The sequence below is a fragment of the Condylostylus longicornis genome, unplaced genomic scaffold (assembly GCF_029603195.1).
Source record: "Condylostylus longicornis isolate FDR11 unplaced genomic scaffold, ASM2960319v2 ptg000004l, whole genome shotgun sequence".
Classification (NCBI taxonomy): Eukaryota; Metazoa; Arthropoda; class Insecta; order Diptera; family Dolichopodidae; genus Condylostylus; species Condylostylus longicornis.
Window position 1 is genome coordinate 15,594,092 of NW_026577973.1, and position 54,965 is coordinate 15,649,056.

The following is a 54,965-nucleotide window of genomic DNA, read 5'->3' on the forward strand; positions in this document are numbered from 1 at the left end:
ACATGAAAAAAGAAATGAATGAAGGTATCCTATTTCTGATTTAAACGATTTTAAATGAGGCTTCTTAAAAAAATACAAAAAAGTATGTAATTGGTTAGTTAACAAACTATGAACTTTAAAAGCTTGTTTGATTACAACGGAAATTTAAATAAACTAGGTTGATCATTACGAATTTCATTTTGTTTTATTGAGTAAATTTCGAACCGGCATCTTAGAAAGCAGATTTAAACTTTATAAGTCTGCCTGATTACAATTATCAAGTTCAGAAAACTATATAAATAGGTAAAATTAGGTTACGCAAAATATAATACATACATATGTACATACAAAAAATAGACATCGCAAACAAAATTTTTAAAGCCACTAATAGGACAAAATTTTTTGAAGCACGAGGTCCATTTAGACCCTTTTGACAGGATTTTCGAATCTAATAATCTTGGAGAAGTTGATTTTAACCGAGACGCTAGCCTTTACATAATCCAACATTTTCTTAAAAAATTAATTTAATGTAGCGATTGCAAGTCGATTTTTACATGAGACTATTAAGGACTAAGAAGGTGCTTAAAGGGACGAAGACTTAAAATGTTATTTTTTCGGCAAATTACACTTAGTCAGTTTGCGTAAACGACTGAACAATGTCGTAATTCGTAGTAGCAAAAAATCATTATGGTTCGATCCCTAGCAACCTGAACGAGATGCTAATCAATTTCGAATCATTTCATAGCCCTTTAGAAGTCTTAAATTTCATGGCATTGGAACTAATGCGGTCGAACATACATTTGAACCAATCTTAAAAACCGTATGACCTTGTCTTCTACATCGATCACGAACTCTGTTAATGAAGCTCCTCCCAAAATGTAGAGATGTGCAGATTGACCTCCACACCTATTTGTTAATATTGTTGTAATATCATAAAGAATACGACATTTATAATAATAATCATACCGAAATGACACTCCTAAAATAGGTTTTTATTTTATATTTTTTAAAATACATACGTTTATTCCACATTTTTGTATTCTGTTGATTTGGGATTTCGTTAACAACGTACACATGTATTTAAAATTCAAATACCCATAAACTTAAAATTTTAACCATGACTTTAATAAAAAATATATTTTACGATTTTTCCAGCTTTTTTTCAAACTACTATTTTCTTGCAAAGTTATCAAACAACTTATGGGAGAGAAATAAAATAAAAAATCATTTTTGTTTTAAAAAAGTAATCTTTTTTTTTTTCAAAAATCATTTTTAAACGGTTCTAAACGGTAGGTATGTATCTAAATTAAAAGTAGCATGAAATTCGTCATATGCTTGTTGATCAGCTTTTGCACGGTCTTTTCAGCACATATTTTAAAGTAGTGTTATATTTGATATAGCCAAATTTACAACCTACTTTCTATAAAGGTGGACAAAAAACGTTAGCTTTTAGAAGTCCTATTTTTTCTTAGGGAGCACCTTGTATATCCACCAGGCTACCAAGCGCAAATAGTAAATCAAAATTAATTTGCTGATTTGTATGAAAATCACAAGGAGGGTATATGGTATATTTTTAGTTCTGCTGAATCTATATAATATTATTTGAATATTTAATCGTTTAATTGCATTTGAAAAAAAAGTAAATGTAAATTTGAATGGATCTGCTCTTCCTTGTCGACCCTAACTAATGCCTAATATGTCCATACGTCCACCAAACTAAAATATTTTTTCGAAGTAACAAAATTTACAAAAACAAACAATGCTTAATGTGTTCTATTTTTTTTAGTTTTTTAAATTTACACATTAATGATATAACCTAGATTCCAGATGGATTTTGAAAACGTATTAAATAAAATGAGAATCACTCAAAAATTGATTATAGGTAGGTCTGTTTCAGTCTGCATCAATATTCTCATATCAGTACATTAGAATACTAAACAGCATTATCCTTGTTACTTAGGACAGTAATTTCAGTTTTGTGATGGGAGTTATATTCGGTATTAACCAAAACTTTTATCAACTAAATTCAGAAATACCTGCCGGATATCTGACCACACAATGTTATTACAATTTAAAATTCATGATTTTCAAGATGCAGTAATATTACAGTAGCTGCATTATCAATTGACACAATAAAATAAATCATTTGCATACATAATGCCTAACTAAATATTTATGCTATATTTTTTTTTTATTTTCAGCATTATGTAAATTATTATAAAATTGTTGTGTATATATATATGTATATGTATTACAAAAAATTTTTATTCCGGAAAATTCTTTAAAAACAAAAGCACAATATGCTTAAAATGTAAAACTTGATTTTGCCACTGAAAACTAAATTTCCCACATGTAATTAACCAAAGTATCCTTTTTTATTACATCTTGGTATTCTTTTATTAAATTTTTTTGATCATCTAAAGTTTTTTCATAAATTTCGAAGAAATTGTAGCATTTTATATTAAATTCTTCGAAGCCTTTTAAAAAATTTTCAAAGTTCGGTCTTTGATTAATGTGATCTATATGCTCTTTTGTTAATATTTCTTCTTTCAACTCCAAAGTAGCGTTTTCGTTTCTAAAAGCATCTCATTATAAATCAGACTAATTAAAATAACTTTCTTACGTTTTTATTCTTTCTTTTGTACTTTTTAAAAGATCTCTCCACTGATCAATTTCTTTTCTGAGAATGGTATCATACCTGAAAATAATTAATTTCAATATATCTCAGAATTTTATAAGAACATTTTAAACTACTCGGACATTATCTGAGAATCTTTTTCAGCTTCAGATTTAATCCCTAAAAATAAAAATTGTATTAATTTTTATATAATTTAATTAAAGGTATACATACCACAAACACCCAGATCATATAAATTAAGACTATGACGACTTCTTGATAAACTTGATAGTTTTTCGAGTTCAATTTCTTTCATATTATCATCTCCGAGAATTTCAGAGTTTGTTGAGCTTATTTCAATAATTTCCATTTCCATGCCGCTCATTTTGTGAATTACTAACTTTGAGATTCTAATTTGTGATATTTAATACCTATATTTTACTTCTATTTAGATAATAAACGTCTATTGCTCAACAAGAATTTAAAATAAAGCATTTGAATTTTCAAATACTGAATTTTTTTTTTTGAATTTTTTACTTTTTGAAAACATTGACAGTAATGACAGCTAACCATATGACGTTAAAAATAAACACAATTGCTCGCTTTGGAAATACATTTTTCCGAATAAATTTTGAATATGTATTTTCGTGTGAATTATATATCACGATGATTTATGCGTGATTGTCAGTTCTAAGTTCATCAGTGATATTTTTATATCATTTTATATCATATCATACTCTTATTTATAAAATCATTCATAAAATCATAAAAGCAATTCCAAATACCGCAATAAAAAACAATATTTTTGACCACTTGATGACATGTCTAATCTTCTTTTAATTTATGATTTGGTTATTTTGAAATTAAATTGTTTAAAGCCGTAAATTAACAAAGGTTTCTTCACGAAAACAAAATTACAGTACAACTTAGTTAAATTTTAATAACTAATAAGCCTCGAGATAGTTTTAACATATATGGAATAAAGAAAACACAGAGTTATTTTTGACAACGTCAAAATGTATATTAAAATTAATTCAACTTGCCAAATAAGTAAATAATTATTTTTTGTAAAAAAACACAAACGTCAGCAAATCTTATTTTTTTTACTAAGTTATAAGTTAAATTTAATTTGGTTTCGTTACAGGGACTAAAAATTTTTGATTCGCAAACCGAGTGAAAAAAACCGTTTTTGTATTTTATATAGACCATCCAAAACTTGCCACACAGCAACCGAGAAGGATCCGAATATTTAATTTCAAAAATGCCCTTTTAGAAATAAAACGAGATATTCATTGTTTTTGAGGTGTCAGGAATTATAACAAAAATGGTATCAGTTTCGGCATGCCGCAGTGTCAATATGAGAGTTTTGGAAACTCTATGTACGGTACGGCATGGCAAATTAATATAAAGCACATAACCGACCGCAATGTGTATTTAGTGTTAAGTGAAACTGTTGCAGAATATTATAAAAATATCTGTTAAATACTTCTTTCCAATTTTTAGGGCGTTAGTAAGCTTTTAGTTAACACACTTAGCAAAATGTAAATTTGGCTCTTCGCTTTGTAAAGCGAATTCCCTGAAATGCTCGCCAGTTAGTTTCGGTTACAACCAAAACTCAAATATCAAATTTAAGAAATTCCATCAATTCGTTCCATAGATGTGGTAAAAAATGTAAAATCGGCCCTCAGATCAGTTTCCGAGCCCTGATTTTTCCAAAAAATGTCGCTAAAAAGTGCAGTTCTTAAGCCCTGATATATCTCAAAAGTTGATCAATCCGTGCCATAGTCGAAATAAACTTATATATAAAATTTCATCAAAATCAGTTCAGCCGAACTTAAGATACAGGCGTGGACACACAGACCGACAGGTTGCTAAAAATAGTTTATTTACACTTCCTATGGAGAAGTCCGCTCCCACTTCTCGAAAACTCGATATGCAAAATTTGTTACCATCACATAACCTACCTATTGTTTACACAATACGGTCGATAAATAGAAAAAATAACAAGAAAAGAATTGGAAATTTATAATGTGGAACATACCTCTTATTGCCATGATCTTGATATTATATTTGACAAATTTCAATTTGCACTTAAACGTGAAATAAATATGTGAGACCTCTATAACTCGAAGTCACACTGGAATACTAAAACAGTTCGAGTTATGGAGATTTCGAGTTGAAGAGAAAAAAAAGGCATATAAATTGAAATGAAATAAGTATGACAAATGTTTTTTAAATTGAGAATAACACTTTAAAAAAAAAACACTTCATAAAATTTTTAAACCAAAATATAATTCATGTGTCTATGCATATAATATAATATATGTACATGTATGTATGTGCATATATACGTGCTATTAACGAAAAAAGCTTTAACTGCATTAGTATTTTCAGTTTGAATTAAAAATATGATATGTTTTGTGCAAAACTTTTGAAATTTTTGAGGTAAAGAAATTATCACCCATATTTTGTTAGTCGCATCACTTGACGTGATGGGTTGTTTTTTAATAATCTTGTAATTTACTGAATAAAATCAATTCTGAAATTTGAAATTTTATATTGAAAAACAAAACTTTTTTCAATCATATCCCACAAGCCCAAGTGATGCGATTCTAACAGAATATGGGTGTTTTACTTTTATGGGAGCTGAATTTTATTTCGAGTCAAGGAGAAATTCAAATTGAGGAAATTCGAGTTATAGAATAATTTTTATAAAGAAAGTTATGCCAATGAAACTCATATAGTTTCCAGGTAAGGAAAAGTTCGAGTTGTGGAAGCTCCACTGTATTTCGATCATTCATCCTGACTTTTTTACAGTTTTTTTATACTGAAAACAAAAATATAAAAATAAGGTTGGAATAAAAATAAGGCAATTTAAAGTTGTATGGCAATACTAAATAAATGTACTGCCAAATTTGATAAGAAAATCAAAAAAACGTCATAATAAGACGAGCACTAAAGGAAAGACGCTAAATATCTTAAGTAAATAATAGTGTAAGCATTTTTATTTAATCAATCAACAATTGCAAGTCTGAAAAAATATTAGTAATGTCAGAAAATGAAAATAAGCATATAGGGCCAGGAATGATAGAAATAAATGAAATTAATGGATATTGGACATACCTAAAGAGTGTAAATAAATATTAGATTTATATCTAGGTTTTTTAATAGTTTCCTTATTTTAGATTGACTGGACAGATCCTTGGTTAATTGGTTTAGTGCTATTTCATCTTTTGACAACAATTACAGCATTAACTACTAGAAATAGAACCAATTTTCAAATATTCTTGTTCTTAGTTTTATGTAAGTGTAGAAAAAAATCTTGTCAAATATATAGCATATTATAGTTTTTTTATAACTTAAGTATCGATGGCTTACTTTTCCGAAAGTATAAATGAACATGCTGCTGCCCACTGGCAAAGCTTTTCGAAACAACAATATTTTGACAGTAATGGTCTTTTCATATCAACCGTATTTTCAATTCCAATTCTTCTAAATTGCATGCTACTTATTGTAAGTAAATTCTTATGTACATAGTTATTTCAAACGAAAATTGATGATCGAAAAAAATATTTTAATTTCAGGGAGCTTGGCTTTACAACTCTACTCAAATGATGACAAAATTAAAAACGGCCCAATTGAAAGAAAATTTGAGACGGCAGAGTAGCAATAAAAACAAAAAAATTGAATAAAAGATATACATATATAATATACATATTATATACATATATTGCCTGTGTTCGTATGTTAATGTTGTTTTAGTAACTATGTTTAAATTTTTTTAATTTCTTATTAGAATCGGATATATTTGTGAATTAGTGAAAACTCAAATACTTTTAATCAAACTGGAAAATTAAAATTATTCACAATTTATATAAAAATTTTATCAATGTAGGTAATTCTATCTATAATATAATATATAAAAAGATATTCTGGATTTAAATTCCAACAAATTTTAATATTTATTAACATAAATTTACGAGTACATAACTAGCTAACTTAAGGCTGTATTTACATAGGTTTTAAATAAATAAAAAAAACAAGTTTTAAATACAAATGTAACACAAAACATATAAGGTAAATTTAATGAATTTGAAATCAATGGCAATTCAAGCACTAGCAATAGTAACAATCAATTGATTTTGTAATTTAGTAATTACAAAATCAATAGAGTAAACAATAACAAAATTCCCGCATATATATCGGTCTTTTAGTTTCCTGCTTAACGATAAAGTCAATTTTATATTCAAATTAAACATTTAACACAAATACTATAGAAGTAATCTTTAGAGCAAATGTGGGTACTTTGTGTGTCACAAAAGAAAAATGAAATCTAAGTGGAATCATTTGAGGGCTAGATGAAAATCTGTTGGAAAAACTAATGACTTTTCTTATCAACATTTTTCTTCCCTTATACAATTTGTAAATAAACTGTCTCTCAATATGGTTCTGGCTCTCAATTAAATTGAAATTGTAATATTCAATGTTTGATAATAATTGTTGGTTTTCAGTTTAATTTATTTTTGGTTTTGCTTTCATTCATTTTTATCAATTTTGGTACATTTTCCGACCGAAAAATGATTGAAAAATATTTTTCTCAAATATAGAGCAATAACTTGTAATATAAAAAAGATTCAACTTAAACTAAATTCAACTTTTGAATTTTGAAATAAAATTTCAAAAAATTATTTTTATTTTGAATAGAATTTGACAAATTAAATTCAATATTACAATGATATTTTTTTTTTAAATATTTATTCTCAAATTAAAATTAATGCTAAAGTGTGTCATTTAAAAGTTATAATTTTGTTTAAAGTATAAAATTGAAAATATTAAAATGTGGAAAATACTATGGACATGCATACATACATATGTGTAAATACTATGATGAAACTTTGGTGCAGGCGGGATGCGAAAGGTCAATTTAAGTGTATATTCATACATTATTTTATTATCACATTTACATACACATATAATTAATGTTTTTTGCTAAAAAAGAAATGGAATAATAATTTTTTTATTTTAATCTTACCACACGAAGTATATATCTACTTATTATGATATTTAATATTTACTTTTTTAAGTTTAAGAATGAAACTACAAATTTAATTTTGTTAATATGTAATTTTTAGTATTGACGTTGTAGGTTTAAGTACTTCTTCGCTAATTTAAACAAGAGTTAAGACGCTATAAAAGTAACTACAAGCGGATAAACTGTCATTAACATTTTTCAATATTCAAAAGCCATAATTTTTGTTATAACTAAAAACGTGATCAAAAAACAAAGCAATGTAATAATTAATACTTACCAATAGAATAAAATTTTTTTAAGATTTCCTTTGTCGTTGGGTTGCAATTAATAAAGATTTTTATTAATTTAACAGATTAAAGAGTTTCTTATTCTTTCAAATCTATGCCGCACATTTAACACAAAATCTTGCACTAACCACACAAAACCGTTTCACAAAGAATTTAAACATTTTTTTTAACAAAACAATCATAAACCATGGCATTTTATCGTTATGGTGAAAAACGTGGTACATTCACTCTGGTTAAAGTTAAAAACAAAAAAGGAACGATTTTCCGCGGTCTAATGTTAAAATTTATATATAAGACTTCAGAAAATGAACTGAAAATAATTCCTATTTTTAGATATGCGGTTTTTTTTTCTAACATTAGGTAGATATATGTTTCCGTTTGTTTGTAACATTATGTTGTCGTTACCAGCTTTGGTTCTCTTTTGACATTAATGAAAAAAGTCATACGATGTTCACTGTTCTCAATTTAATTTTTGAATTGGTTTCTTATATTATTACTTGGTTGTTAAGCTTAATACTTACATAACGGGAGATACACCATTTAAATTATTTGTTGTACATTTTTTTAAGTCATTGAAACAAAAAATTGTTTTAAAAAAACACTTGTACATGGTATTTTATTTTTCTTAATAAAAAATGAGCCACATATTAATTGAAAGTTCAGTTTACAGAGTTGTTAGCCGTGTCGAAATTAGAAAAAGTTCCAATATTACGTTACATAGGAAATTAACGTGTTTTAAAATTTTTTTTTTATTTTTTTAAAATTTAAAAATTCAAATTAAGAAGGTTATAACTACTGTAGATATTCATGAGAAACTCCTTGCCCCTTATAGAATATAAAAATGCCTCATTTGCGAAATCTCTTCAAAACAATTAATTTTGTTATTTTTGTACGATCTTATTCGATACCTATTAAAAATGTTCATCAGCGATAATTGGTGATAGTTTCAAATGAATTGTCAAATTCACATTTTATAGTTTCATATTTCGTTAATATATATTCTTTTACGAAATATGTTTTAGTAGTCACAATTCCCGTTTCAAATTTTTATTTATTTCAAAAAAAAATAAATTTTTACTGATGGGAATGATGTGAGTCATATTTTACGCTCGTATGACCTGTGCTCTATATTTTAAGGGTATCACTTGTGACTTTCAACAGCATCCAATATTCAAGTAAGGTTACAGAATGCTCTTTTTAAAACAAAATTTGAAAATTTTCAATTTGGATGTAAATTGAAAAGTTAAAATTTTGAAATGTTAAGAAAACCATACAGACCCAGCATAAATAGCCTGATCGGGGCTTCCCAGCTTTTACATGCACAAGGTATTTTTGCTACCAGTAATTACAAGGAATTTAACGTATCGAAAAAATTCAGGATTAAGAAGCAAGAAACAATTTTCAGGAGCAAGAAAGAATTTTTGAATTTTATATTGACAAAGTAAAAGAAAGATATTTTTTTCAGATAATAAAACCGACCTTGCTAAAACGTGTTTGCCTTTCGAAAGGTTTTAATTGCTATACAATCAATATTTGCCCATGTAAATTTTTGGGATCAGGATGTGTACACCAGCTTAACTTTATTCGATTTTGTCCTGTTTTTTTTATATATGTAGATATTCTCATTTTTCTTGCAATTAACAATTTTATAAATAACGATAGGAATGTTTATACCTTACTATCAACACACGAGACATCTACATAAAATAAAGTGCGGAAAAAAACATTAATATGGTATCGTTCAGAATTCGAAAGTAGAAAAATAATATTCTTATGACAGTTTATTTGAACTGTCACAACTTCTTTAATTGTCGTATTTTTTTGCATTTGCAACTAGATTTCTACGCATTAAAGCAAATTTAAGTGTGATTACCAAAGTTTTTGTGATCATTTTTCGTCCAAAAATCAAAAAAAAAGAGTTAATTCAATCATCAAGCCAGATTAAACAAACTTGGAAATCCCAAATAAATTTTGTTTTGGAGAACGAAATAAATGTATCTGAGGAGAAATGGAGTGCAATGTAACGCAAGAAGACCTTCAAATCTTATTAGAAAAATTCGAAAAAAAGTCCTATGAGGCTGGTTTATGTGAAAAAGGAAGTTTTGTAAGTGTTTTTCTGAATTTATTTGATATTTAGTTACATTTTCAAAATATTTTAAATATGACCTTGTTCGAATATAACCACGTCCATAGAAATATGTAATGATCATAACACAAGAAATAAATGTATAAGTACATATACGAATAAGTATATATACATGCATATAACATCACAGATTTGATAGAATTATAAGTTATTTATGTAAACAAAGGTAAAATAAAATATAATATTTTTTCTTTCTTTTAAAGGAATACGAAACTACAAAAAAATTAGAAAATTTATTAAAACTTGACTACAAAATTATAGAACTGGATAATATTAATGGAGCATTAAATTCAAGATATCCTTGCAAAATATTTATTCCCGAATATGAAAGACAGCGTAGTATTAATGGCTTTAATGTTCTTCCAAATACTGATTTGAATAATACACCAACAACAAATTCGACTACTCTAAATAATTGTGTATCTGGTCGTGCTCAAAATGTTATATATGAAGATTTAAATGACACTGGGAAGACCAGAGAAATGATTACTATGGCCAAATATGCTCGTTGTCGTCAAAGATTTGTTGTGCCAGTCATTTATTTCAAGGGGAATTATATATGTAGGTCATCGACATTATCAGTAATGCCTGAAACTTACGGCCGCAAAGTTGTCGATTATGCTCATAACTGTATTTACGGTGGTAAAAATAGTCAAATTCAACAAATGGATCAGGATGATAATTCTACTACAGACGACATTCCTTTTGATTCTTTATATAATCCGGAACCATCACCATTTTCTTACGAAGTTGTTATTAAAAGTGATATTCAGTTGTTGAAATCTTTAAATGTTAATACCATTATCGATTTAATGGTGGAACAAAGAAAAATAAAATATTTTGTAGCGTAAGTACAAAGAAATATTTTTTTTAAAAGAGGTACTCACATAATTTATGTGTAATTAATCATATTATCTTCGTCACATAATATAATATTGAAAAAAGTAATAGAAATATGTGCTAATATATTATTTTGTTTTAATAACATTAATAGTGTCTCGTCTTCGGAAAAGGCTGATCCAGAGAATCATTACAAAAATTTCAACATCCTTTCACTTCCTTATCCAGGCTGTGAATTTTTTTCAAAATTTCGCGACAATAATTATATGGCGAAAAATTTGTACTTTAACTGGAAACAAAATTTTATTGATGCTTCACTAAATATACCAAGAACAGGGCCAGCATTTGATATTGATTTGAACTGGCAAGATTATCGTAAATGGGATTTAGTTTTAATAACACAAAATTATTTAAAAGCTTCATTAAAATACATTCAGGAGGAGAATTCTGGCATTCTAGTCCACTGTATCAGTGGGTGGGACAGAACACCACTATTCATATCATTGTTAAGGTGTTTTAATAATGACAAAAAGATTTTCCGAATTTTCAAAATAATTTTATAATAATATTCTTATTTACATATTTTAGGCTTTCATTATGGGCAGATGGATTAATACATGATTCAATGACACCGTTGCAAATGGCATATTTTACATTAGCTTATGACTGGTATCAATTTGGCCATCAGCTTCCCGATCGTTTAACTCGGGGCGAAGAAATAATGTTCTTTTGCTTTCACGTTCTTAAATATATAACAGATGAAGAATTTAGTATTCTCGAGCAAAGGTAAGTTAAAGTGAAAGTAGATAAAATTTCTTTTTTTTTTATCATTAGATTCTGTAAAGTGAGTTTTCAAAATACATATAAAAAATAATTGGCTGTAAAATATCACTTCTTTATTTCTTTCTCGAAGAAAGCGAACTAAAACTACAAGCAGTAGTGGAAGTAGCAGTGTTATTATATTAAAGTCTGATTGCTGTGATGATGATTCTTTAAAAGAGTATGACATTAAAAAAAAAAATAAAAAAATAAAATTAAATCAAAAAAACTTTAATTTTCGCCAGGGATTTCTTTCAAAATCTTGATCAGGACAGCAATGATAGTTTTGCTAACTGTGATATGTCATCAACTACAAATGAAAATTATTTTTCAAGCAATAATATAACTAATCGATCGCCTAATCCAAAGCGGTAATCATTTTTGTAACTTTGTATATTTTTTTTTGAATTAAAAGCCTTTTTTTTTAAATTTTGCTTTTGGTAATACCTAGATTATAAATTACAAGTATGATTTAATAGATAAATATTTTGGAAAATTATTTTACGTGTTAACTAATTGTTTTTAATGAAAAACGGTTGCGTAAAAATTAAAACTGTTCCAACAGTAGCTCTAAAAGTTTAATTAAATAATAGATTAATATTTACCAACAGTACATTTTGTGTTAGTGTCGTTTTCTTTCTTGTTTTTTACTTTGTGAAAATGAGAACTGATATTCTATTAATTTCTAACTGTAACTTTTAATATTTTAATGTATATTCCTTAGTTATATAATCTATATATTAGAGATGCAAAAACGGAAAATTTTATAAGAAATTTTGTAAGATTACAACTGATCTTACGCCGCCTATTAATATGTTTAAGCTAACAGTTTAAAGGAGAAAGAGTCTTATCGATTTCATTGAAATCTTTAAAATTAGCTTCCTTTAAATTTATTAATGTTATAATAACGTCGTACTTTTAACAGAAAGTAGTTTTAAAATTATGAAAAAAATTTATTATATTTTATGAATAAACTATGATAAAATTGATTTTGAATATGAAGAACTGAATAATCCTTTTTCTAGCTTTGAAAATTAATTAAAACACTTAATCATGTAGAGTAAATAAAAAATAAATCATTCTGAAATCCTTAAATAACGATGCTTTTGTAAAATTTAAAATTTAAATCTTTATTTAAATCTAAATTTCAGTTCAAAAACTAGTCCAATATCTGTACCAGAAGTAAGTGCATGTCAGCGACAACGACAAGAATCAACATCATCTAATGGAAGTTGGCAAGTTGTCACAGAAACCGGTAGTATTGATTCAATTAGAAACGGAAGTTATATGATGCGTTTTATTCAACAAGACCAACAATCTAATTGTTCAAATTCAAATCACAAAGAGACTAAAAGCTTTTCGTCGCTGTAAGTAAAACTTACGTTTTGATGAATTTTAAATTTAAAATAAAACGTTTGACCTTAAAGATCATACATATTACATTATAAAATTATTTTTATTTCGTGAGAAAATACAATATTTCGGATTCCAGAATTCATTCTTCCTTCCTGTCTTTAAAAATCAATTCAATCATTTGCACTCAGCTCATCATTCAGTTCTTTGATTTACATTTTTTAAATTCATCATGTGTAAATTAAATTTGAATGCTTTTTCTTACAAAAAAATTTATATTTTGATATGTTAGTCCGTAATTTTTTATATATGTATGTAAATGCTTTTGTGCAATAATTTGTCATAACTTAAATTAAAATGTTTCTTAAATTTCAAAATTGATGTAATTAGATTAGTTAGCCTTAACTCAAATACTATTTTAAATTGCTTTTCATTTTTTGACGCAAAATTAAAAGAAAGATTTTGTTTTATGCATCAATTTCTTTATAGATCTGCCGATAATGAAGCAGAAAATAGTTATGAACATGATAATTTGGCCGATCAAATCAACAATCTGTCAGATCATTCTTCCGATTTGGAAAATTTTTTGAGTGAAGATTTCAATGTTCATAATAAAGACTATTACACGAACTGTAATAGCCGAAATGGAAAGTACGTAGCTTTAATTAGATTATTTCTTTTTATATATTTCTATAAAAATATTTTTGTTATTTTAAAAATTTCTCGGTTTCATACAAATTAATGTGCACAGGAATGTGCTTGAAAACCTGGAAACAATAAAGCACATTCCATATAATTACACAAATAACATTGCTAAGTGTAGTTAAAAATTCAAAGAACGTTGTATACTATAAAAACTTTTTGATTTAATTGACTCAAAGAATTTCAACATTTTTAATAAACGTAAACTTTCAATTTTTATAGTTATTATACCATAGCATTGGTAAAACTTACAACAATGTAATATGTGTATCTAAAAAACACTAAAACTTGAAATTCAGGACTATGTTTGAATATTTGTGGTTTTTTCAATAATTCAAAATTATTTTAAATAAAATAAATAATTTATTATTTTAAGTAAAAAAATTTTTAATGTGTATTTCAGTCGAAAGCAACGCCTAAGTGCTGTTAGAGCTTGTTTTATACAAGCTTATGGTAAAACGATTGGTTTAAAATTCAAAGAAGGAACTAGTATGAATTTGGCAACATTTATTGGTACAATCGCAGATCAACTTTTCTAATTACAGCTTAAAAATTCAAGTAGTAAAGAATTTAAAGTAAAATAAAAAAAATTGTAGCAATGAAAATCAACTGAGCAACTTTAACACAACAAAAATGAAACAAAACCAATAACATAAACGTAGTAACAATATTGTAATTATTTTTTTATACGGAAATAATTTTCAAGAGAAAGAAATTTTTGTTAATTTCTTACTTAATTATATAATAAAAAATTTTAATATGAATATAGTAGATAATATAAAACAAAAAAACTGCAGAAAATTTGAATCATCTATTCAAATCCAAAATTATATAAAATTTTATAAACAACTCGGATTCAAAATATCAATCGTTATTAGAGTTGAGCTGACCCTCAATTACAAGGGATGGAATTATTAGCTATTTGTTTCTCAAGTCAATTGCAATTAAAATTAAATTAGTAATCGAAACTATTAATTAACAATAAATTTTTTTTAAATTGAAATAGTTTGATTTTTTGAAAAAAAAAAATTCTAATTAACAATAATTATTAAAGTATTAAATACACAAAATTTTGAAGCCCCAAACAGCATCTTTACGAAACAAGTATTGCGTAAGCGAAAACTATATATGAAATAAATTTCTTGAAATAAATGAAATATTTTAAGTTTTTTTATTTTTTATATTATAATTAATAATCACGTCCTCTGTAATTGAGCTTTGTTGCTAATTTTCTAATTTTTTATGAAATTTTACAACATTAGTCTTTAATAAAATCATTTTTTTAATTTTGTATAGTTCAATCATATGTATTTGTTTTTTTCATATTCCTTAAAAAATTATTCGATTAATTAAAAAAACAAAATATTTTCTATAAAATTTGTTTACCGTTAAATGCTGCCTGTTTATTTTTAACATAAATATTGAAGTAATTAGAATGAAACCCATAAAATTATTCATTAAATAATACTATAAGAGTAATAACGATAATAATGTTGTTGTATTTGTATAATGTAATTTTATTTGTAAATAACAAATACATGAATATATTATGTAAAAATTTATATATTTAATAGAAAATTTGGCGAAAAAAATGTTTTATATTTTAGTTTTCTCTTCAGTTCAATAAATTAAACCTAAACAAAAAAAGAAAAAAAAAAACAAAAATACAACTTGATTTTATTTAATTCTACTTGCCCAGGAAATAAAGTGATTAACTAATAAACTGATTAATAATCTCTGTAATTTGTTAGAAATATTAGCTGCTAATGAATTACTATTAAGGAATTAGAGGCATCTCCGGTAAGTAGTGGCCGATTTTTGATAATTCATGTATAATTTAAACCATAACACAAGCTACATTCAATAAATCGAAACTGCAAAATCTGTAGAAAGGCGAACGTTCGTAATCTACAACTGCTTTTGTAGACTAAATATTGCCCAAATACTTTGGTTTAAATAAATCGTAATGTAAAAAACTGTTGAATATAGAAAATATTACAAATCTGCCAAATTAAACTATGTACTTAATTTTGTTAAATCGATAATTGAGCCAAAAAAGATTTTGAAGACTTAAGTTAGGAATTGTCTGCATGTGAAAATGCTCTTCAAAAAATAATTTTGTTATGAAAATAAAATTAACATAAATGTTGAATTTTTGTTAAACAATAAACTCTGTAAGTGCATGCTTTGGCACTAAACTTATCAAGAAATTCTAAAGAAGATAAAAATTTACCATAATTCCTTGATTTTGACCTGGAGCTTCTTAAAAAATTTCTACAGAATATTCATGTTATTTAAAACAAAATTGAATTGCTTAGTTTGTTGTATATATGTTATTATATAAATGAAAGTAACTATAAATTTATTTATTATTTTAATTAATTTTAATAAAATTTTAGAAATGAACCATAGTTACTATTGTTTTAGCATTTGAATATAACCTAAAGGAAATAATAATAAAATTCCATTTTTTATGAAGTTATATAACGAAAATTTATTGCTGGTGTAGTTATAATTTTATTATTTTTAGTTATAACGTTACATAAAATATAATTGCAATAAAATATTGTAAAATTAAATATACATATTTTGAAAATAAATTATTATATTAATAATAAAAGATCCTACATATATCAATAAATTTCAATATTTTGAATACTATTGTGCTTTTTTCGTTCTAATGTAATTAGCTAATATTTGCATAATTAAAAAGGCACTAAATTTAAAAATTATAATTCAAACAAACAAAGGAATAAAAAATAATATTGTATCTAACGCAAATTATTTAAGTTTGTAAAAGGCAAAAATTTAATTTCGAATATATTTTTTGTTTTATATATTTATTTGGAATGGTCAACAAAAATATTAAAACAAGAAAAATGTTTTCACTGAATATTTTCATAATATCTATAGATATAGTATTTGAGCAAAAATTTAGTTTAAAATTTTTTATTTATTTGTTTTATGATTTTTGTTTAAGATAAAATATTATACAAATAAAAAATGAATAAATCAGTGTGTAAAAATACATGATTAGAAAAATAAGTATGTACTACTATTCATGTAGATAAAAAGTTATAAAAAAGTTTTTGATAGTATTTTACAGTCGAGTGCTTAGATTTAAGATTGAAAACTTGCTTTTATTTTGATTGTTTTCATGTGGCGTTAAGAGAATTTAATTTGAAACTAATATCAATTACATTGTTGTTTTGTTTTTTTTTTTTACTAAAATAGTTTTAAATATAATATCGAACAAATTTATATTTATGCTTATTATTATTTTTGATTCTATTATTTTATTTTGTTCTTTTGTTTTTTACATTATCAATGTTTTGTAACATTATCAATTTTATAAAAATCCTAAATTTATAGAAAATCACAGAAATTCTAAACTAAAAACTTAGGAAGAAATTCAGATAAGGTTTATACATTAAAAAAATCAATACTTTTGAAATATATACATTATTAATAAAAAATATTTAAAAAGTTTTACTCTAACAAATTCCAAAAACAAATGAAAATCTTTAAAAAAATATTTAGTTGAAAGTATTTATCCTAAATATTTTATATGAAAATCAACAGTTCTTATAAAAAGAAAATATTTTCCACTTAAAAACTAATTTTAAAATTTATATTAATTACATAATCAATAAAACTTACTGTATTTTTTTATTTCTATAATTTGAGGACAAAGCTAAAAAACAAAAGTATTTAAAAAAAAAAATTAAAAAATTTTGATTATAAAATCACCTTAATTTGAATGAAAAATGAACTACTCTATGCATGTCTCAATGTTTCAACAAAGGAATTTTCATTTAATTTATATATTTCTTTAAATTAGAAAAACTACACTCTAAGTATTATTTTATTCTACATTTACTGAAAAATATTGCAACAATGAAAACATTATGATTGAAAAATTGCTAATTATGTTCCTATGCTTTATTTTTTTCGTAAATAATTAATTATTAAGAAAAAACAAAAATAAAAACAAAAGAAAAAGTGATAAATTATTAAAATTTGCTTATTCACATTTTCTTTGTTTTGTTTAACAATTCAAATATATATAACCATTATATTTGTAAGATTGTTTATAATTAGTTTAATATTGTATACGTGATTTATACAAAGGTTTTAATTTAAATAAATTTTTGTTATAAATTGTATTTGCTCCTTTACATTTTATACAAATTAAGGGAAACATAAAAATTTTTTTCATAAGATTTCGTTAATTCTAATATTTCAAATATATTTATGAATACATTCTGTTATATACAATTCTTAAATATAATATATGTATGCATGTTATTTATAAGGTTCTATGATTTAAAGCTCAATGTATTCTATGAATTTAAAAGAGCTTAATTGGCACCAAATCAAAATGAACAATAATGTCGTACTATTTTACAGAGTATATTTGAATTTGGCTTTTAGTCATTAATCAAAATGTAACCTTGCTTATTATTCTGCACATTATTTTTAAGCATTTTCTTCAAAAGTATTTCGGCGTCGTAATAGGGTTAAACTTGCATTTGGATCACTCAACGAATATGTTTCAGGTTCAAATACGGGCGGGCATTCCAGATTTGGGTATTCAGGAGTTTGAACAGATGGTTGAGGAGATTGTATTTGAGATGGTTGTTGCTGTTGTTTTTGTATTGGAGTTATTGGAGCAACAGTAGAATTTTGTTGATTTATTATTTCTACACTAGTGTTGGCTTGATTTTCAGTATTAGATATTGGTGTTATATTTGCAACACTATCAACAATCGGCGGATTTGATGGTGCCTGTAACAATATTCAAATTTTTTATTAGTCAAAATAAATTTTATTACTCAAATACATACGCAACTTATAAGAAACTAAATTTACTCACTTTGGTAAAAGTAATTGGGCAAAATATCTCATGATCATAATCTTGTTCGATTCTATTTGATGATCGACCAAATATCGCGCGATGCAACCTTGGTGATCCAAGCAATTTCTTTTCTTTCGTTGTTTTAGCGGCACTGGAAAATTGAAATTTCGATAAAATTGGCATTGGAGCAGAATTTTTACGATGGTGTGATTTTTCTTCTGTAACTCTTTTGATTTCCTTAAATTCATTATTATAGGTTTGACTTTTTTTTATTTTATTCTGTTGATCTTGAACCTGAATATTATACAAATGAGAAGACTTTTTATTCAATGGTAAGGTCATAGGAGTATACGAAGTTACAGCTTTTAAATTTTTCAAATCGTCGCTATTATGTTTAAATTGAAAAATTTTTTCACTAGATGATTTGAAAGCTTCAAATTTTCCAATATGTTTTTTAAAACTTCCACCCCTACTTGATTTTTCATGGTGATCACTGGCATTACTGACTGAATATTTTTTCTTATTCGAGACTGTTAAACCAGTATTATGTCCTACATTTGTTGCATGATATGTCGTTAAGATTTTGTGTTTTTTGGTATGATGTTCATTTACATTATTACTACTGCTATTATCATTTACATTTAATGTTGTAGGTTCATCTCCCGGTATTAATTCGTATCCAAAATCACGTAGTTTTAGACCTTCTTTAGTACGAGTTCTTTTAATATCTTCATCATCTAATTTAAAACTCATTTCATAATCGGGAGTTTTAGGTAAACTGCGCATTTGGATCCGACTTTTATTAAAAGTTGCCATTATTATATTCCCATGTTCGTTGTTTTCAAAATTTGAAGAAGATTTACTTATGTTAGATGGATTACGTTGAGCCTTGTCTTTTTTTTCAACACCTAAAGAAGAAAGTTTTAGTTGCAATTAGAGTGCCAAGTACATCGAATATTAAATTTGAAAAGTTTAAAAACTCATTTAAACTACATTTGGCTGACAAAAAAATATTACATAAATGATATCTTAATATATTTCGCATATTATCAATAGAGATCAGACAAATAATGTCTGAGATGTTGGAAAATAACATATACTAATGTACTGAGATTATACTTTGTGATATAAAAATAAAATATCTTGGCAGATAATAAAAAATGTTCTATAACATATTTATATACCATATCATAAACATATCCATTTTAATATGTTTTAAATAAAAATTAGGAACACAGATTTCAGCTACTTACCTAAAAGAACGCGATTATTGTACATATCTTGAGCCTCCTCCTCTTGCTTTTGTAGCATCAAATCTTTTAATGTTAAACCTTGAAATCCCTGTAAATTGTTATGTGTATCCCAAGAATTACTGCTGTTCATTTTAGGCATTTCTAAGGTTTTAGACATTTGATCAAATTCAATTAAATTTGGATTAGATGCATGAATAAAGCTATGTGGAGAAGGCTTCTTCAATTTTTTTGGCTCCTTATCCGTACAATTGGGTAGTATTTGACTATCATTCTCTGAAATAGGTTTCGGAGTTCCAGGTGTAGACGAGGGCTCATCCCAGCGGTTTTCCTCTTTACTTGTTAAATTTTGAGTAGTTGATATTGTTAATGAAAGTTTTCTTGGTGTTTGTTCAGGGGGAAAAAAATGTTGTATTTGATTTTGATGAGGAGAATTTAACTGCGGCTGAGGGGAATAATTATTATCTAGATACGATGAGGTTATTGAAACCCCAGCTCCAATTTGAACTCCAAAACTTCCTCCTGGTTTCTTTCGAAATGTTCGAAATTGCTCCGTCGGTTCCGGAATATCACTTGATTTCTTCTTATCGTTAGAATTATTTCCAGTACCGATGTTTGAACTATGTTTAAAATTTAATGACGTTTTTGTTAACTTTTTCAAAGAACCCAAATATTTGTTATCTGACTTTGACGTTGTTGGTGTTTCATTACAGTTCGACTTAGATTGACTATTTAAAATATCACGTGTAGAAGTTGGTGTTGTTATAGGTGAAGGTGTACACAGTTGTTTTGTTGCTGAGCTTTCGTCTCCTAGTATTTTTAAATGATTTTGAAAATTCATTGATTACTGGTACAAAAATAACACCTAACAATATTTACCTGAACTGTCTGTTTCGGAATATAGTTCCTTAGGATTTATGTCATCATAACCTTGTTGTTGTTGCGTTTGTTGACTTTCTTTTAAAGCTGCTTTTTTTATAAAATCCATCCACTGGTTTAATGCAATTGCAGATTCTGCTGCAAAATAAAACGTTTTGGCTGCATGATAAACTTTAAACGCAAATGGTTTAGAATGCACTTCTTCAGCTAAAGAAACGGTAAACCCTGGCAAAAATATCATACAATTTGCTTTAAGAGCATCTTTTGTTCGAAATCCGTACAAAACTGTTTCTATAAGAACAAAGTAAAGTTTAGCCCAATAAGTCACACCCCTTTTGTCTTTTGTTCTTCTATATAAATGTCCTTGTATGTCGCCAGTTCCGATCAATTTTAAATTAATTTTTCTTCTTTTAGCCATTAAGCTATTTTTCTTTTTCAAAGTTAATCCTTTCGTTTTAACTGGTAATTCAAAGTCCGAATGTTCTGGTGATGTTGGCGATACAGTAGCTTCTTGTTTATGTAAAATGTGTATTGGCCTATGAGGGGGTATTACTGGAGGTGAAGTTGTACTAATTGGAATAGTATTTGTGGTTATTATCGATGGTGTAACTGCTGTTGCCGAATGTAGCATTTGAATTTGAAGATTCTGTGACAAATTTTGTGGTTTTGGCGGTGGAATTGGTACCTGTAAAGACTCGGCTTGCTTTCGCGGCCGTGGTGGAGGTAATGGGGGTGTAGTTAATAAAAACTCTTTTCTTGGTTCTATTGCAGGAGGTGTGTCAGATTCTTCCCCGGAATTATCGTAGGTGGGTGTACTATGGGATTTATCCAGCCTGCCACGTCTGTTTAAAAGCGCCGTATTGATAGCTTGACACAAATCTGGTTCTATTTTAAGATTTTGACCAATCCTATTGTTTGTAATTACGCTGTGAACATTTGGAGCCGCACGTGCTTCTTTTTCGAAAGAAAATATTCGAGAAGAAATTTCAATAGGAATTTTCGGAGTTTCGGCTTCCTGACTACTGTCGTCCTCATCATCGGCATACGGAATTGGTTCAAACGTTTCTAGAATTGTGTTTTCGACATTACAGATGTATTTGTTATCAACTGGATAGTCGTCAATTTTCATATTTGAGCCAAAACGCACAACCTTACAAACACCAGGTTTAGAGTTAGCTTCATTATTGGAGTTTTGTGTTTTTCTAATAATATCACAACCGTTTTCGTTTTCTTTTTGTTTTGTTAACTTATCTTTTTCTTTTGTAATTTCAGGTAGAGAATTATTTAGACCAACAAGTTCATTATATTTACCGCCATTTCCGGTTATGCCAATACAAGTTGTTGGTCTTGGAGCTATTTCCAGTCCAAATCCAAAAGAAACAGATTTATCTCTTAAGCTAGGTGATGATGGATCTCCTAAAAATTGTAAAAGTTATATAAAAATTGCAAACTTTTTAATATTTTTTAAGTAACGAACCACTTTGGATTCCACCAGTTTTCCTTTCATGCCATAAAGGAACTGTCACATTCTTAAAATAAGATAATTCATCCCCGCATATGGTATTTCTCCTTTGCAAAACAGCCCTCGGTTTCGGATAATACATTCGAATTTCCTTATCGGCAGATTTAGGATCAGTTGGGGTTAAAATATCATCACTACAGCTTGAATCTGTATCTGAAGAATTTGTGGCACTTTTTTCAGTTATTTTAAATGGAAGATTGAAATCGGGCACTGCTAAAAAATTTGCTCGTGGGCTTGGCAAATTGTCCCCCCATCTTGTTGTTAAAGCACGTTTTTTACTCGGTAATCGATACGGTTGCATATAAATCTGACCATAAATTTTTGTATGCTTAGGCCTTTTTTTTAGTGTCAATAAAACATCTGGGGGGGACTCACGAAGATGCAGAATAACTGTTTTGTATTGCCAGCCTACTACTGTCTGATAGTTGATTTGAACGATTTCATCACCATCTTCAATTTTACCAGAGGTGTGAGCTGGAGAATTGTATTTTATTTCAGTAACCCGGTGTATGCCATGATAACTTGGAACTAAGTTAAAACCAAGCTCTGACTCCCGCTTTTTTAATGTTACTAAGTTTAAAGCAGCCGGTTGCAACAACATTGGATCTGTAATATCCTGAATTATATAATCTGCTAATTTCGCAAGCTTTTTTGCTGTTGCATGAATTTGATCTACTGGATTTTCGACAAATCTATCTCTTTGCGCCATTGTTGCCATTTCCAGACCAAGTCTCAATATATTTTTTCGAATTTCGTTAAATTGCACATGGCCTTTGAAAGGAGCACGTTCTAGCCACGCTACTAGAGGTTTAATAGTTGCTATTGTTCTCGTAATATCGTTAAGAATTTGAGTCTCAATTTTAGATTTATCACAGTAATGTGTTAGTTGGCGAAATAAATTTTGAGAAGCCGAAGCTACTTGTAATGCTAGGAACTGCAGATTTTCTTTATCTAAGTTATAATGCTAAAATAAAAATATAATACTTTAAAAGTTAATATTTACGAAACTTAAATTAGTTCACTTACAAAATTTCTAAGGTTTTCCACAGCTTCAAGAATTATTTCTTGATGTCCAATTGAAGCCATCCCGAGCTGTTCTAATTCGTAAGGTCGAATATTTAGCAGCTTCTGTCCGTTGACTTCATTGTTGGTAAACGAATGAACATAATTATACATAGAGTCATCCAAACCTGCAGCAAAAATTAATTTTAAATTATATACCTACATACAAAAATTTACAAATAATCATTGTGTAGTGTTTTTCAATTTTAAAAAATTTTTGACTTTCAAAAAATATATTTACATTTTAATTTCAAAGTTTAGAAATATTGAAAATTTGAACTTATGAACAAATTTTAATTCACAAAATTAAAATACATTATGTTGCCGAAGAATGAAAACGAAGAAAATATTAAATTGTATCCTACAATGCAAGAATTTGAAGCACACATTCCTGGTACCGTAGAAATTTTAACAACCCGCCAATCAGACAAAATATATTTGGTGGGAACATCTCATTTTAGTAAAAAATCCTGCCTTGATGTTTCATTTGTTATTCGAAATGTGAAACCTGATGGTTTAGTCCTAGAACTGTGCTCTTCCCGCCTTCATTTTTTATATCTGGACGAGGAAACATTATTAAAAGAGATACTGAATTTAAACGTTGCGAAAGTCATGAAAATATTTAAGGAACATGGTATAACAAAAGGGATGTTTTATTTGTCTTTTGCCAAAATTAATGCAAAAATTACTAAGCAACTTGGTGTTGCTCCAGGGGGAGAGTGTCGTAGAGCTGTTGAAGAAATCATTAAATTTCCATGTTGTAAAATATTCTTAGGTGATAGACCTTTAAGAATTACCATTGATAGAGGTTTATCTGATTTATCACTCAAGCAAAAGCTGAAATTTCTGGTGGAATTATATTCAACTTGTATACAAAAATTTAAAATTACTGAAGAACATATTGATGTGCTAAAAAGAAACGATTCTATATTTTTAGAAATAAAAAAATTTATCCCGTCTATTTATCGTGCCTTCGTTTCGGAACGTGATTATATTCTGGCTCATTCTATAACGATTGCAGTTAATAAATGTAGAGAATTTAAAAAATACCCAGTAGTTATTGTTGGTCTTACAGGAATGGGTCACGTAAATGGAATTGCAAGTAATTTCGGCTCTACGAATGACAAACGAATTAAACAATTGATGAAAACTCCCGCAAAAGAGCGCCGTCAACTAAAACTGACCAATCATGAAAGTCACACAATTCTTGCAAACAATAAAAAAGGAAATATTGGCGCAACCTTTAAATGCTTATTTTTTTTGAAAAAATATTTAAAAAAATTTAAGTGAAGTGAATGAATTATAATATAAAAATTACGTAAACTAAACTTTTGGTCAATTTTTTTTATACCTTTAAGCCAATCTGTAACCTGATCTGGAGTCCATGAAGCGACATTTATATACGCCATCACAATATAAACTGATAATACAACATCAAGTTAAATTTTAATTTAAATTACAAAAACAAAATAAATTTGAAAATTTAGTTTAATAAATTTTTGCCACACTTTATTTTCATTCAGCATTCTACGTTTAGTTTTTAGTCATATTATTAGACCATAGTTTTAAGTGAATTGTCAAAATCTAACAAATATGTCAGAAATATTGTCAAACTTTCAACGACTGTTAAGTCAACTAAATACTGTTGCCAACTTTTCATATAGCTGCCATAGAATATATTATGAATTTTCATAGACAAATTTTATAGAGTTCAAACTGCTCGTTAGTTAATTCGCGTAGTACGTTTTAACGGAAATAGCTTTCTCGGCATAATATATGTAGAAGATAACCTTATGTGTTTATACTTTCGCGTCCAATTAAATAAAATTTTAGTTTTAAAATGTAAATACCGGAAATATTCGAAATTTTTGTTAAGTTTCTTAAGTTTTTCTTCATGAACACATGAAGATTTTGAACATGTAAATCGAATACACAACCGCAAGTATTATAGGTTCCTTCAAAGTTTTTGGTTATGTTATGACTAAAAGGTAACGTTTGAAAAACTTAACTTGCCTGGTCAATAAGTTTAGAGTAAAGATTCATGACATAACATGAAAATGCCTTAATAAAAAACTACATACGCCGTTTTCATACGACTGTAATATAATATTTAGGTTGTTATGTTATTATGAGACAGTCTGTGCTTTTTATGGTTTTGGAAAAGCATTGTGAAATTAAAATAAATTTTCTATTTTTTAAGTTTATGATCAATATCTCGTAATATTTACATTATTATTATGTATTATTACTAAACCATGAATGAAATATAGTGTTGTCAAACTTCCATTTTGCATGCTTTTCAAATCGGTACAGCCTGTGTAGTGATGTATACTTTTCATGATTTTTGAAAAGTATTATGAATTTGTAATAAATTTTCTACCTTTTTTGTTTGTTCGCGCTCTATTAAATTTCTTATCAGTATTTTTTTTTGCATATAGTCACTGTAACGAGTTTGTGCTGTTAAAATACTCATTTACTAAATATTCATCTAAAATCAATGGCTATTTCCTTAAAAGTGAGTAAATGTTTTATTTACTGCTTCACATTGCACAATTATTTTTATTTATAAGATAGGCATTATTGGTGGTTCAGGTTTGGATGATCCAGATATATTAGACAATAGGAAAGAAATTCCTGTGAGTACACCGTATGGAAATCCATCAGATGTCATTATTACCGGAAGCATAAAAGGTGTTCCTTGTGCTTTGCTTGCAAGACATGGCCGCACACATTCTATAATGCCATCTAATGTTAATTATCGTGGTAATATCTGGGCTCTTAAATCTATAGGGTGTACTCATTTAATTGTATCCACTGCGACTGGTTCTTTAAGGGAAGACTATAAACCAGGAGATTTGATAATACCGAATGATTTTATTGATAGGACAACCAAAAGACACCAAACGTTTTATGATGGAAATGAAAGTTCGCCTGAAGGCGTTTGTCATTTGCCAATGCTCCCGGCCTATAATGAACGAATTCGGGATATACTTATAAGAACAGCGAAAGAGTTGGGATTAAAAGTACATCCAAAAGCTACAATAGTGGCAATTGAAGGGCCAAGGTTTTCGTCTCAGGCTGAAAGCTTAATGTTTCGTCAATGGGGGGGAGATTTAATCAATATGACAACATGCCCGGAAGTTGTTTTAGCAAAAGAAGCCGGACTTTTATATGGTTCTATAGCGATAGCAACAGACTATGACTGTTGGCGTGAAAAAGGTGAAAGTGTTACTGTGGCTGATGTTTTGAAAACTTTTTCAGCAAATGTTGATAAGGTTAAGAAAATTATTATAGCGGCAGTCGAAAATGTCTCGAAAGAAGAATGGACTGAAGATATATATTCACTTAGGGTATATTAAGAATTTTAGTGTTTAATACATGCACTGTACAACTTATGTTATTTTTTGCATTTCAGAAACAAGTGGAAGATAGTGTTATGAAACCGCACAATAAATAATTATCTACAAAAAGAGAAACACTGAACGTTTTATTACGTATTTTGTTTTATTATATGTACTTCGCTTTAAGAAATTGTTTATTTTGAAAATTGGGGAATAAAATTTTCACAAAAGTATGCACAAATACAGCTATGTTTTTCTCTTAACCTAAGGGCATTTCCTTTCCACTTGACTTTTACCAGATTCTTCATATTCTTGCGAAGATATCCACATTTGTTGGAACGTACCAATACTAGCTAAAATTGAACCACCAATCCACGCCCCGAAACGTCTCTCAACACTGCCATTGGCTGAAATCATTTTTAGCCTAGTGTTAGAAGGTGCTCTGTGTTGCAAGTCCCTATTCAAACGCTCAGGGAATCCTTGAAGTAGTGTGTTTCCTCCTAAAATAAAAAAATATTACTAAGAGAAAGGCATGCTTTAAACTTAAACCTGTGATGACAACTGATCCAAACAATGACATTCGAACATCGGCATCACACATTCCAACACTTGTGGAAGCCAACTGCCCTGCCCCTAACATAGTATGATCAAATAAACTTTCCGCTAATTTGAACCTTTCTGAACTAAACTCTTGATGATATCCGGTGGGGAATTCATATGGTTGAGATGGAATTTGCGAAGCAGTTCTCTCATCGTATGGACTTTCTAAAACTTGCAGAACCGACATTTGAAAATCTTGCAACAGCCCTTTAAGCATGTAATTTTGCCAAGATTGGGTTAAATTTTCAGGCAATTTTCGTAAAGTAAATCTTGGATTATCTTTTTCTTTGATAACTTCTTTTGAAGCAATTTTATATGCAGGAGATAGGTCGATTCCTTGTCCTTCCAAATACTGTCTGCATTGCAGTGATAGATAGTCACCACCCAACGGTGATTTAACAACTGCCTGAGATAAAACATATCCTTCATGTACAGGTACTGCAGATGTATGTGTTGCTCCGCTGTCTACTACTAAAGCTGTTGCACGACCACTTGCAAAGGCAGCTAATACCGCGTTTTTGACTAAAAAAAACGCAGGAACGTTGTATTTCTCAAACATAAGCTCTGTTAATTTCTCTCTATTGTTACGTACATTCCAAGAAGCTTCAGAGAACAGAACGGGATGAAATTCTGACTCAGACTGAATAACTTTGGCATATGTATAATCGAGAACTTTTTCAAATAAATCCCAATTGTCGATCATCCCATCTTTCATATAAGTTTGGATTTCCATATTTGATCTAGGAACATTTACATACGTTGTATCAACATAATACTTTCGACCGGTATCTAAAAATTGGTTATGTTTATATTAAATAATTAACTGTTGTAAGTAATTAAGGTTGTAGCTCCAAGTCACTCAACTGTTTTGTGTGATATTATTGTCCTGCTTTGTTTCCAAATCTTGATTGGTGTCTGGATCTTCTGGTCCAACACCTACTACAGAAGGGATCTCTGTTTTTGGTGTATCTTCTTGTGCATACCCTACTCTTAAGGAATGATGCCCTGGATCAAACACAAGAGCACCAATTTCATCTCCACCGTACAGCATACCACCAGAACTCATATTTACAATGAAATCTTGGCACTATTATTTTAAAAAAGGTTTAATAAAAATTTTCGGGTTTTTCTAAATCACCTTTGTTTTTCTAAATACTAAACAGCGTCTGCAGGGTTGGCCAATATTTGTATCGATATATAAATATCGAGAACAAATTTTAAAAAAATATCGATGTTAACCGATCGAAGTTTAACCGATTTATCGATTATTTGATGTTTTTTTAGTATAGTTTTGAAATTCGGTAATTTAAAAAAAAATTTGCAGCTTTGTATCAAAATTTTTTAATTAAAATATTTTACGGTTGCATGAAAACACTCTGTGAATTTTTGGAAAAATAGCTAAAAATAAGACGTCGAAACCTTGTTTATGTCAAAGATGTCATTGTTTGTCAAAATAATCTGTCGATCTATAACGAAAACTACAACTTTTTTTTCTTTCTTATGTTTTAACGTATGCCAGATTAATTTCAAAATTAAATTCGCAGCTGACTAAAAAAAATACAATACGCAACTATAAGAGGAAGTAATCGATCAAAAATGGCAAATTTATACGTGTTCTTACGCAAGCGGTAGCTCGCAAGCTTTTTAATATCATAAATCTTCAATAAGATCAACTTTTTATATGTTTTTATACGAATTTCACGTTTTTATAGGTATCCAGTATATTATTTATATTTATATGCGTAATGAAAATAATTTCATATAAATCTTGTCGTATTAAAAGATCATACAATTCTTTTTGTGAATGTATGTGATGTTTATTTAATTATATACATAAGATATATTTATACGGGTAATATAATTCAATATAAGTTGTATATATTTTATTTATGTATGTATATTTTCAATAAATAATTCATTCCATAGAAATTTAATGCGAATTAAATTTCTATGGAATGAATTTATTTACTGTATAAAATTATTATTTATGTATGTATATCAGAACTACAATAAATTGCTATGAATTACTAACCCTAGCGTTTACTTCACTTGTGACAAATCGGAAAACTTGTGTTGATTTTCTGACACTTTCTTTTAAATGTTAAGCTACAATGTTCGCAACGCTTTTGAATTTGTCAATATATTGAAGTTTCTTATAAATAATAAAATTTATTCATATATGAAAGACGGCGAAATATTTTCGGCGAATTTTAGATGAACAAAAATTTCATATAGTTAAAATATGCACTTACACATATGTATATGCATAAAATTATAATCGGGTAATGAAATTTAGTTCAATCTTTTAATAGTAAAATAATTTCGTATTTTATTTTATATTATTAAGATATTACAATTTACAAACGACATCCGTTTTATATTATTTTTTATAAGTACATACACCCAAAGATGAATAAAGTGATCATTTATCTACATAATTCACTACATCGTCAATTGAGGACTCGTTGTTTTCAATTTTTTTCATCTTCTCATTAAAGTATACAAAAATTAGTAAAACTGATATTGGTAAACTGCTAAGCACAGTCCACTGAAACGAAAATTGGGTTAAAAAAATTTGTTTCATAAAGTTTAAACTTTAATTATGTAAGTATATACAATTGTAAATGTTAAGTAATCAATATTACAAAACCAAAATATTTTAAAAGGACTCCAATCTTTTAAGGATGTTTTGAACATAGTTAAAACTTCAGTAAGTGCACTATTTCGTTTGCTTTTTAAATACAAAAAAATTTCATTTTTTAAAAGAGTGATCTGCAATAAAAATACATAAAATTTTTATGAATTTTTTTAAATAAAAAAATATTAATTAATTTTTTTATTATTATTTATAGTAAGCTAAAAATGAATTTTTAATTACAGGGCAAATAAGTTTTATAAGCGTAAGCTATATAAATTAATTTAAACAATTAAATTAATCGATATATGTAGTTATGATAATGATTAATTTGATTTTTTCATTAAATTTTTAATTTATAATGAAAAAATTAGTTAATTTACATTTTTGCTACAATTTGATTTCCCAGTACCATTTCTCCGCCAAATCCAATTGCGCTTTAAAAAATATGTTACTGAAGAGAAGGTTTTGTGTTTTTGATAATTAAATTGTAACTTAAGGTCTAAGACTCCAGTTCATTTGATAATTAAGTGAGTTGGCAAGGAAATATATATACTTTGATAATACATTTAATAATACTTTTGTGTTTATAAGAAATCCACTCCTGTTCTTAACATTAATATAATATTACAAATAAAAAAATAATAGAATTTAATGTAAAACTATTTTAATTCAAAACAAATACTCACCTCATATTGTAATAAATAATGAATACCAAAAAGGCAGTTATAATCCCAAAAAATAGTTATAAATACACTCATACAATTGATATAAATAATTCTTTTAAAAGTTTCCTCGAATATAATTTGAAGCGTTGCACTAAAAAACACTATACCATAAGAAATTGCCAACATAACTACTGTATTTTGAAAAATTAGAATATAAAGTTGCTTTTGTACAATTTTATTGAATTCATTGCCAAAATTTTGAATATCCTGTAGTCTTTCATTAATCCTTAGTAGTTCTTTTAAGCTATCTAATGGTGGTGAATCATTGATTACATTCGATAAAGAATACATTTCTATATCGAAATTTGGTAATTTTTTATTATTTTTTTCAGAATTATATGCAAAAATTTCTTTTTCAAATATATTTTTAACACTTAATCTTATATATTTAATTTCCTTTTTAAAAAACCAAGCAATTACACATGAATATTTCAAGGAATTCGCAATAAGAAAGTGCGGTATAAACAATGCTTGTAGTAATAAAAATGTTGTCATATGAAATTGTAGAAAATTTAAATTGTATAAATTGTATATACCAATTCCAATATTAAAAATAATCGTTGAATATAAAATCGCGTAAATTAGTATTTCATCAATGCTAAATTTTTTTTCTCTTTCAGAAAATATTTTTGAAAATTCGCTGGATAATTTTGCAATTCCATTGGAATCGTAAATTATGCAGAAAAATATTTTGATGCCCATAAAAAGATGAGTTTCCATGCACAAGTATAAAATAGGTGAAATTTCTTCGAAAATTGCAATGAAAACATTTTGGGCAAAATGTTGACTTAAACAAATTAAATACCATATTAATAATAAAGTGAAAAAAATTCCATTAAACAATGTAAAACGAAACTCTTTAGATTTTGAGAAGAACCAATGCATCATATATCCAGTTAGCACAAAATGAAAGTTGCATATCCGTAAAACACGATCAATGTTCATATTGTAAGAATTGAGGAATAACTGAAGTATTTTTAATATTTAACCATGATCATGATTTTCAATGAAGATTCTTTTAGTAATTTTTTAGATAGCGAAAATTAGTAGACCATAATAGGAAAAAGGAAATAAATTTTTGAAAAAAAAAGCTATTGATACAAACTTATAACACGCGCACTGTGTTTCATTTAATGTTAAAATACTATAATAGAAAACAAATTTAATCAGCAAACTATATAGAAGACCAACATTCAAAATAATATGCTTTTTATATTGCATTGCATTTTGTATTACATAATATTTAATCTGAGAAGTGTTTGACGATATTATTTAAATTTTTGTATAAAATTGTGCTTAATTAAAAAGAATTCTTGCTTAAGTATACACTTGGGTAATGGTAGTTAATATATGTTTTCTATTTACTGATTATATAGTATTTTTAATACTAAAGTAATGAATATATTAAAAAAAAATTTAGCAATCTCTATGCATAAAGTTGATTTATTTCTTTAATCTATTTAAAAAGAAAATTTCCAATTAAACGTAATTTTCAAATTAAAACTGTTAGTTTGGCTTAAGAAGCAGTTAATTCATCCTTGTTTTATAAGTTATTTTTGAACAGAAATCCGATAATCGCCTAAAAGACTGCGTATTTGAGAGCTGTGCATTAATGTAATTGAGTACCTAAACCCTACATTTTCATAAATTTTTGGTTTTTCTTTTTTGATTTACAACAAAATTAAACCAGTTTTATGCTTTGATATTTTTAATTTGATATTAAAAGAGATTGCATATACTTGCATATACACGTGTATATATGTACACTCCATTTTTATATGCCCGGAAGCTATATAGTAAGCTTGTTACAAATTATTTCAACTTTTTTCAATGAGTTTCTGACAAAACTTTTTGGAATAGCGATACTTCGTATAAGATACAGTATAAAATGAAACACTCCGTATAATTATAAATATCTCAATTAAAATCAATAATGAACATATGTATGTATATGTGATGTACCTTCTAGGAATAATTAACTTATATCTGGAAATATGATCTGTTCATATGAAGTTAATATGAAGTAAGCATATAAAAAATCATATACATAATGAGTAAATAAAACCTATGGATTATAGCAATTCTTCCCCATATAAACCAAATCAGAAACGTGAATAACGATTTTGCGTAGAAAATAATTTTTTTTATATATTCCTGTTCTTTTAAAGAGGTTTTTTCTTTTTTTCTAAAATATGAACATGCCGATCAATATAATTAGAATATATCGAGAACAAAATTTAATCAAACTGAAAGATAATTTCTCGAAATTAGAAAAGAGACAGTCGGAAATTTTAAGCGATGACAAATCACAAATTACTTTTCTTAATATATGCAATGTGATTTTTGAAAACGCAAAACTTGAAAGTTAATGCAAAATGTAAGCATAAATTCAATTTAACATTATATTTCCCGATGTATTCAAATTTTGAGAAAATCACCATATGAACATTCCCTTACGTTTTATAATACTTGTAGTGCTAAATATTATAAGTACATTCAACATTTTTTTTTTCCTTTTACATATACTTAATAGTATACAACAGCTGTTTACTTAGATTTTTAAATATACGAGTATATACTATACTTACCCGTAATTTAAATACTCATTTTGAATATTTGGTCAGAGTGCAAGTGTACACAATATCGTTATTTCTGTACAGACGGTTGTCATTGTATAAAATTTAGTTTCAGAACAAAGTCCAAAAAAAAAAAATTAAAAACATGAAAATAATATATACGTTTGTATGTATATGTATTTAAATAATATTGTGTTATGATAACAATAAATAAAAGAAACTGTATAACAGTTATGTTGAGTGCATCTAATTTTATATAGAACAAATTTGTCACAATACACACGTAGCCCGTTTTTAACCAATGCTCCATAAACAAAAAACTGAATTTAGAATTATCAAACAGATTGTAATTTCTCTTTAACGTTAGAGCGTTATAATATAACAATACCTAGATAAAGCTGGTTGTTTTTTTTTTTTTATAAAATGTATAAGTGAAGAAATATTTAATGTAAGATTATGCATAATTAAAATACAAATGTCAATTTTGAATTGTTTTATGTCTCGAAATTATTATTATTCATTTATAATTATAACACTTATTCGAACTCTTGTTATAAAAATAAATGAAAAATAGAATAATACATATTATGTATAAGTGTAATTTAATTTTCAAAAATTAAATGACGAATACACATAACCATAAATTTTGCCTGAACTTATGCAATCGGTCCATTTTTTATCGGTGTTTCGATCAATTTTTATAAATCATATTGGCAACGAGTAAATATTCAAATTTTTAATAAATTTAAAAATATGATTATCAATTGTGAAGAAATATGAATAATAACATGTATATATTTGAAATTTAGTTACAGTAATTTTATAAAATTGATTATTTCAGTAATAAGGCACTAGAAAGTGGATTTTGTGGGTAAACAATATCTGATACATTTCCTCTCAAAACTTCTTATCATTTCCATTGTCGATGTATTCACGTTATACCATATTGGGCATCCATATGTTATTATAGGCCTTATCAAACTCTGGTAAGCCAGTATTTTTACCCTAGGATAAATTTTGTTTGAATAGAAAAGGTGTTTGGCGATAGCAAATTCTTTCCGGGCCTTGTTAAGTTGTTCAACTACATGTAATTTGTAATTCATATCGAATTTTAAAATTAAACCTAAATATTTTACACACTTAAAATTTTTTATAACTGTATTGTCAACAGTCCTTATATGTAAATTTTTCCAATTTTTTCGAATATTATTATTTGTTTTGTCAACAGTTGGCCTAAAAAGTATGAGTTCACATTTACTAAAATTGATTCTCAAATGCCAAGAATCAATTGATGCCGAAATGGCACTTAGTCATTGGATAAAAAATCTATATATTAGTTTACGTGCTTAAGTATGTATTTATATTTTATCACTTGTTATTTGACCCAAAATCAAGTAAAATTTTTAATTTTTAAGGTAAATATTTAATTTGTCCACTTCTGTACTGAATTTAATAAACACGAATACAGCGGCAAAACGATTTCCAACATTAATATGATATGTAGATATATAATTTTATTATTCAGTATAATGTGTTTGTACTTGGTAAAGCAAATACAATATATGTATGTATGTAGGCACTATATATTAATAAAACAAAACAACGATCCCATATTATGATTGTATTTGTTTAATATTTTTATTTTTATTATGCATAACAGCTTTTATTTGTTTACAATATTAAAAGATTCAATGTTTCAGAATATTCAGTCTGTTTTCAGACATATCGAAAGATTGTCATATTCTATTGAATGGAATTTGAAATTTAAATAGACAAGATAATTTCTGTGTTTTTCTTTTTCAAAAGAATAATAAATTTTAATTATTTGTTAGTGAATTTTCAATTGGCTTAAAATCAACAAAAACATTTATTTATTAAATTGGAGCGAAAGTTGTTAACCATATTCATTTACATTATATTTTATATACTAAATATAAGACTATTTATACATTTGTATGTATGTACACTTAAAAATAAATTATTAAAATAATTTTACTACCGGGCTTTTTAAGTGCTATCAACCTTAATATTTACTATATAGGTTTGTATACATTTTATTTGTAATACTTCTTTAGTATTGGAATAAGAGATGTGACACTATTAGAAAATATATGTAGTAAAACGTAATTGAAATTTTGCATTATTGTTTGTTTTTTCGTGTTGTTATTTTTGCCTTCGATATTAATAAAATAAAGATATTAAAATAATATCAAAGTCATTCAATTCATTTTCATTAAATAATTTTTTTGTATAATTCATTATTTTATTTAATTTATGCAAATTAAAAATTTGCAATTTTTAACATTTTAAAATTTGAATTATGTAGGAAATAAGCACATTTTTATTAAAATAAATGACCTTATAAAAATTATAATAAAATTTAAAATTAAAAAGTAAACCAAAATTCTTATTTATAATTTATGCAGTAGTTTCCGACACGAATTTAAAATAAAAAATCAAAATGATTTTAGAAATACATACATACATAATAATATGAATGTATATGTATGTATGTATATGCAAATCTTATTTATAATTCGAAAAATGATATTTTTATAAATTTTAATCAGTAAATTTTAGTTAAAAAGCTGACATAGTTTTAGTTTTTACCTCTAAGTGCAGACATACTTGGGTGTAAGCAAATATAATTAAATCGGAATTTAAAATTAAAAATAGAAAGGAATAAAAAAACATGTTTTAATTTTTGTTCTGATAACGGGTTTTAAATATTTCAATATTTTGTCTATAAAATTGTTTTGAAATTTGATATCGATATATGTATTTTATTCAATAAGTTTAATAAAAAAACAGGTATCTGAATTTTGAACACACCTACCAAATCAACTACGAGCCTTTTAATTTATGTGTTTTTTTTTAAGTATAAAGATAAACACATATATGTGTAAATAAATGGACACATAAATTTTGAAATCGCATGTCGCAGCAACTAATAAATTAAAACTTGTGTGAAATTATTTAAATTATAAGAAATTAAAATGTAGTCTTAATTATTTTTTATATCAAGCCCTATACGAATGCGGGCTTTTTGGTATACGAAAGATTTTCAAATCAATGTGAAATAAATGGTATATGTAGTTGTATTAAATATAATTTAGAATTATTAGTATTATATCTAATTATTAGTATCTAATTGCGTATCTCATTTTTAGCACTTTTCCAAAAAATTTTTGAAGAATCTGCTTATCAATTTCATTCTGTTTCTGCAAAACTTCTTTATCCTTTAAAATAGACAACTGAAATTACATAAATAGATTTTTACTAGGAACATATTTCCGTAGAAGAAAATTTCCCTCTAAAAGTTAAAGTCACTCAAAGCCCTTCAAGTATTATTTTTTGACTATTTATTGTAACGAAACCATAATTTTTATTTAAATTCTGCTAACGCAAGAAAGTAGTGGTTGTATTCTTATGCCGCTGCTTAGCCAAATGCCCCTTAACATTTTTATTTTTAAATTTTCTATACCGTTTTTCGTGAAGGTTTTATATGTGGAGGCTTAAGATTTTAGCAGTTTCGAGATACTAATAAATAGTTTATTTTGTTGGAAGAAAATTTTTTCCCACCTCCATCGCCTATCAAATTATCTTTTTGATTTGATATTCTCAAATTTGAATTTTTGGTACCTTCGATTTAAAAAACTGCTAGCTTTTCTAAATTTCTACAGAAAGGTAACAAGAAATGCCGTGCCATAAAAAAATTTAATTATTTAACTTAACTCACGCAATTAACCGTTGAATTCATCATTATGTTATGTCATCATTATATTTTTAATTTTTTTTTGTCATCGTAGGTGTATGCAATCTTTTCTTTAATCCTAAGTGTATTTTGGTTTATGGATGAATGTAATTTAAATTCTTTTTTAATAAAAAATTGTTAAACAGCAGTTGCTGACACAACAGGTTTGACCCAACTTTTTCAAGTAATTTTTTTCTTTTGAATCAAAATTTTCGATTTCTTCAAAATATGTTTAATATGTTTAATAAAGTTTTAAAATATCGAGTCAGCTTAGCACCTACAAAAATCTATAACTCCCTGCTCACCTGAAAATCATTTTGCAACATTACCCAAAATGATATACTCACTCGGTTTCTTTCATCCTGTATAAATAAAAAAATGTTTTATAATGTAGTAATATGGTTTTTAAATTCAATTCAGAAATTTATGCTCAAACTGAAATCAGAAGTATTTATTTTTTCAAATTGTATGAACATATTGTTTTGCGGAACTTTTAACTACACTATAACAACAAAGAGAGACAATTTTAATTATCGAATAGTTTACTGAATCAGATCAAAACAAAACTAGAATTTCGAATTTCCTAAATTGATTAATTAAGAATATGGCGTTACTGATCTTGTTTAAATTTAAAGTAGAAGTAAATAATATTGACATGTAAAAATTAAACTCAACGAGGAACGAAAAACTGATATTTATGCTGTTACAAAACAATACTGTAAAAATAACATATATACAAAATTGTCCAACAAGATCGGTATAGGATTGTACTGTTCAACGCTCCTTGGGACTTTTTTGATCTAGTTTAAGGACTTCAAAACAAATTTTGATTTAAAAACTGACGAGTTTATCTTCCACATTACATGCGAATGAATATTCGGACTTCCAAACTTTTCAAGCTACCTTCGAAATATTAACCTATCCTTGCTGCCTAAGAATATAAAGAATTTATGCTCTGGTAACTACACAATATTGTTGAAATAGCATTTTAATGGTATTTATACTAGCAGTTCCTCCTTTATTTGATAGAAATATGTACAAGGAATTTTAAATTCTAAAAATTTATTAATACGAGTACTTAAAATTATAATTACGTGGTCTCAACAATTTTCTTTGTTATATACATATGTAATCGATACACTTCCATACTTATGCTGAATAATCAATATTTTATTGTTTTAAACGCAATAAATTTACTTCGTAGTTTAATTTTCTTTATTTCAGCTGATGAATTTTGAATTTATTCAGAATTTCATTTAATTAGAGTAAAAACATTGTGTAATTACAAAATTACTAAAACTATATTTATAAAAGAGAGATAAGCATGAACTGTAGTGAAAGATTAAAGGTTTACTATAATTATTGACACATAAAGATCATGGAGTAGCAATCGTAAAATGTTAAATTAGAATTTGTAACATGAAATAGCAATATTTTATTTGTTTAATGATCCAAGTTTCTATAAGATTCAATTGAAATTGTTTCATTTAGTTTCTTATCAAAACAAATGACATGTTCCTTTTTTAGCGCATAGTTATTTTAATTTATATACAAATTTAAAAGTTCAAACCTATGTAGATTACAGATTCAATTTTTTTGTAAATAAATATAAACATATACATATACGTATAAATGTATAGTTATTGGGAACAGAAATAAAAAAATTATAATTAGGGATGGAATTCAAGATGTGACACCTCGCTTTGATTTCTTAGAAAGGTTTTGTAAACCATATTCACGGTAGCTAGGCAAACCAGTGTTTGAATTTAACCTTTACGTTATACATACGATATGCTTTAAGTAAACTAGTTGTTATTAAACCGGTTATAAAATTATTTGAGTAACAACACTGTATAAAGTTCTTTATCTTTTCCAAAATAGGCACTGGTCTTATTATGTATATTATCAAAATTAATATAATTAATTAATTTATTATCATATTAAACGTTTCTTTTTAGCAACAACAAAATTAAAATTTTTAATTTTATATTTATGTATTTTTTACCGATACAGTCAAATCCCTATGCAACGGACACCTAATATTCCAAAAATTTTGGTCGTAGTACACAAATTTTGTAATACATATAGATTTTTTAATGCGATATTGTCCATTACATTGCTAGTTAAATAGAGTTTTTTGTTATATTTAGGAACCTGTTATATAGAAATTCTTCTGTATATGTTTATAGGGGGGTATTAGATTTTGTTTTTAATTATCGGTCACAGCCATTTCTTTGATACCAAGGTTATTATTTATTTAATTTCAAAAATTCTGAAGAAGGAAATAACATGTTTCGAATAAAAAAAATTATAATAAAGAAATTATAAATTTAAGCTATATAGTTAGATAGATAATTTTAATAGTATATGTGTATACGTTATATGATACCTGTGTATGTGTATTGCATATAAATTGTTGTTTTAAATTTATTTTTAATTTACTTTCAGAATATTTGATTTTTTGTTTGCTTGTTCTGAAACAGGATATTTGTGTACAATTCAATATGGAAAACTGGAGATCATTATTTGGATCATCAAAAACTTCAAATCAACAAACAAATATAATTAAGAATTCTAATTTTGATCTGAAGCAAGTAAACTATACAAAAGAAAACTACCATTCATTTGGTTTAAAACTCAATAGTAATGGTTTGACTACTCTAGATAGTACTGAAAAGAGAAAAGACTGTGATAATTATTTTTACATAATGTAAGTATGTGTATTTGATTGAATAACAATTAATTCAAATCATTTAAGCATTTCTCAAATGTTTTACTGAAATCCTTGTAACACTAAAAAATAACGGTCTGAGATATAGACTCAGTGTATGTTTTTGATCAGCATTGAATTCTGAGTCGATTTATCTTTGTCTGTCTTTAGATTTATTATAGTAAATGTCAGAACCCTATTTAAATTAGATATGATCGGGGTACTAGTTAGAGTAGCTGCTATACGACTTCACACAAGCGAATATATTAGTAGGGCCAAAGTGTTTGATAAAAGTCGTTGAAATTGCGTGGCTCCTTCTCCCAGCTGTCATACAACTTCAACAGTAGTTTGACCATATCTAAGAAAATATTGAAAACATAGTACTGCAATTTTGCATAAATTAATATGACAACTTAAAGTCATAGTTTGTTCCACAGTCAGCTAAGCTGTGAAATATATGTTCGCACATACGATAACAAATTCGTATGGGAATCAATGAGTTGACACGGTCAACTCTATTTTTGCTCGTTTTAAATAAATTATAATTTTTTTTTGTCATTTTAATCGCGCACGGTCAGGGATTGAATCCGAGAAATTATAGGCAAAAAATTTCAATTTTAAACTTGTTTTCAATGTAAACAAAAATAGTATTTGCGCATTTAATAAAGCTTTTTCTTTTTTTTATGTATTTATCAATATTATCGTTTGGTAAGACGATAACAGAATGATAACGAGAAATTTTCACTATCTTTTGTAGCATCGAAAAAGCTTTAACAATAGCTAGCGAAGGGAAGGCGGGTTATTTTATATTTTTTTAAAATATTATGATAAAATAAAATTATGATAAATGAAATAACAAATTATTTTAAAAATATCTTGGCTTGATTAAGTACTAAGTAGAGTTTTATGGCTTGATATGATTATTTTAGAATGAATATTTAATGACATTTCCAATTGATGAATAAATTTTAAAATTCTCCCCCGAAAATTATGTAAATGACTATTTTATGTTTAAATTATTGATTAAATTATTTGGTTTTTAAATTTTTAAATTTTTCTTGAAGTTCAAAGTATGTAAATACAACGAATTGTAAAAATAATTGAACAAATATTTTTTATTTCAAAATTACGTTACTGTATAAATTCAGAATTAAAATTTATAATTTTACAAACTTACCAAAAATTAGAACTCAAAATAAAAATAAAACCTCTACATCCACATTACGTAACTTACACTTTTGTCGTTATCTAATGATTTTCTTATTTTGCAAAGCAAAGCAAGTCATTTCATTTCGAAATAATGAAGAAAGATGCTCTATTGCAGCATTGTGTCATAATAAAAATATATTGCATATATTCAGGATGAGAATAAAATTAAAAAAAAAACGATAGAAATAATACAAAATTATAATAATATATTCAATTATATTTTCTTATTAGAAATTCAGACAATCGGAAGAAATGAGTTGCCGACAATTATTGAAATACTTCTAATTTTATAGATAATATCTCGGGAGGAGAACTAGATGCGAAAGGTTGAAAATGGAAATGGATTTTCTCTAACATAATGAATGAAGAAGCTATGAAAATTTCAATGCACAATTTTTCATTTTAACTTTATCAATTTTCAATTTAACTTGCAGTTAAAGAACCCAGCCTCTGTTTTGATAATTAACAATTTGTTTTTACATTTTTATTGGTATTATGCTCAGAATAATTAGTTATCCGATCTCTCAAAGACACATAACCTAACTAGATAACTAAAAATATGAATCAAAATCTTTAAGCATATCCGAGAATATTTATTAAGTTCACTTATTCTATCACTTACACTGTGTATATGTACGTTAAATATGTACATATAAATAAAATACAATATTGTATAAATTCATATATACGTTTGTAATTTATAAAATGAAAATATATACTGAGGTTAATTATATATATAAGTTAATTATATTGTAATTATCATATTTAATTTCTACATCTACACGAACACAGGTATTTTATACAAAATTTTTATTTTTAATTTTCAACCTACATTTGATTTTCGACTTATTTGTGTGGAAAAATACTTTGAATTTAAATTGACCATGTGAACGATTATTTTACGCATTTAAACATTGATATTCTATTTTATTGTAATTAAACAATTAAAAGTTCTACATAGCTACATACATATATGAAAAATTTAAAAATTTCAAATTACCTTATAATATAGCTGGATTTAACTGAAAAATGAAATTGCAATCATAAATTATTCTAAATTTAGATTTAATTAAGGCGAAGTTTATAGAAGGCTAATACAAAGTACAATTCAAAAACTAAAACAATATAAAAATTAATATTGATAACGGCAATATCATGTAAAAATTTAGATATACAAAACTATAGATAAATTGTTATATCTGGAAAATAAAAACGATTTTCATTACCATCAGCATTATTTTTTTGAAATATGCTATAAGTGCAAATTGTATAATAGATTAAAACTTGTGTGACCTTGTTCTAGAAAATACCAAAACTTTAGTCAAATTTGTTCAATTAAAATTTTACTATTATTCAGTAAAAAGGTTTTCTAGGGTACCTTAAATAAGTCCATAATATGTCGACCCCATAAAAGATGCGGTCTCTTATTATTCATTTGAAATCGAGTATACACATAAATAATTTTTAAAAGTGTACAATATGACTTATTACCCGGACGAAATGATTAACTCTGCACCTGAAGCGTTTAATCATGAAAATTGCATTAAATTTAAATATATAATGTATAATAGGGACCGGTTCTGATTTGTTCGGCACCCTACGTATTTTCCAAAAAGTGCGTTCGTTCTCCCTTTAAAATCAGTTAACAATATGAAATAAACATTCCACCTAATGAATCACATTTTTGTAATTTTATTTTGTAACTGAATGCAAGATTAGTCATAGAACTTAAGTCTGAAATTAAAATTTGAAAATTTCTTTTGTTTTGCAATGATGGTAAGTAGGCACATGTTATCAAGTTAATTTCGCTGTGAACTCAAAAGAACAAATTATTCGAAGACACTTAGATTTTTTAAAATTTAATTTTTTTTTTAAGTTTCGCAATGGCCTACCTGTTTTTCGGCACCCATTGCAAATACTTACTTTGCATATGCATATTAATGTTTATGATAATTATCAATTAATTAATACTTACAATTATTCTCAATCAACGGTAAAATTTAAGCCCTAAATCTTTTGACCATACTCTGTATCACATATGCCAACATAATAAGCGCAGTTTACATGCTTAATGTTATTTTATATGAGTTTAATGTGTACGTGATTTTTTAACGATTTATTTTTGTTTTGCTCAACTATAGATTATTTATAATTCAAGAATTGAACTTGAAAAATTTAATAGTGTTAATTATAGTATTTTAGTATTTAGAAATAGCATATCGCTGTTTTATTATTTAGAGCTTTATATATGCACATTATATTTCAATCAACTGTAATTGAAAAATATCAAAATCAATTAAAAATTATGCAAGGTTCTTGAGGGTTTTTCCCGGAGGTTTTTTGAATTCTTCATAGATATTTTTACAATTTTTTTATTTATGTTAATTTGGGTTAATTTTATATTTCAAAAAAATGATTGGTTTGCACTTTTTTGAAGAAAAATGTTGCTGTGGAAAATTAAAATTTAGCCTCCACCTATGTACACAAAAATTCAAAAGCAAATCCAACATAATTTATTTAATTGTTAAAAATGATGCCGCTACTATAAATTATAGTAAACTCCATATAACATATATAACATAATTAACTCTGTTACACTATTACAACAAAATGCACCTTGGTCTTGACTATGATTCTTAAATCTTAAAAAAAAGTAAAATCATGTGGTTCTTCATTTCATATTTACATAGTTAACCTTCTATGTTATTATTTGTGAGTCAGAACTTAACCGTGATAACTTTTTTGTTTTGTTTTCAATATATTATTATAAAATGGGTGATTTTTTAAGCTTTTCCATTTTTAATTAAATACAATGGAGTTATAAATTTAAAAGCAATTTTTATTTAACTAATTAAATTATTCGCGTAATCATGTAATTTTTAAATATAGTTTTATATGTTAATCGTAGCAATATGTTTATGGTTAAATGGTTCGATGAAGAGGCAAATTTCAAGAAGCAATTTTTTTAATATTTTTCAGCCGGAATTTCAATGATTGCACGTCCAATATTTTTGAAATTACGCTCAATTTCCGAAACAAGTAATCTATATTTAGACATCAAATCGTAAAATTTCGGCAACCAACCGTGATTTAAGTAACTAAGAAGTTTTATAATTTAGAAATTTCTCCATGGTGTAATACCGAACAAATCAACAAACAAAATATTAAAATTCTGACAATTTTCTAAATGCAAAATTATTTGACATTAATGAGTGAAGTATGAAAAATAAAAATATAGGAAACCAAAGAACGAAAAAACTCCCCCATTATTTACTCGTTTTTACAACAATTTTTAAATTATAGACTTATTAATAGTCGTATAGAATTTTTTATTTTATTCTTTGAACGGCATTTAAAAGCAACGTTTGAGTAACTTGTTTACCTTGGTTAATGCAAACAAACTCTTACTTACTATGAGTTTATTTTAAAAAAAAAAAAACAAGAATTGGAAAACACAAAAAAGCGTAATGAGATATTCAAGAGATCATAGAACAATGTAAAAAACTTTTTAATGCTTAAGTTGTTTTGCTTGTACATTTAATCTTTCAGGTTTAGCAATCGAAAATCAAAAACAAAAAGTCAATAAAATATTTAAAAATGAAAATCTAGTTTAGTTATAATCTGCACACTGTTTAAACGTATATCTTGAGTATATGAAAATAATTTATAAGTCAAGAGTATTTTGGAAAAATTCTTTACGTTCAATTTAAAGTAGGTGAAATAAAACTTCCGTTAAAATTTTTTTTTTCTAAAAATAATTCGATCTTTTTTTGCCGCACATTTGAATGTGTGTCAAAAATTATAATAGAAGATGTGCTAGTTTTTTAGCACAAGAGGTTTTGGTTTGTGCTTTTTGAACAGAAAAAAAATATCCGAAAAATAGTGCGCAATTAGATATACCTATTTCGACCAAATTTAAAAAATTTAATTGTATTAAAAAGATTGTTCAAATTAATAATTAAATCAAATAAAAATTGAGTTCATATTTGCAATTTCAAAGTGGAATTGCTGTGGCAGGCCGTTTTTCTTTGCTGTGCTGCAAAAAGCAGTCTGTTTCAGTTTTTACAGTTTTACGAAAATTCTGCTACAGAATTTAACAAATTAATAAAACTAGTTTTTAATTAGTTTTGATATTTGTTGGAAATTATGCTACGGTATTATGTGAGAGTGTAGTTCTAAGGATAAAACCTGAGTTAGAAATGGTTGCAAACGTAAGCCAAACCTACTTGAGCGGAGAAAATTTTAATAAAAAAAATGACGCGGCAGGCATTGAAATTATTTTAACTAATTATAAAAAATATTTAAGAAGAAATAAAAGTTAATAAAAAAAAGAAAATAATTAATTAAATTAAAAATTAAATAATTTTTAATTTAAAAAAAAAGTTTTCAATCAAATTTAAAATTAAATTATCACACTATGAAATATTAAGAAGTATAAAAATTTACATTTGATTTTTACTGATAAATTAATAATTAAGTATACAATGTAAACTGGTGTTTGAAAAATTTTGTTTAGGCTGTGCAAGTGTATTCGACTGTTTTATCTACTGCTAATTCCGGCTATTTAAAATAGCAAAAAAAATCAGTTATAGAATTACGAAAATAGCATTTTTTACTAAGATTCGATTTAAAAAAATTGTGTTCGAACAATTTATTTTATAATTATTTTAATTTTTTAAAATAATTAAAAAGTAAATTTAATAAAATATTAAGCAGGTTTTCCAAGCAAATATTGTATTAATTAAAGTACTGCAGTAAAGTCAATTTGGATTTTCTTTAATAACCCAAAAAATTTTTAAACCAATTGGTAACATTAATAAAATTTCAAAATTACATACATAAGATGTTACAAGATACATCTTTGTGTCAGAAGTCAGAAGTAATTTATATTTTATATTAATGGATTGTCATTTATTATACGTCAAATTATTATACGTTATAATATTATAACACTTTTAAAATTAAATTAAAAATATACTTAATTTCAATAGTTTTTTAATTAATAATTATTTTTTCTTATATTTTAGGTGGAGATCTTGAGGAATTCATTTAGAATTACTTCTATACTACAATAGAAATAATACACACATATATTGATATTCAATAGTTTTGTAGTGATTTTTAAGTGATATTATTATAAAAATTTATATATACATATATTTACATATATAATATATTTAAATATTTAAAAAATATAAAAATTAATTGAAATGAATTCGATTATTGAAAATTATTGTGCTACATCATTTTATACAAAAAATATATATTTAAAAGAATTTATGGAATTAACTTTTCGTTATAAAACACCTTGTACTTTATTGAATTATGAAACAGTGTTATTATTTTGGATTGGAATTATATTATTATTTGGTCCATTATTAATTTTTATTGGAATATTTTTACCAAGTTTACCAATTAAAATACTTAAGAAATTACGAGATTTTGAAATAGGAAATATTATGAGTTAAAAAAAAATTTGTCTACTTGTAAATTAAGAACATAAAATCAATTTTAATCTACATATTAATTATTATTTTTTATATTATGTACATTATAGCTTTAATTATTTTAAAATTTTATATAAGATGAATTTCATAATTTATTACAATAGACGAATGTTGTCGATGAACTGCAAAAATGCTTCATTTCTTAGTAGAATTTTAGAATTTTGAAATTTTCAAAGCGCCGTCTAGTAAATAGTTGAGTCATTTTTGCAGTGATTCGACGATAATAATTGAAAAATGTTTCAATATTTCAAAGTGATAAAGTATTTTCAAGTTTCAATTTTATTATGTATGCAATATTTAAAATAAGCAATTTATAATTTTAAAATATAAATGTGATTTAAAAGTTTTTTTATTTTATAAATCAAATATTTTGTTTGCAAATTGAAGCCATCAAAATGAAAGTGGTGGAACTCAAAAAATGAGATTTTAAAATAAAAGCATTTTAAAATCTTATTTGTAGAATATTCATAACATTGTTTTAACAACAGAAATGCCACAATTAATATTTCTCTTAGTAGTTTTATGCAATTATTTGGTCGGACCACTATGCTTTCGAACACTTCAATTTTAATGCTCAAATAATTTCAAAATATGAATTTGTAAATTCGTAATTGTTTGTTAAAACAAATTGATGTACCTATATACTTTATATTTTTAAATGTATTTTGTATCATAAAATTTTATTTAAATAATAATTGTGTTTGCAAAAATTTTTTATATTCTGTATAGATTTATGTTAAAACTATAAAAAAATAAAACAACAAGTACCAACACACATATTTATAAATTTTATTTAATTATTATTTTTCTTAAACAAAATTTTTTCGTATAGCTCTCTATACGAAAAATCAGGGAAAAAGGCGGCTATCGATTAACTACTACAACCATAATCAATTCTAAATCATAATTAATTTCTAAATTTTATAAACGTAGAATTGTCAGAAATTGCTTCTATTGCAAATAAAGTTGAGTCAAACCAATAGTTTGTATTGTAGAACTTTTCCCTTCAACAAGTAAAAATACTGCTTTCAAAAACAATATATGTATGTAGCTACTACATTATTAAAACTATTTTCATTCATTTAAGAGTATATTTCAAAGTTGCATACATTTAGGATGAGAAAGGTATGCATTCTTTGGTAGACAGAAAAAAAAATTTAAAGAGGTGTTAACATAATGCTCGAATTTAAGGGTCGCTTGCGTGAGCTAACAGAAATAATTATACTCCAGAAGTAATAGTTATATTACTAAGAGAAATAATTATATAAAAACTGGCAGTTTCGGAAATATAAAGTGTCAAAAATTCAAATTTTACAGATTTCAAAAGGCCGTAATTTGAGAGAAGGTGAAGGTGGAAAAAAATTTTCTTCAAACGAAGTAAGCTACTCATTATTGTCTAAAAGCTGCTAAAATTTCAATCTCCTGCAATCTGCGGTCTAAAAGAAAAAACAATATCAAAAATTTGGAAAAACGAATTTTAGATAACGGTAAATTTTAATGCCCGTTTTGTATTTTTAAAGTTCAAATATATTTCGTTACAAGACAATCTGGCAACTATTTTTCCGCGTTTAAAAAGTTTAAAAAATGGTTATGTAGTAAATAGTTAAAGGATGGCATTTTTAGGATTTCAGGGCCTATAACTTTTTGAGATAAAAATTTTGTTCTACGGAAATAGGTTTCTAATAAAGGTCTACGTATGTACATATGCAATTTCTGCTTTCTATTTTCAAGAAATTTTGTAAACATGTCTACGTATCGATGGGTGGGCAAAATGAAACTAATAGGCACTTGTTTTCAAAAACTTTAAACTAATACCAATGTGCAATAACATAACTCATTCCCTTTACTAGAAATTTTTAAAAAATATCTTTAAAGTTATTCATTAAAGTAAGGATAAAATATAGTTCTTTACAAAGTAAAAAATCTAAAAAATTTTGCTAATGTCGATAAAATTTAAACCCAATACAATTACTATTATTTTTTCAAACGCGATAAGACTGTCTTGAAATTTTCCTTTAAAAAATGGAATTTGAATATTGAAGACTCTTATTTAACAATTTTCAAATCAATCAGTTTGAAAAGAGAACCAGATTCAAAGCTTTTCATTATTTTTCAAATAATATGAGAATAAAGCGATCGCCTATAATATTAGATTAGAACAATTTTTCTTCCACTTGTAAGTATGCGCACGTAGAGTTGTTACATAGGTTGTCTTTTATATGTGGAAAACTCCTCCAAACTATACAAATTTAGCTTAAATTATATTTTGTGTTATTATGTTGTAATCGGTGGTTCAAAGTCATTTTAAATTCCAAACATTTTTTTTTGTCTTTCTTTTACATGAGCACCATTTTAGAGTATTTAAACGGTGTGTTTAAAATAATGTTAATTATTCTGATGTTTGGATTTGATTAGAAATAATTTTTTCAATGAAGTAATCCCTAACGAACAAATCTATTTGATTTCTAAAAGAAGACAAAACGTATTTAAATAATTAAAAACAAATGTATGTATGTATGCAAATTTATGATACTTTCGTCCTGTCATATTCGAACGTACTTCGATTTTAGATTGAGATTGAACTTCATAAACTAAAACAGCTTTTGTAACCAAAACAACAATTTCAAGCAAATTATCTTAAAAAATATTTCTTTTTTTCGCCAATTTAAAAATTTTTTCCTTTTTATAAAAATTGACAATATGACAAAACTTAGCATGCTTACACAATTGAAAATTTTTTTTTAGGTTATATTAAAATCTTGCTATTGAATTAAATGTAGGTTAAGTGTAATTTTTTTCCAATAGATCTTTTTATAAAATTCGTCTAGTAAATTGTATGTACGCATGTAATGTACATGTTAAGCATGAATTATATTTTATATTGTGATCAAACTGGTTGTTCGAGTGCAGTTAAATTCTAAAACAAAAATTTTTTTTAATTTTTTTTTCACATGTGTCCAATTTTTGAGTCCTTAATTTGATTTTTAAATTAATATTAACATCTTGTACTTGAATTTCTTTAAAGGAATTGCTTACATGTAAACAATGTTAGCAAACTATTCCACCTTTTTTAATTTTCCTTCACTTTTATTGATGTTCGAGTGCTTTCCAAAATTACTTACTTCAATATATAGTAAAACCTTTCAATTAACTTTGGCCGAAATTTCTTAAAATTCTTGTATTATCATTATTAGTGAATTTATTAACTTTTGAAATAAAAATAACTGCTAGTGTTTCCAACAAATACGTTATGTTTATATCTACATACGCACAAATAATGTGTTATACGAACAAGGAAAAGTCAACAACATATTTGAGTACTAATTTAAAAATACCTACACGTATTTCATTTAAAATTTTCTCACTATAACTTATAAAATAATATTGGACGTGTTATCTAATTCGTCCACCTAATTGATGTCGTATTCTCATTGTTTTATAAAATTTTATTGCAACACCGAATATAAAGGCTAATTTGTTACTACCGCCACCTTCTTTTGCTATTCAAACTACTTCTTTCATTAAAAGCATAGCAAATCCGTTAAATAAAAAAAAGTAATTATTTGTAATCACCACTTTTAATTAATGTAAACTTCTATGTATTTACATGTGTAGATGTATGAAAAAATTTTTTTGATGTTGTCAAAAAATAGTTCAATTATTTTTAATCAAATCTTTTAAAACTGTATAGCCTTAATGCTTGTTATTTTCTAAAAAGTGAGCTCTCTAATATTTTTTATTTTTTTAAATTGTACGAAAGTGTAGCTAAGCCTTTATATGGAAGTGTTGTTGTTATAATTCTATGACTGAACTAAAATGAAAATTCCGCTAATTGTCAGAAATAATAGGTCTATTAATCTATTTAATGTATTTCATTAATTAAAATTTAACTGAGCCTTACAGACCGTATTCCATACAATAAGAGAGGTTATGTGATGGCACCAAATTTAGCATGTCAAACTTTCGATAAAAGTGTATGTTTCGATAAAAGTGTAAAAGAGTCGATCTGGCTTTCTGTAGATCTGTCGGTCTGTGTGGGTACGCAAGTATCTCATGTTCTACTAAATCTATTTTGATGAAAATTCATATGTGAGTTTACTTTGCAAACTTTTGGAATATGTTAGGCCTCTAGAACTGAACGCTTTTACTGATCGATTTTACATGTTTGATCATATTTAAGAAAGTATTCAACAGATTAACTTGATATTTTATATATAAACTTCATTTGACAGTTCAAGAAATCACCTAGGTTTTGAAAGAAATAATGGGCTAGTAACTGGCCAAATTCTTAATCTTGCACATATAAAGAGAAATAATCAACCAATGTTGTGTTTCACGGTGTTAAAGCTTGTAAATTTTTTGGGAATATCTGAGCTCAGAAACTGAACTAAGTGTAGATTTCACTTTTTTTACTTAGATATGGTAAGGAGCTAGTTTACAGAAGTTTTATGAAATTTAATATTTGAGTTCTGTTTTTTACCGAAACTAATTGGCGAACTCTTCAGGTAATTCGGATGGCAAAGAGCGAGTCTCTACTAAGAGTAAAATTTACATTTCTCTAGGTATGTTAACTAAAAACTTGTTAGTGTCCCTAAAATTAAAAAAAAGTGTTTAGTTTTCCTAATTTTATTCTTGTTCGTTTCTGATTGACAGTAGGAATGAAAACTATAAATCAAAATATTTTCGTTTCCTTAGCCAATATTTATTTTTTTTTAAATTTCCTTTTCAATTTCAAAGTCTTATAATTTTTACCCATAGTATACATACACAAATGTATGAACATAAGTCAAAAAAAATTTTTTTTTTGAATGGCTGAATTTGAATCTCAATTTTCTGAACAATTAATACCAAATAAAAAACATCTTTTGCAAAATCCACAAGATAATCATAATTATTTAGAATTTCCTAATTTTTATGAAAGTTTAAAATTGACTTATGATGCTTACAAGGTATTAGAATCACGCTTAAATATCACAAGTGAAAGTAATCGCAAGTTAAAAGCCGAAAATTTTTATTTTGAAGAAGATGCAAATAATATTCGAAAACTTTCAACCATTGTTATTGATTTTTTAGCTAAAAATTATACAGGAAAACCCAATTATGATGAATTTTTGGACGAAAATTCAAAAATAAGATTTTGGAATAAAGTCGAACTTAATTTGACTTTAACGGAAATAATAAATATCAATTCTGATATTTATTGGAAACGATATTACAGGGAATTAAATTCAAATTATAAAAACAATATTTCGTTAGAGCGATTGAGCTGTAAGGATTTTAATTGGAAAGAAATTACAATCTCATTGAAGTTATCCAATTATTTAGAAAATGCAAATTATGAAGAATGGTTTGAAGAAAAAGAAGAAAATTTAATGAAATTGTTGGATCCTTGGGTAAAAAAAATTAAAATTACAAAATTAAAATCAATGAAATTATATAGTTTTGAAAGGGATCCACATTTGTTGGATTATCAAATGAAAAATTACAATTCAGAAGATTGCCATCATATTAATTTAAAAGTTATTTCTAATTTAACTAATTTAACTGAATTGAATTTAGAATTTTCACCACCACAACTTGGAATGTTTTATGAAAGAAGACTCTTTTTCTTTTCCACTCAAGATGTACAAAATTTGGCATTGTAAGTAAATATTTTCTTCATTTTAATGTTAAAATTTATGCCTAATTTTTGCTATCCATTTTCATCATTAACTCACTGAATTTTGTTGGCACAAAAGTTTAGATTTTAATATAGAAATTCATAGCCTAAGATGTAGCTAACTACTTTTATAACCTATATGTATCTATATAAAATTGATTATTTCAGCTATTAACCTTTAATCACTTACAAGACTATCACAATACATACAGAAACGTAACTTATGTATTTTCTGTGTCGAGCGAACTTAAATTCGAAATTTTATTGCGAACTTAATAAAAATCGGCAAACGTAAAATTCTATTCCGAAAATCATCACGTAAATTATCGACTGTAATTAAAAACCGGCAAAAAAAGCAATGGAGCTTTAGACGTTATAATTATAACATATACATACTACCATATAATAGACTAACTTTTTTTTTAATTAAAAATGAAACATTTGTGCCAAAGAATACCCAACAAATATTTTTTGATATTTCAGAGGATTAGAGTCTTTAGAAAAATTAAAAATTTTACATTTTGGAAGATGTGATTGGAATTTGAAAAAATTAAAAGAACTTATTCCAAAATTAAGGAAAGTACCAATAGAAGATCTTCAATTCAAATATTGTAATCTAAAAGATGATTGTGCATATATTTTGTCAAAGATACTCGAACACAATACATTTTTGAAACATTTACGACTAACTGGAAATAAATTTTCTGATCTCGGTATGTCAGCTATATCATATGGAATACAAGAATTCAAAGGAGAACTAATAACACTAGATATTTCTCGAAATCCTATATTTGATAATGGTATTTTATTTTTGGGTAGAGCATTACATAATTCACCGAAACAAATAAAATATTTGAATGTTTCTTCAATTGAAATTACTGAAAAAGGTGCAAAATTTATTTCCAATATTATAAAATTTCATCATAATCTTTTATATTTAAATATGATGGCACTTCCTGTTGGTGAAAAAATAGGAAAATCTTTAGTTACTGGACTTGAAGAAAATCACAATTTGTTACATCTTGATTCAAGAGATTGTGAATTATCACATAAACAAGAAGTCATGATTAAAGTCTTACTTGAACGCAACAATTATATTCGCAATAACCCATACGTCAATAAGAGAGAAGAGTATAAAATGAATACAAACTTTCCAACAGAATGGAATAATAGGATTAAGTACGAAATTTATGTTTTAAAGTGTTTTTTCCAATTATTTGCATTTCCAAGCTTCAGCTAAGATTTTCATAATTATACACAATTAAATTAATAAGTTCTTTACATTTCAATCGCTCTTATATTTTTTCTTTTTTTATTAAAATCTAGAAATCCAATTCTACTTAAAGTCTTAAATGAAATTGAAAATAAAAGACAATTCAGAAAATTACGAGATAATTTGGTAATTGAAATACCTGAAAACTTTCCAAATTTCATTCCGAAAGAAGTAAGAACTCAAAGAGATTGTATGGAATTTATTATCACCGATCTATTAAATCAAAGATTGAAAAAATTAAAAAAGAAGAAAGGAATCATATTTAAAGATGAATATTCAAGAGAAAAGTAAGTGTAATGCCAAAAATAATATATGTAGGTATCATGAGTCAAGAAATTGAGCAGATATTAGGTCTCTCTGGTATAAAACTTGTAAAAACTTTAAACATTGAGAAAACAATGACGTAATTCCACTTATTTTTTTTTCAAAAAATCTTATACCCGACGCCTTGCAAGTACTTTTTTCAGGTTTTATAATGTTTTTAAGAACTTTCTTATACCGGACAGAGCTTTTATTATATGGCCGGTTCGGATTGAAGCCATTATACATTGACTTAGGCCGTTTTTCAGTATATCAAATATAGGTAACTGACGTTAGTCATGAGTTCTAACAAGACATGACGTATGCAACTTACAAACTTCAAATAAAACGTCGCGAACGCAACTGATTACTACTCGTATATTTTAGTTTTTTTTTTGGATTTCTTTAAAGGCTGATACATAAACTTGTAATATTGAAGTTTTGAATTTTCCGGTTTATTGAAATAATTTTAAAAAGGACCCTTGCGAAATTGACTTAATTGAAGTTGATAATTATTAGCAAAATCAAGCGTGATTGGCTTGTTTTAGATGATCTTTGAATATAGGACAATTCAAATTGAACTTGCTTTTTTCACGCAGAGATTTATGATGAATTCTGCTTTTGCAGATTTTTCTGTTTTGATTTATCGTACGTCTTTTATGTTATTTGAATATAGAGTTATCGAAAATCGCCTGGATAATCTAATATTTACTTTTTCACATGTTTAATATTTTTGATTTTAAATTTAATGTATGGCAATGATTTTAATTTTAAATGTAATTATATTTTTTTTATTTACAGAACAGAAAATAATCTACTAAGGCCAGAAAATTTAACAAAATTGGAATTTTTTGAATATTTTGGAAAAAAATTTTAACAAAATTTATGATTAATGGCAAACAAAAAAATTTACTATAAATTCTAAACGGCACTGCTTGTTTTTTTACCTACATGTTAAAAGCTACTTTTGTTAACAAATTCTAAACAATGTCGAAATCCTTTTTGATTAAGTCAATTTTTCTTCTAAACAAATTCTTGAATACACTTACCTATTTCCATAGCAACTTTAATAAATTTCATTCAATAATGTTTATTTTTATTTAGTTTTTCTAGACGTAAAATAAAATAATGAATAGTTATATAAAACTTTTCATTATTTTATAAAAAAAAAGTAAAATAAAGTTTAAATTAAAGTGTTGTTTTTTAGAAAATTAATACCAAAATAAATTTGCTTCGATTTGCCACAAGTACAATTATAAATTTCCATATCTATTGGGCTGAGAAGGAATAATTTCCATCATATTACACGTTAGTAAAAATGTTACCA

At 26.2% G+C, this 54,965-nt stretch overlaps 6 protein-coding genes and 1 long non-coding RNA gene across 13 annotated transcripts; 4 read left to right on the top strand and 3 right to left on the bottom strand.

Moving 5' to 3' along the window:
* Positions 1 to 2,175: 2,175 nt before the first annotated feature.
* LOC129612369 (uncharacterized) lies at positions 2,176 to 3,113 on the bottom strand. 2 transcript variants are annotated; one of them, XM_055525937.1, is made up of 4 exons: positions 2,831 to 3,113; positions 2,740 to 2,776; positions 2,603 to 2,677; positions 2,176 to 2,554 (listed from the first exon to the last, which is right to left on the bottom strand). In XM_055525937.1, the coding sequence occupies exons 1-4, from the start codon at positions 2,979 to 2,981 to the stop codon at positions 2,317 to 2,319; spliced, it is 501 nt and encodes a 166-aa protein (XP_055381912.1). In that variant the 5' UTR covers positions 2,982 to 3,113; the 3' UTR covers positions 2,176 to 2,316. The 2 variants fall into 2 exon arrangements, with proteins under 2 accessions (XP_055381912.1, XP_055381905.1); XM_055525930.1 differs by having other exon boundaries at positions 2,734 to 2,776.
* Positions 3,114 to 5,544: 2,431 nt separating this feature from the next.
* On the top strand, positions 5,545 to 7,627 carry LOC129611105 (transmembrane protein 18). Its single transcript, XM_055524060.1, has 4 exons — positions 5,545 to 5,728; positions 5,782 to 5,899; positions 5,961 to 6,109; positions 6,181 to 7,627. The coding sequence occupies exons 1-4, from the start codon at positions 5,645 to 5,647 to the stop codon at positions 6,286 to 6,288; spliced, it is 459 nt and encodes a 152-aa protein (XP_055380035.1). The 5' UTR covers positions 5,545 to 5,644; the 3' UTR covers positions 6,289 to 7,627.
* Positions 7,628 to 9,734: 2,107 nt separating this feature from the next.
* On the top strand, positions 9,735 to 15,694 carry LOC129608565 (myotubularin-related protein 14). Of its 3 annotated transcripts, XM_055520180.1 has the most exons (9): positions 9,735 to 10,019; positions 10,265 to 10,908; positions 11,056 to 11,412; positions 11,490 to 11,687; positions 11,815 to 11,901; positions 11,966 to 12,091; positions 12,872 to 13,087; positions 13,563 to 13,724; positions 14,179 to 15,692. In XM_055520180.1, exons 1-9 carry the CDS (start codon positions 9,924 to 9,926, stop codon positions 14,312 to 14,314), a joined length of 2,022 nt encoding a protein of 673 aa, XP_055376155.1. In that variant the 5' UTR covers positions 9,735 to 9,923; the 3' UTR covers positions 14,315 to 15,692. The 3 variants fall into 3 exon arrangements, with proteins under 3 accessions (XP_055376155.1, XP_055376164.1, XP_055376172.1); XM_055520189.1 differs by lacking the exon at positions 13,563 to 13,724 and having other exon boundaries at positions 14,179 to 15,694; XM_055520197.1 differs by lacking the exons at positions 11,815 to 11,901; positions 11,966 to 12,091.
* Positions 15,695 to 17,845: 2,151 nt separating this feature from the next.
* On the bottom strand, positions 17,846 to 24,895 carry LOC129607851 (uncharacterized). Its single transcript, XM_055519076.1, has 7 exons — positions 24,698 to 24,895; positions 23,311 to 23,474; positions 22,240 to 23,248; positions 20,763 to 22,178; positions 19,887 to 20,693; positions 18,652 to 19,541; positions 17,846 to 18,563 (listed from the first exon to the last, which is right to left on the bottom strand). Exons 1-7 carry the CDS (start codon positions 24,753 to 24,755, stop codon positions 18,255 to 18,257), a joined length of 4,653 nt encoding a protein of 1,550 aa, XP_055375051.1. The 5' UTR covers positions 24,756 to 24,895; the 3' UTR covers positions 17,846 to 18,254.
* Positions 24,896 to 25,308: 413 nt separating this feature from the next.
* On the top strand, positions 25,309 to 26,930 carry LOC129608992 (S-methyl-5'-thioadenosine phosphorylase). Of its 4 annotated transcripts, none has more exons than XM_055520812.1 (4): positions 25,309 to 25,334; positions 25,785 to 25,861; positions 25,921 to 26,696; positions 26,762 to 26,930. In XM_055520812.1, exons 1-4 carry the CDS (start codon positions 25,324 to 25,326, stop codon positions 26,801 to 26,803), a joined length of 906 nt encoding a protein of 301 aa, XP_055376787.1. In that variant the 5' UTR covers positions 25,309 to 25,323; the 3' UTR covers positions 26,804 to 26,930. The 4 variants fall into 4 exon arrangements, with proteins under 4 accessions (XP_055376787.1, XP_055376813.1, XP_055376795.1 ...); XM_055520838.1 differs by having other exon boundaries at positions 25,316 to 25,334; positions 25,917 to 26,696; XM_055520820.1 differs by lacking the exon at positions 25,309 to 25,334 and adding an exon at positions 25,688 to 25,710.
* LOC129608984 (actin-like protein 6B) lies at positions 26,836 to 28,453 on the bottom strand. Its single transcript, XM_055520798.1, has 3 exons — positions 28,152 to 28,453; positions 27,237 to 28,076; positions 26,836 to 27,187 (listed from the first exon to the last, which is right to left on the bottom strand). The coding sequence occupies exons 1-3, from the start codon at positions 28,351 to 28,353 to the stop codon at positions 26,952 to 26,954; spliced, it is 1,278 nt and encodes a 425-aa protein (XP_055376773.1). The 5' UTR covers positions 28,354 to 28,453; the 3' UTR covers positions 26,836 to 26,951.
* Positions 28,454 to 34,965: 6,512 nt separating this feature from the next.
* Positions 34,966 to 47,169, top strand: LOC129609203 (uncharacterized). The gene is made up of 3 exons (XR_008696937.1): positions 34,966 to 35,267; positions 39,429 to 39,690; positions 45,927 to 47,169. It is a non-coding gene; the product is annotated as an uncharacterized LOC129609203 (long non-coding RNA).
* Positions 47,170 to 54,965: the final 7,796 nt, after the last annotated feature.

What these genes read in the sequence shown, in the direction of transcription:
- LOC129608992 (XM_055520812.1), top strand. An exon ending in CAATGGCTATTTCCTTAAAA is followed by an intron (nt 25,862 to 25,920) that starts GTGAGTAAATGT and finishes TTTATAAGATAG; the next exon opens with GCATTATTGGTGGTTCAGGT. An exon ending in AAGATATATATTCACTTAGG is followed by an intron (nt 26,697 to 26,761) that starts GTATATTAAGAA and finishes TTTGCATTTCAG; the next exon opens with AAACAAGTGGAAGATAGTGT.
- LOC129607851 (XM_055519076.1), bottom strand. Translation starts at nt 24,755, where the DNA reads ATGGCGTATATAAATGTCGCTTCATGGACTCCAGATCAGGTTACAGAT. An exon ending in GGTTACAGATTGGCTTAAAG is followed by an intron (nt 23,475 to 24,697) that starts GTATAAAAAAAA and finishes TTTTTGCTGCAG; the next exon opens with GTTTGGATGACTCTATGTAT. An exon ending in TTCCGAAACAGACAGTTCAG is followed by an intron (nt 20,694 to 20,762) that starts GTAAATATTGTT and finishes TAAAAATACTAG; the next exon opens with GAGACGAAAGCTCAGCAACA.
- LOC129608565 (XM_055520180.1), top strand. Translation starts at nt 9,924, where the DNA reads ATGGAGTGCAATGTAACGCAAGAAGACCTTCAAATCTTATTAGAAAAA. An exon ending in AAAATAAAATATTTTGTAGC is followed by an intron (nt 10,909 to 11,055) that starts GTAAGTACAAAG and finishes TAACATTAATAG; the next exon opens with TGTCTCGTCTTCGGAAAAGG. An exon ending in TTTAGTATTCTCGAGCAAAG is followed by an intron (nt 11,688 to 11,814) that starts GTAAGTTAAAGT and finishes TCTTTCTCGAAG; the next exon opens with AAAGCGAACTAAAACTACAA.
- LOC129612369 (XM_055525930.1), bottom strand. Translation starts at nt 2,981, where the DNA reads ATGAGCGGCATGGAAATGGAAATTATTGAAATAAGCTCAACAAACTCT. An exon ending in GATTCTCAGATAATGTCCGA is followed by an intron (nt 2,678 to 2,733) that starts GTAGTTTAAAAT and finishes AATTATTTTCAG; the next exon opens with GTATGATACCATTCTCAGAA. An exon ending in ACAAAAGAAAGAATAAAAAC is followed by an intron (nt 2,555 to 2,602) that starts GTAAGAAAGTTA and finishes AGATGCTTTTAG; the next exon opens with AAACGAAAACGCTACTTTGG.
- LOC129608984 (XM_055520798.1), bottom strand. Translation starts at nt 28,353, where the DNA reads ATGAGTTCTGGTGGTATGCTGTACGGTGGAGATGAAATTGGTGCTCTT. An exon ending in CAATAATATCACACAAAACA is followed by an intron (nt 28,077 to 28,151) that starts GTTGAGTGACTT and finishes ACCAATTTTTAG; the next exon opens with ATACCGGTCGAAAGTATTAT. An exon ending in TGGATCAGTTGTCATCACAG is followed by an intron (nt 27,188 to 27,236) that starts GTTTAAGTTTAA and finishes TTTTTATTTTAG; the next exon opens with GAGGAAACACACTACTTCAA.
- LOC129611105 (XM_055524060.1), top strand. Translation starts at nt 5,645, where the DNA reads ATGTCAGAAAATGAAAATAAGCATATAGGGCCAGGAATGATAGAAATA. An exon ending in ATTCTTGTTCTTAGTTTTAT is followed by an intron (nt 5,900 to 5,960) that starts GTAAGTGTAGAA and finishes TTATAACTTAAG; the next exon opens with TATCGATGGCTTACTTTTCC. An exon ending in TAAATTGCATGCTACTTATT is followed by an intron (nt 6,110 to 6,180) that starts GTAAGTAAATTC and finishes TTTTAATTTCAG; the next exon opens with GGAGCTTGGCTTTACAACTC.